A 72,089-nucleotide genomic window follows, 5' to 3' on the forward strand; every position below is an offset into this window, starting at 1 on the left:
ATGACCATGGGAACAGCCGATGATGAAGCAATCGGCTGTGGCGTCTCTGCCTGGGGTTTGGCCAAGGTGGAAACTTGGTCGATGTCACCTTTAGAGGTTGTTACCTCCAGAGTTGTGGAGGGCATCAGAACTTCCTCGACATCCCCACTGGAAGTTTCATCAGTCTGCAAAAAGATGGTGAGCCGATCTGAGCAGCAAAGCATAAGAACTAAGCTAGGAGGAGTTGGAGAGCCGTTACATTTGAAACTTCTTGGTTCGAGGAAGGGGTTTGCTGACCCTTCCGAGCCCTCTTGGTGCATTGACTCTTGGTGCGTAAGCTTCCTTGCCCTGTTTTGATAGGAGCTTGAAGGGCAGCAGGTTCAGGGGCTGACCTTTTCTTGGAAGCCGATGGTGGCACATCTGGCTGTTTTTGCGTGGTGGTGTCCTCAGAGGTGCCCGAGCTTGAGCCTCGTCGGCTGGACTGCGTCTCTTCGCTGGTATTGTCTTCAGTGGAGGTCTGCAGGAGCAGGATTAATGGACACTGACATGCTATAAAAGCCTAGAAGGATGAATGGAACAAGATGGGGTATATGACAGCTTACGTTTAAGCTTTCTGGAGCTGGCGCAGGGTTTTTACCCTTCAAAGTTTTCCTGGCAGCTACTTTTCTCACTGTCGTTCTCGCCCTGACTGAGGCTCGGGGGGCAGCTGGCCCTGAAGAATCTTTACTCTTGGGAGCCGATTTTATTGGAATCGGCTGGCTCTGCATCACAACCTTTTTAAAAGATGGTGAGTTCTTGCAAAAGAGGACCACTGGAGCTGGTGGGAGGAATTTGAAGGGGGATCCATCATCATTGACAGGCTCTGGGCCATCTTGTTGCTGCAAAGAAACAGAGCAGGGTTATAAAGCATCACTGGAAACTATCGCAAGGATTTGCAAGCAAGTGGTACCTGTTTCCGCGAAGTATCAGCTTCAGCGTCAAGTTGTTTCAGCAACGGTCCTAGGGCTCTCCTGAAGGCATGGGTTTTCCACATTGTCCACCAGATCTCAAAGTCATCAGTCGAAGAGATGAAGGATAGATTGTGAGGGATTGGGATGACTAGAGCATCAAAAAAGGAGTAACATCTTTGACCGGTGATAACATCAGGCAAGTCAGCCCTGCTCTCAGTTAGATGGTGGAGAAAGAGGTGAGAAGACACTTGCCCAAGACCGAATTGCTGGCCTACTACGACCGGCTGGTAAGATTCATAACCAGGTTTTATGATCCTGTTTGAGGTGCTCATGCCAACTGGGAGGAAGCAGGGGCGGATCATGATGGAATATAACTGCCGAGTGCTATCGTCATCGGCAAAGCTGTCTAACCTGAAGGAGACTGGGTTTTCAAAATTTTCAGACTCCTGATAGGGAAAGAAGAGAGGGTCATCCAGGCCCTGGTAAAAAGTTCTGAACCATCCTGATGCTTCCTTGGGGTTCGGTTCTTGCTGGAAGACTGTACAAGGCTTGGCCGTAGCTGGTACAGCGGATTGGCTTCCCGTTGGTGTTTGGAAAGGTACAGGTAGCCAAAAGTGGGAAGCTATGGATATGGTTCTGGAAGTACAGTTGAGCCCATAACTGAATAAACCACCAGGGGCCTCCCGTTTTAACTGTCTTTTGGGAGAATAGTTTGACGGACATCAGTTGGAGGTATCGATAGACTTCTCCCAGAAACAGCTTGCCAATGCCAAGTTGGGTGCCTTTGGCAAGTTCATATGCCAAAGAGAGATAGTTCTTGGTGGGAGCGAGGGAAGGGCCACAGAATATGAAATGCTCCAACCAGAAGTTCAAGAAGGCCGTGTGTTCTTTCTCGGTTACAGGGCCCTCGGTTTTCATGTGGCGTCTAAGATAGGCACCCCAGTTAGTGCACTCTTCCTTAGAGGAGAGTTTGAATGGCACCTTTGGCAGCGTGAAAGCAGAGGGGCTGGGAGATGAAATGTCTAGGCCAGTGATCATGGCCACGTCCAGCAAGGTTGGCGTCATGGGGCCATGGCCAAACATGAAGCAGTTTAGCGCGTCAGATCAAAAGTAGCCGATGGTTTTCAGGAGATTTTCATGTTTCTCAAGGGGAGACAATGACAAAGACAGAGCATCGGCTATTCCTATGGTTTCCCATTTGGCTTGGTGAGTTTTGGCTACTCTATTGTACCAAGAAACCCAGTCCTCAGGAGGGTTAGGCCAGGCTCGTAAGCAGTCGGCCCAGGAGGTTAGATCCAGGGTTTGGTTCACGAAGGGAATCCTATTGGCCTCGGAGGAAATCAAATTGGATGGATTTTCGGTGGAACGGGGACCAAGGCAGAGGGAATTTGGAAGAGAAGGATGCGGCAGAAGAATGTCTGAAGCCTAAAATTAATGATGAGACCAGGCAATAATTCAGGAGTTTTGCCGTTAAATCTAACATTACGCTCAGCTGACTTGGAGCGGTTAAGGATTACCTTCAGGCCAGAGACCGTGGCGTTGGCGCTGGATGATTCTGCCATTGGGTTCGCTGCGGAGTTTGGATTTGCGTGTCCAAGATCTAGGGTTCGCGCGACTGCGGTCTGGACCTGTTCGATTGGAAATTTGGGGATCTGAATTTGAGCAAGGTTTGCAGGTTACCGTTTGAGGGGGTGACTAAATTGACCTATCTCGTAAGTTATCGTGAGGGACCGATGCGTTGCCATCGGCTCATTGAGCATTGACCAAGTTGACAATCGGCAAAGTCAGTGTGAGGGGAAATCGGCTAAATTCGCATAAAGGAAATCGGCAAAATCAAATTAAAGGAAATTCTTCATTGATAATGGGGTTTCTTACATAAAGAGCTGATTGCTCTCAAAAGGAAGTACCAGGGGATACATTGCCCCATCTACTACTACTGGTCCTATGCTAAGGATCCTATCTACGGGCCGTCGCTGCCCTCGTCGTCGCCGTCGTCGCGGCCCCATCGGCGCTACTCCCGGCTGGCTCGTCGTCGCTGCTGCTGCGGCCGCCGGCGGGGCCCTCGTTGTCCTCGTCCTCCTCGTCAGCGTCGTCGTCGCTGTCGAAGTCGCTGAGGTTCCCCGGCCAGGGGCAGAAGCGCTTGGCCGGCGGCTCATCGGAGGAGGTGTCGTCCTCTTCCTCCTCCTCCTCCTTCTCCTCCTCGGAGGAGGTGAAGTCGTCCCAGGAGAAGCGATCGTCATCGCTCTACTCCTCCGATTCCCCGTCGGCGAGGAAGCGGAGGTCACTCTCCCCGTCGGTCGAGGACTTGTCGTCCTCAGACCAGATGGAGAAGTCGTGGCTGGACTCGTTCCCGTCTTCTATGGCGCGACGAATGTGGGCCTCCTCCGGGTCCCACTCCAGCGTCAGCTCGCGGGAGGGGGAGGACTGGAGGGAAAGACCTGACGAGGCAGAGGAGGAAGAAGACATGGTGGCAGAGGAGGGCTTTTGGAATGCTAATGCGAAGGGGATGAAGAAGTGAACTGCAAGATGCGGTTAAAATAGAGGCGATATGGTGGAGATGATTCAATGCTGCAGCGGTTCCCGAGGATGTGGTGCCAAAACCGTCAAATCGTGCGGAGAAGTTGAGAAGGCAAGGCATCATGATGAAGGGATACCGTGGCGGTTCTGTTCTGCCCCGATTTGACACGACGAAGAAAAGGGATACCGTGCGGAGAACAGAGTGGTTTTGGAATTACTATTGCCAAAACCAGGGGGGCATGTGTTATCGCCAGAATTTGGCTGCATGGGAGTTGGGCCGTGATGAAGATGGGCTTGGAAGATTTACATCTAAGAGGAGTTTCTGAATCGGCCCTGGGGCTAGAATTTGGGCCAGCGTGCCCGTGTATCTGTAAATAATATTAGATCGTGTCGGTTAGAAGTAAAAGATAGAGTTTGGCTCGTACACGGTGAGGTGTACTTCCGAATTAGAAAGTCTACGGACTATAAATATGTATCTAGGGTTATTGAGAAAAGGAGGACAATCACGTTCACAACAAACACAAACCAGGCGCATCGCCACCCCTTATTTCGAGGGTTTCTTCCGGGTAAGCATCATGCTGCCTAGATCGCATTGCGATCTAGGCAGTACACGTTTATTCGATTACCTTGTGTTACTCGTGCTGAAGTGTTGTTGATGGCGAGTAGCACTATTTATCGTAGATGTTTTGGGGCTTGCATTGATGCTTTTCTTACACATATTTGCTTAGCAATGCTGTCCTTCGATATCTAGCTGTCCTTGCACCTATCCAGGTGTAAGGGCAGCACCTTGCTTGTTCGTTACTTAGTAGATCCGATCTGTTATAGTTGCTCCTTGTTCTTCAAGGATTAGTTTAAAATCTGCATGATTAGGCCTTATGCTGGGGTTGGATGATCCGGTAGTGCGTTAGGTGTTGTTTTACCGTTCCTACAAGGGATGTTCCGGGAATTGACTTAATGTTGGTTTTTAGGCCTCTTTTAGGAGTAGTTTCCATCATCTTTCGTATCTGTTAGGCCCAGCTACGCGTAGGATGTTCCGGTTATGCGGTGAAAACCCTAAACTGTCGTAGATTGGTTTAGCTTTGTTTTGATCAAGCAGGATCCCCATGTCATCGTAAATCCAACGTGAACCATGGGGCGATCGGCTCTTTGAGCCGATCCACAGGGCAACCTGAGAGCCGATCCACAGGGCAACCTGAGAGCCGATCGGGCTCGTATTTAATGTTTACGTGTCTACCATGCAGGAGACTAGTCGAAGCAATCCAACACCTTCCTGACCAGGTCTAGGTCAGGTGGCACGCCCTTGCAGCCGCCTGGACGTGTGCTAGGACTTTGCGGGACGACGCGAGGCGCCAGGGCCCACTAAGCGGTCGTGGGAGCCTCCCGGCTCTTCGTGTTGCTTAACCACTGCTCGCCGGTGAGTTTTGGCAGGCAACACATTGTTAAGGAGTCTAGTTTAGAGTCAGTGTGTGATTCGTGTCAGCAAGCTAAAAGTCATCAATTGCCATATCCTATATCCACAAGTGTATCCACTGCTCCCCTTCAGTTAGTTTTCTCTGATGTATGGGGTCCTGCGCCTACCTCTGTGGGTCGCCATGATTACTATGTAAGCTTCATTGATGATTATAGCAAGTTTACATGGATTTATTTGCTTAAGAAAAAATCTGATGCCTATTCTGCCTTTGTTAACTTTCAAAAGCTTGTTGAACGCAAACTTAACACCAAGATTCTTACTGTTCAGTCAGATTGGGGTGGCGAATATGAGAAGTTAAATTCTCTCTTTCAATCCCAAGGCATCTCACACCATGTCTCCTGTCCTCATGCACATCAACAAAACGGTGTTGCCGAAAGAAAACATCGTCACATTGTTGAAGTTGGTCTAGCTCTTCTTGCTCATGCACATATGCCCTTAAAATTTTGGGATGAAGCCTTTCTCACTGCTACATATCTCATCAATATGCTTCCTAGCAAAGTCATCAACAATGACACGCTTGTTCATCGCCTCTTAGGAACAAAACCAGACTACAAGTCCCTTCGTGTGTTTGGTTGTGCCTGTTGGCCCAATTTGCGTCCCTACAATAAACGCAAGCTTGCTTTTCGCTCTACACAATGTGTCTTCCTTGGTTATAGTCCTCGCCATAAAGCAGAGATGTTGAATTTGATGAGGCTGTTTTCCCTTTTCAGAATATGCATCCAAATGTTGGAGCTTTGCTCCGCAAGGACATCCTTTTACTTGACCCTTCTTTGCATAATTTTGAGCATGGGATCGCTTCAATTGATGATCTACATGATGATAATAATCATACTGCTAACCCTGGTTCCAGTGTTCCTTTTGATGCTCCACAGATTACTACAGGTCCAAATTCGGATGCCCCGGAAAATTCTGTCGAAAACGGTGCTCAAACCAGCTCAAACAGTTCTTCACATGAAATAACAGGCACAGGGATTCAAACAACGATATGGTATTGACTATGAGGATACTTTCAGTCCAGTTGTTAAAATTGCCACAGTGAGACTTGTCCTTGCTATTGCTGTATCTAGGGGATGGAGTTTGCGACAGTTGGACGTCAAGAATGCGTTTCTACATGGTGTTCTTGAAGAGGAAGTTTATATGCGACAGCCACCTGGTTATGAAGACCAAGGAAAGCTAAACTATGTCTGCAGACTTGACAAGGCATTGTATGGACTGAAGCAAGCACCCAGAGCATGGTACTCTAGATTGAGTTCTCAGCTTATTCAGTATGGTTTTGTTGCTTCTAAATCAGATACTTCGCTGTTCATCTATCACAAGTCTCGAGTCACCATCTATATGTTGATCTATGTGGATGATATTATAGTTGCCAGTTCTTCTTCTGCTGCTACAGATGCACTTCTGAAGGCTCTTAGTGGAGAGTTTGCTTTAATTAAAAGATCTTGGAAATCTTCATTATTTCTTGGGTATTGAAGTTCATCAGGTTGATGATGGCATAGTACTTAGTCAAGCTAAGTATGCTCAAGATGTTCTCAGTAGAGTTGGCATGACGCATTGTTCAGGTTCCCCTACACCTCTGTCCTCTTCTGAGAAGATTACAGCCCGAGAGGGAGACATGTTGGGACCTGAAGATATCACAAACTACCGCATCATGGTAGGTGCTTTACAGTACTTGACTCTTACAAGACCTGATATTTTTTATGCTGTCAACAAGGTGTGTCAGTATTTACATGCTCCTACTACTGTGCACTGCTGCCAAGCGTATATTAAGATATGTGAAGCATACACTCAGCATGGGTCTCACTTTTATGAGGTCTAGTTCTACTTTGGTCAGTTCTTTTTCAGATGCAGACTGGGCTGGCTGTGTAGATGATCGAAGATCTACTGGAGGGTTTGCTGTGTACTTTGGACCGAATCTGATTTCTTGGGGTGCTAAGAAACAGGCTACAGTATCTAGGTCAAGTACAGAGGCAGAATATAAGTCTATGGCAAATACAACGGCTGAGATAATCTGGGTACAATCACTTCTTGCAGAACTTGGAATCAAGTTATTTCAGAAGCCGTGTCTATGGTGTGACAATTTAGGAGCCACATATTTGTCAGCAAACCCGGTTTTCCATGCACGAGCTAAACACATTGAGATTGACTTTCATTTTGTTAGAGAAAGAGTGATGAAAAAGCAGCTTGACATAAGGTTCATTCCTTCCAAAGATCAAGTTGCTGATGGGTTCACAAAGCCGCTTCCTGTAAGAAATTTTGAGGAGTTTAGATTTAATCTCAACTTGAGAAAGTTGTGATTAAGGGAGGGTGTTTGAAATAGTATTTGAGTCGGTTGTTTAGACTCGTATGTATTCAGGACTTCTCCCTCTCCCTCTTGATGTACTCCTATATAAACCAAGACAGAAATACAAACTCGGTTATCCGAGTAGATTCAACCCTACCTGATCTTTTACAATGTTCTTCAGACCGCAATAGCTACCGTCACTTCTAACAACTGCATCCATATCCGCATTTCGGCAGCGGAATCGGACATCTGAACAAAACCTTGTCCTACTCTATGATTTCCCCCGATCCTTCGAACACGTCTGCTCTTCTCCATTTGACCCAGCAATAAGTTCAGGGTAGAAGGTGCCGGCTGGCGTTGGGAAGATTCAGAGGGTAGAATACAAGAAAATACAAGAAATAAACAATATAAAAATCCAGAAAAGAAAAAAGACAAATGAAATGAAAAAGAGTGAAAAGAAATAGAAGAAACTAAAGAAAACATATGAATTGAGATTTGTAGAAATGAAACCATACTATCCATGTACTTAGTATCTGATTGGTGAAACTAATACATACAATCCATGCACTTCAATACAAATTGGTGGAGGAAAATCAGTGCTAATCTCTTGGTGAAACGAATCACATGGATTGATGGCATGGACAGCCCCCTAGCAGGGAACCTGTAGCTTCTCGTCACACGAGTGAGCCTCTCATGTGTCTGCCTACCAAGGCATAGACAACAAAAAATCAAACCCGGTGGACTGAGTACGTGGGCTACAAAATTTCTTCGTTGCGCCAGACACATCCCGCAACAGCTGGGAAAAAGGCCCATACCCAACAACAAGTAAAAAGCTGAACAACAAGACACGGGCCAAAAAGATAAAAGACATGCAACGACACGAATCTTTGACACACAAAATAATCCAAGGGATTGATCACAAGTTTACTGAGGGGTAGCAAAAAAAATTTTAACTTGGAACGGAAGGAGTAAAGAAAATTGGGCAATCATCAATAAGAAAAAACATCCACTCAAAATAATTACCTTAAAATAGATGTAATCTACTTTCAACCGGAAAACATCTAGTAGTGCTTTTGCCAATGATCAAAAGGTGCCTGCCATTCTAGACGCATGAAGTCGCCTGTAAGTCTGCGGAGCGCACGCTTTGTGCTAAGCAGTCGAAGGCCATCATATGAGATAGCAACCTTTGACTTATCCATGACTAGTACAAACGCACACTCACACACCACCTCAAACAAAACAAGATTACCTGCAGTCACGACACACGGCAGTACGCAACTCCGGCGGCCTCACCCGAAGCAACCAGCGCCGGCCGTATCGCTCCACTTCTCAACTGGATGGATAACAGTTACCTCAGCCATTCGGATAACGAGCTGATCCGCCGTCCAACTGCTCCGAAAGCAGCCGGCGCTCGACGCAAGCAGCAGGCCGGTGCGCGCACTGCCGTCGTGCAACGGCGGCGATCCGATGCCTGCGCGCGCGAGTCGTCGGCGGCTTGACTAAAAAGAACGCGGCGTGGCTGTCCTGTCCTTCCTGCGCTGCCCCGCGTCCGTGCCGATAAAGTGGACCGATCGGCTGGCCGGCGGCAGATTCCACCGGCACCGGGGAAGTATAGTAGGTCACCGCCGCGCGGCCCACGCTATGAATGAGACGTACGCACGGCGGCACGCGGCCCGTGCTGTACGGATTGGAAAATTGTAGGGCGGCCGACGGCCGTGGAATGGAAAACAAAAGCGAGACCGGGCGGTGGTTCTAGACTTCTGGTCCAAGTCCAAGGCTACCCCCCGTTAGGTTCATCAGGGCATCTCCAACCGGCTGATCCAAACGGACGTCCGTTTTAAGTCGTTTGGGTCGTCGCGCGGACATGCGGACAGCGTTTCGGTCCGTGAATCCGTTTGCATCGCACAGTACGCCCAACGCTCTGACCCAAATAATTATTTCTCCTCCTTCTTCCTAGTAGTACTAGTTGCCACGCCGGAGGCCGCGCTCGGCACGCCACGCCGGAGGTCGCCGCGCCACGCCGCGCCACGCCACGCGGGAGGCCGCGCCGGGCGAACGGCTGAGGGAGATCAGTGCGGCTGCTGGACGCCGGCGAGGGGGTGCCGGCCATCAAACGCGACGGCGCAGGTCCAGGCCGCCCCCAGCGTCGCCGTGCGGGTGGAGATCTCCCGCTGCGCCTAGCGGCGCGCGGCTGTTGGGAGAGCGCTGCACGCCGGTGAGCTGCCGGCGCGTGCCCATCTGGAGCGGCGCTCACCTGGATCTTCATCTGCGCCGTGGAGGGGCTCGACGGGGCTCTCCCGTGGCCGCCGTGCCCGGGGCTCGCCCATGGCCGCCGCCGTGCGCTGGGACTCGCCCGTAGCCGCCGTGCACGGGGTTCGACGGGGCTCTCGCGTGGCCTCCGACGTGCGCCGGGGCTCGCCCGTAACCGCCCTGCCGGGGCTCGAAGGGCCTCTCCGGTGGCCGCGGTGCCGGGCTCGCCCGTGGCCGCCGCCGTGCGCCGAGGCTCGCCCGTGGCCGCCTGCCCGGGGCTTGAAGGAGCTCTCCGTGGCCGCCGTGCCTGGGGCTCGCCCGTGCCCGCGCGTGGCCGACGCGCCGGCGGCGCCTCCGCTCGTGCCTCGCGCGGCCGGCTCCGCCACCGCACGGACAACTCCGGCCCGCTACACCCCTGCTGCCGACGCCCGGGTTGCCCCGCCCTACCACACCCCGGCGACCTCCGCGCCCGCTCCAGCGGCACCACGACCATTGCGGCTCCGGCGACTTCTACTTGGAATGAAAAAAAGAGGAGGCGGCGGAGCCGGGAGTCTCCAGGCAAGGGCGACGACGAAGCCTAGCTAGGCGAGCTCCAGTCCGACGGGGAGAATGGAGGTATCCATGGCAAAAAAAGTAAACAGAGAGAGATATAGGAGAGAGATGATATGGGGACTTTTTTGTCACTGACAAATGGGCCATGAACGGACATGCGCGGATGAAAAAGGACGCACGCGCTTGTCCGGCTCGCCCCAAAAGCCACGCAAATTTGGTCCGACTTTGGGTCGTTCCGGACGCGGCAGCTGTCCGTTATTAGTTTAGGTCCGCGCGTTGGGAGCTGGTTTTACCCAAACGGACCAATCTGAGGTCCGTTTGTCCGTTTGGGTCTCTGCGTTGGAGATGCCCTCACGGCACTCTCCACCATCAGCACGGCACTCTCCACCATCAGCATCAAGGGCTGTATGTACTCTTCAGAAAAATCAAGGACTATATGTACCAGTCATAGTTGCTTCCCAGCTCCTTCCGAGCTCCATCAAGGATTATATCTACCAGTAATGCTCATCTCTTGGAATGTTTGGAAGGACCGCAACGTTGGAGTCTTCCGCCACCACCAATCCACCATAAATATAATCATCGCCAAGATCAAGAACAAGGCTCGTTTGATGTTTAACCGGTGCAAAACATCTGAGCAATGTAATGCCGGGAGAGTGGCTTTTGTTGAAGTTCTAAGGCATGTTCTAGTCGATTATTTAAAAACTCTAAACTTCTCTATTAATGAAAATGACAAATCTTTAGCCTCATTTAAAAAAAAGAATAAAAATCGGGGCAACTGATGAATTCCTGCCAATCACACGAGGCCACACCATACATAAGTCGATTCCCTAGATGTAGCACTACTCTGTTCGTACCCACCAGCAGATCCAAGTGTGCCCAAGGGAGTGCAGTGGATACGGTTTAAAATGTTTTTTCTTCACAAAATACCATATTTTCACCTCATGTGTACATTGGAAAATATATTATTTTCTCTTAGCTAGCCACCTTCTTCCGCGGCGTGGCACCCTCCTTATATATACTCTAGCTCCGCCATTGTTCGTACCTATATCCAGCAGAAGAAAAGCAAGCTGTCACTCATCTCTGGCACTGCTGGATAGCCTTTTATGGCTGAATTGAAGATCAGTAATTAATCCAATTCGTTTGTGTTTTAGGAAAAAGTTAAAACCATTACCATATAGGCAGTCCCTATGTTTTCGGGTTCCTGTGGAGATCTTGAATGTTATGTAAGCTGAAAAACACACCCCCTCTATGAAGATCATCCCTATCCGTAACATGTAACCCTAGAAATATACAAGGGCTCTGATTTTGAAGAAAATAACATCATGGCATGGGCATAATTTGGTTTGAGATATACGTATATGGGTTTGTATTTATTACTGGCCAGTAGTTTGACAAAATATGAAAAAACATATCAACATATGCAAAATCAACTCATTATTATTAGGACTGTCATTAAATATATTTTCATATTATATGTATTTTACATTGTATATGTTGATGTATTGTTCTTACATGTTTGGTCAAATTTTAGTATTTGCTAAAACTAATATGCACTACACTTTACTAGCAAAGAGGCAGTATTATATGATTGAAATCTTTCTTTACGAGCATGTAACATATGGAGTTTGAACCTATAACCGAACTAGAAAACTATTCAACGATATAGGCAAATTTCGGTGGCGGCACTAGGAAGCTGATGGTTGGTATTCATTTGGCCAGAAAATTTTAACCGTTTAATCATAATTTTCACTGTTTTGGAAAAATCTTTGGTATACTGTGGAATACCAAAGAATACCCCTTGTGCCGCCTCTCTGGTAAATTCATCCCTCAAAGAACACAAATGTACCCGCACAGTATCTCAGCTATCAGTCTATTACCATATAGATCTCCATTTCAAATACTGTATTAACTACAATCAAAATCTCTCGCCGGATCTGGCGGATGGGATGGGGAGGTGCGCTCCGCAGCTGATTCTCGGGAGGTGGTCGATCTGCAGTGGAGGCACTGAAGGAGATATGCCCTAGAGGCAATAATAAAGTGGTTATTATTTATATCTTTAAGTTTATGATAAATGTTTATATATCATGCTATAATTGTATTAACCGAAACATTAGTACATGTGTGATATGTAGACAACAAGAAGTCCCTAGTATGCCTCTTAAACTAGCTTGTTGATTAATGGATGATTAGTTTCATAATCATGAACATTGGATGTTATTAATAACAAGGTTATATCATTATATGAATGATGTAATGGACACACCCAATTAAGCGTAGCATAAGATCTCGTCATTAAGTTATTTGCTATAAGCTTTCGATACATAGTTACCTAGTCCTTATGACCATGAGATCATATAAATCACTTATACCGGAAAGATACTTTGATTACACCAAACACCACTGCGTAAATGGGTGGCTATAAAGGTGGGATTAAGTATCCGGAAAGTATGAGTTGAGGCATATGGATCAACAGTGGGATTTGTCCATCCCGATGACGGATAGATATACTCTGGGCCCTCTCGGTGGAATGTCGTCTAATGTCTTGCAAGCATATGAATGAGTTCATAAGAGACCACATACCACAGTACGAGTAAAGAGTACTTGTCAGGAGACGAGGTTGAACAAGGTATAAAGTGATACCGAAGATCAAACCTCGGACAAGTAAAATATCGCGTGACAAAGGGAATTGGTATCGTATGTGAATGGTTCATTCGATCACTAAAGTCATCGTTGAATATGTGGGAGCCATTATGGATCTCCAGATCCCGCTATTGGTTATTGGTCGGAGTGAGTACTCAACCATGTCCGCATAGTTCACGAACCGTAGGGTGACACACTTAAAGTTGGATGTTGAAATGGTAGAATTTGAATATGGAATGGAGTTCGAATATTTGTTCGGAGTCCCGGATGAGATCCCGGACATCACGAGGAGTTCCGGAATGGTCCGGAGAATAAGATTCATATATGGGAAGTCATTTTATGTGAATTAAAATGATCCGGAAGGTTCTACGGAAGGTTCTAGAAGGTTCTAGAAAAGTCCGGAAGAAATAAGGATGGAAGGTGGAGTCCCAAAGGGACTCCACCCACCTTGGCCGGCCAACCTAAGGGAGGAGGAGTCCCAAGTGGACTCCCCACCATGGTGGCCGGCCACCCCACCAAGGAAAAGGGGGAGTCCCACTCCCCCTAGGTTTGGACACTTGGAAGGTTTTTGTTGGGGTCTTATTCGGACTCTTTGACCTAAGCCTTGGGGCTTCCACCTATATAAAGAGGGGGAGAGAGGGGCTGGCCGGACACTCAAGCCACCACCATGGCCGCACCCCTCAAGGGTGCCCTAGCCGGCGCCCCTCTCCCCAAACCCTAGCGGTCTCTCTCTCCTCCACCATATCCCGCACGCTTAAGCGAAGCTCCGCCGGATTTCTCCACCACCACCGACACCACGCCGTCGTGCTGTCGGATTCAAGAGGAGCTACTACTTCCGCTGCCCGCTGGAACGGGGAGGTGGACGTCGTCTTCATCAACAACCGAACGTGTGACCGAGTACGGAGGTGCTGCCCGTTCGTGGCGCCGGAACCGATCGTGATCAAGATCTTCTACGCGCTTTTGCAAGCGGCAAGTGATCGTCTACCGCAGCAATAAGAGCCTACTCTTATAGGCTTTGGAATCTCTTCAAGGGTTAGTCTTGATCATCCCCTCGTTGCTACCGTCTTCTAGATTGCATCTTGGCTTGGATTGCGTGTTCGCGATAGGAAATTTTTTTTGTTTTCTATGCAACATTTTCCTACAGTGGTATCAGAGCCGTGTCTATGCATAGATGGTTGCACGAGTAGAACACAATGGTTTTGTGGGCGTTGATGCTCTTGTTATCTTTAGTTTGAGTATTTTGCATCTTTGTGGGATAGTGGGATGAAGCGGCCCGGACTAACTTTACATGACCGCGTTCATGAGACTTGTTCCTCGTTCGACATGCAACTTGTATTGCATAAGAGGCTTTGCGGGTGTCTGTCTCTCCTACTATAGTGAAGATTCAATTTACTCTTCTATTGACAACATTAGTATCACCGTTGTGGTTCATGTTCGTAGGTAGATTAGATCTCTCTCGAAAACCCTAAACCACGTAAAATATGCAAACCAAATTAGAGACGTCTAACTTGTTTTTGCAGGGTTTGGTGATGTGATATGGCCATGATATGATGATGAATATGTATGAGATGATCATTATTGTATTGTGGCAACCGGCAGGAGCCTTATGGTTGTCTTTAATTTTCATGTTGAGTAGTATTTCAAAGTAGTTGTAATAGTTGCTACATGAGGTGAACAACCATGAAGACGACGTCATGGACCTTGACGCTACGCCGACGATGATGGAGATCGTGCCCGAAGATGATGGAGATCATGTCCGTGCTTTGGAGATGAATATCAAAGGCGCAAAGACAAAAGGGCCATATCATATCACATATGAACTGCATGTGATGTTAATCCTTTTATGCATCTTATTTTGCTTAGATCGCGACGGTAGCATTATAAGATGATCCCTCACATTAATATCAAGATAATAAAGTGTTCTCCCCTCGTATGCACCGTTGTAACAGTTCGTGCTTGAAGCATCTCGTGATGATCGGATGTGATAGATTCAACGATTCACATACAACGGGTGTAAGCCATGTTGCACACGCGGAATACTTGGGTTTGCTTGACGAGCCTAGCATGTACAGACATGGCCTCGGGACAATGGAAACCGAAAGGTTGAACACGAGTCATATGGATGATATGATCAACATGTTGATGTTCACCATTGAAACTACATCATCTCACGTGATGATCGGTTTTGGTGTAGTGGATTTGGATCGTGTACCACTTTACAACTATGAGGGATGTTGTATTAAGTGGGAGTTCATTAGTAATTAGATTAAAACATGAACTAATTATCATAAACATAGTCTGAGTAGTATTTTGAATTAATTTTGTAGTATTGGCATCCGTTTACTACTATGCGCTAGTCTTGTTACTGAGATAGAAATACTGTTAAAATCTGATAAGAAACTTTACGGATTGGTACCGTATTGTTAAAGAATCAAGAATTGATTAAGTCCTATTGCAAACTTTTAGTAAACCTCACATTGTTGATTCAAAGAGCTATGATTTCAATTAGTACCTAAAGTTATCTTGTCTCCGTGAAACTTGAAGTTCAAATTTGTTTGAAAAGTAAGGAGCTGAAAATTTAGTTTTCAGAAATAATCAAGGTATGAGATATAAGTGATATCTAAGACCTTATTGCAAGATGATAGAATATATTTTGGTGAGACTACATGAACTCATAAGTTTTTATGGGAATGTACAAAGGTTGAAGACGCAAGGCGTCACAATCCTCCAACTATTGGGGCACTAACGATATTCACATATCCATAAAGTGACCATCCTTAATATGCACCGTTGCTAAGACTCGTCGTTTCGAAGCATCACGTGATGATCGGGTGTGATAGATTCTACGTGTTATACAACGGGTGCAAGCTAGATTTGCACATGCAAATACCAAGGTTAAAACTTTACGAGCCTAGCATGTACAGACATGGTCTCGGAAAGTCGTCATGATATGATGGATAAAATTATGAGTGAAATTGTTCATCATATTACAAAGTTACTAATAAGTGAAATCTGGAACACTTGTCATATGATGATCAATTTCAAAGTAAGAACCTCAAGGTTATTGGTATTTGACCAACAAACCTAGAAGTTAATGATGTTGAAGTGTTTTTCTGAATAATGAGGAAAGCTAAAAGAGAAACTGCAAAAGATATTTTGGCAAAAAGAAAAGAAAAGACTAGAAAGTCTAGCTCAGGTGTATATAAATGATATACATGTTATGGTTGTATTCCTAGTTAAGTCACACTATGAAATTCTTGGGTATTAGTACTATATTGGTTGGTATGAAGTGTCATACAATACAACGCAATACAAGAATACAATGGCCTAAGTGATTGACAAAGAATATGATAGGAATGCACGTCTGGAACAAAATAAAGTGTTATTATGTTCATCGTTAGCATTCTATCTAGCCCTTAGAATTTATAATAAAGAACTTAATAATTGTTATTTCGCTCTGGTCAAATGAAAACAATGAGTTGTTCATATTATGACATTACTCCATGTACGATGGATAAGTTATTATAAATCTTAATGGTGAAACATACATACATAACACTGACGCTAAAATGCCATAAGGCAAATGATTTGAATTCCACTTATTTGTGGAACCGCCATTTAGGTCATGTTAGAAAGGAACGCATGAAGGAACTCCATGCAAATGGATTTTTGGAGTCATTTGATTTTTGAATCATTTGGCGCTTGCAAATCTTTTCTAAAAAGAATGATTCAAATACCGTTCATAGGCCAAGAGTTGAACGGCAACAAACTTAGTTGAAAAAATACATAATGATGTATGTGGTTCACTGAGCATAGTTGTGTGCGGGAGATTCTTCTACTTCATGAAAACTTTCAACAATGAATTGAGTATATATATGTGGATATATTCAATAAGAAAGAAGTTTGAAACATTTGAATGGATTCAAATAAATTTCAGCATGAAGTGGAAATCATCGTAATAGAAAATTTCAAATATCTATGATTGGATCATGGTGAAAATATTTGAATTACGAGTTTTAGCGAACATCTAAGAGAGTTATGAAATTGTTCTACAACTTACGTTTCTTGGAGTATCATAGTGATGATGAAGTATCCAAGAGATATATCCAAACTTTGTTGGATCAATGATGAGATAAAATATTGATGCCATTATATTTTTGTGGATTATGCTTTAGTGACTACCGCTTTTACACTGAATAGAGCATCATCATGATCCGTTGAAATGACATCATACGAGTTATGACATGGGTATAAATCCTAGTAGTCTTTTCTTAAATTTTGGTATGCATAGCACAAGTAAATAAGTTTACAACCAAAATCGGATGAATGTCTTTGTTGGTTATCCCAGAGATTTGATTGGGAATTCTTCCCACGAGACAAAGACAAAAGTGTTTGTCAATGTTTCTTATTTCCAAGAAATTGTTTCTAGTGAAGTATTTGAGTGGGGGGACAATAGAACTTGATAAGGTTCATGAACCTGAGCATAATGATCAGAGTAGCGCAGCATCGGAAACTGGTTCCGGAAGCGACCGCGACGATCATGGCTCCCATGACTACAAAGTGTTTTAGCCATGGAGATCGAAGTACATATTGAACCTTGTAGGTATGGTTTACTTTGTGATCAAATAAATGATTTGTGGACAAAGGATTGATTTTGAACAATAATAAACCAACTACAAACAAAGAAGTTATGATGGGCCCTGACTCCGTTAAAATGGCCTTACGCCATGAAATCCATAATAGATGAATACTTTTTGAAAGTAAATGAATCTATAGACTTGGATGAAATATCCTTAAAGAAGCTCGACTTGTCGAAAAATTGTTTACGACAAAGTTCAAAGAGTTGACTACGATAAGATTAGATCTTCCGTAGCAATGCTTATAGTCTATGTGGATTATTCTAGTAATCACTACATATTTCTTTTATGAGATATGCTAGTAGGATGGCAAAATACACTACTTAACAGAAGTATGTATACAAGATACAACCAATTGTTTTGCTAGTCTGTAGAATACTAGATAGGAATACGAACTTCAATTGGATGAAGTAAGTATTACGGAGTTGGAATCTTCACCAGATGAAATAGTCAAAGAGTTTTTGATTTCATCAGAAATGATGAAGAGGCTTGCATTTGCAAGAAATTAAGTGGGAGCGCTGAAACATATTTATAATACTTTATGTAGATGACATATAGTTGGTTATAAATAATGTAATTATATACTTGATTAAAAATGTTTCATTGAAAATTAACTTCAATGAAAGGATATGGACAAAAACATATTTAGTGTCAAGATCTATGAAGATAGATTGAAACACATGATAAGTTTAAGTCAAAGTACATAGAATGGATATTGAAATAGTTCAATATAGAAATATTAAGAAAATGTTCTTGTCATGTGAAGGTTTAACAAGACTTGAGTGTATCTGACACTCGATGAGTAAAAACACATGAGTGATTTTAGATCACGAATAAAATGTACAAAATCAGATATCTTGTGCTCTAAAATGTTATGAGCATATACCGGAATGATTCATAAGATGATCATGGAACGACAGTAAGAATATCCTTGAGTACTTTAGAAGAACTAAGGATATATATATATATATATATATATATATATATATATATATATTTGTATGAAGAAATGACAAACAAATCGCTGTAAGGTGTTACACCGATATTGGTTTTGTCACATATAAAATATAATTTCAATCTCAAATTAGACTAAGTGTTGTTTAAAAGGTAGCACAATGAGCTAGAAGTTGTCTATGCTAGATTTAGAAGAGTTCTAAATATTGTGACGGATTCTACAAAAGAAGGCAGAGTATGTCATTGTTTTGACAATGACAAAGGATGTTAAGTCAAGAGGTTCTTTGAGAACATGGTGTAGTTCCGACGGAATCAGAACTTTGAAGCTATATTGTGTATGACAATATTAGTGACATATTTCAGACCGCGGAATTAAGGTTCCACCAGAAGACCAAACATATTTAATGCCGACTCATTTGGAAATGAGTGATGCGTTGAGACGCAAATGAATTACAAAATACATACGTTTACGAGCGTGTCGATCCGTTGACTAAAAACCTCTCCCGTGAGCAATACATGATAAAACACCGGAAGGCCAAGGTGTTATATCTTTACAAATGTAAACTAGATTATTGACTCTAGTGCAAGTGGGAGACTGAAGGAGATATGCCCTAGAGGCAATAATAAAGTGGTTATTATTTATATCTTTAAGTTTATGATAAATGTTTATATATCATGCTATAATTGTATTAACCGAAACATTAGTACATGTGTGATATGTAGACAACAAGAAGTCCCTAGTATGCCTCTTAAACTAGCTTGTTGATTAATGGATGATTAGTTTCATAATCATGAACATTGGATGTTATTAATAACAAGGTTATATCATTATATGAATGATGTAATGGACACACCCAATTAAGCGTAGCATAAGATCTCGTCATTAAGTTATTTGCTATAAGCTTTCGATACATAGTTACCTAGTCCTTATGACCATGAGATCATATAAATCACTTATACCGGAAAGATACTTTGATTACACCAAACACCACTGCGTAAATGGGTGGCTATAAAGGTGGGATTAAGTATCCGGAAAGTATGAGTTGAGGCATATGGATCAACAGTGGGATTTGTCCATCCCGATGACGGATAGATAACTCTAGGCCCTCTCGGTGGAATGTCATCTAATGTCTTGCAAGCATATGAATGAGTTCATAAGAGACCACATACCACAGTACGAGTAAAGAGTACTTGTCAGGAGACGAGGTTGAACAAGGTATAAAGTGATACCGAAGATCAAACCTCGGACAAGTAAAATATCGCGTGACAAAGGGAATTGGTATCGTATGTGAATGGTTCATTCGATCACTAAAGTCATCGTTGAATATGTGGGAGCCATTATGGATCTCCAGATCCCGCTATTGGTTATTGGTCGGAGTGAGTACTCAACCATGTCCGCATAGTTCACGAACCGTAGGGTGACACACTTAAAGTTGGATGTTGAAATGGTAGAATTTTAATATGGAATGGAGTTCGAATATTTGTTCGGAGTCCCGGATGAGATCCCGGACATCACGAGGAGTTCCGGAATGGTCCGGAGAATAAGATTCATATATGGGAAGTCATTTTATGTGAATTAAAATGATCCGGAAGGTTCTACGGAAGGTTCTAGAAGGTTCTAGAAAAGTCCGGAAGAAATAAGGATGGAAGGTGGAGTCCCTTTCCACCCACCTTGGCCGGCCAACCTAAGGGAGGAGGAGTCCCAAGTGGACTCCCCACCATGGTGGCCGGCCACCCCACCAAGGAAAAGGGGGAGTCCCACTCCCCCTAGGTTTGGACACTTGGAAGGTTTTTGTTGGGGTCTTATTCGGACTCTTTGACCTAAGCCTTGGGGCTTCCACCTATATAAAGAGGGGGAGAGAGGGGCTGGCCGGACACTCAATCCACCACCATGGCCGCACCCCTCAAGGGTGCCCTAGCCGGCGCCCCTCTCCCCAAACCCTAGCGGTCTCTCTCTCCTCCACCATATCCCGCACGCTTAAGCGAAGCTCCGCCGGATTTCTCCACCACCACCGACACCACGCCGTCGTGCTGTCAGATTCAAGAGGAGCTACTACTTCCGCTGCCCGCTGGAACGGGGAGGTGGACGTCGTCTTCATCAACAACCGAACGTGTGACCGAGTACGGAGGTGCTGCCCGTTCGTGGCGCCGGAACCGATCGTGATCAAGATCTTCTACGCGCTTTTGCAAGCGGCAAGTGATCGTCTACCGCAGCAATAAGAGCCTACTCTTATAGGCTTTGGAATCTCTTCAAGGGTTAGTCTTGATCATCCCCTCGTTGCTACCGTCTTCTAGATTGCATCTTGGCTTGGATTGCGTGTTCGCGATAGGAAATTTTTTTTGTTTTCTATGCAACGTTTTCCTACAGGCACGGGGCGGCGCGGCCCTTCTTGGCCGGTGCCTGAGGCCCTCCATCGGCGAACCGTCGCGGAGGTGGCTGTGCGCCTGTGGCTCGCGAGCCTGGTGGCGAGTGGAGTCATCAGGCCATGATCCAATCTGGCCTAGATGAACTCTGCCATGGCCAGGGCGGGATCTGGCCCTTCGGAGCTGGTACTGCAGCCCTGCGCTTGTACAGTCGCCTTCCTCTTCGGTCTCTCCGGCATGGAGGCGATCGGCGGCTTGGGGGCCTGCCGGTCTCGCGAATAAAGGTGGCAGTCCTAAGGTTTCTCCTCATGTCAAGATGATGACCTACTGGTTGCCTGTCCTCATTGATCTGGCAGACGCGGCGTGTTCCGGAAGGCTCCGCCGGCGTACTCCACCGGAGATTGCTGGATCGGGTGGGAGTCGGTCGTGCGCTCCCATGTTTTTCTCTGACCGTTTGGTTTCAGAGGGAGCGCTTCAAAGCTCTGCTGGCTGTTAATATCATGGGGCATGTTCTCGTCCCATGATGCTGGCGCAGAATGTCGTCGAAGCCGAGATCTGAGGTTTGGTTCTGATGGTTCGACTCCAGGCAGCGATGAGGAATTGGCTTGGTGATTTGTGACTTGGAGCAGCGGCATGCTAGTGGGGGCGACTGGATAGGAGAAGTTCATAGTCTTACCTTTCAGGGTGAAAACTCAAGGTCTGGCCTTAATTGGTTGTGCCTGACATTATCCTTGTTGAAGGTATTGTTTTGAGAGTGTGGACCTTTCTGGCCTTCTGGTGCTGTCTCGGTGGTGTTAGTACCGCTGCTCCAAGGAATAGATTACTGTAGCGAGACTTTTCTTTTCTGTAATTTTTTTTTGTGGCTGTGTGCATCCGTAATGCCGCTAGGGCAATACGTTGTTGCAGAGGCTGGGTGTATTTGGTATCTTCGCGATATTAATATATACTCCTTATTGAAAAAGATCTCCATTTCAAATACTGTATTAACTACAATCAAAATCTGTATCATATATGTATGACCGTCTTTCTCGTTCAGGACTAAATTACATGGGCAGTTATTTAACTTATCTCGTATGTGCAGGTTGGTTACGCACAAATGTAGTGATAATGTTCGACCAGAATAACAACCTGATTCATATAATCCCGCACAGAACATACTGATATTTTTTTTTTTAAAAAAAAGACTAATCAGGAATTACCTAAGACAAGGAACATGCAGCATCAAAGTCCAGACACGACATGTCCTAGTACCATCATTACAGATGGCGTGCTAATAAAGACCACATGGTCACGGATTAGTTGTGCAAATCACTTTAATTTGATGGCAGGTAGGAATAGGATAGGATTATTTGACCAGGTTGCTACACACAACTTTATATTTGCCATTTGCGCGCTGACGCAACTGATCGAGCTAGCTCATTTGCATGTGTCGAGAACTTGAACCAAGACCTTTTCAATATTGATAAGCTTACATCGGATCACCAGGTAATCAATCAATCAGTCATGTTCTTCAGACCGCAATAGTTGCCGTCACGTCTAACAGTTTCATCCATATCCGCATTTCGGCAGCGGAATCAGACATCTGAACAAAACCTTGTCTTATTCTTCGATTTCCCCCGATCCTTCGAACACGTCTGCGCTTGTCCATTTGACCTAGCAATAGGTTCAGACTTCAGAGGGCAGAAGATGACTGTTGGGAAGATTCACACGGACCAAACATACTGCATTCTGATCATACCATGGAGTTTAGGGCTCCAACAGACTTTCTTTCTTCCCTGAAATAAATTTACACGAAACCACTGTCCCGAATGATCCAGATTTCAAACATACCACTCAACACTAAATTCTCACTTGCACATAAACTCTGTTCATCCTTATCAGTAGAATTCAGGCTGCATTGGTGACATGATTGAATCTCCAACGATTCCCCAGGAGCCAGTTCTGTTATTTCGCGCAGGTACTATCTCTGATCCAAATTTGATGTCGCAGGTACAAACAAGATTTAGGCAACATTTTGCGTCAATTTGTGACAATTAATTTGGATCGTAGGGATTCTTCAGAGCCACCCAGACAGTTGTTCTAGCCAAAACTCCTAGTCTTTGAGTATATCCGCTACAAAATTGTTGAGATGGTAGAAGAGCACTGCTATTCATTAACCAAAACTTGGCTTCTTCAAAGTTCAGGAAAAAAAAAACTCCACTTTCACTTCGACCCTGTAAACTGAACAAACTGTGACCTGCGCCATTGGGCAAACGGAAGACAGGTCACGGCGTCAGCAGAGCAGGACATGTAGCGAGGCGTTCTTGGTGGCCGCGCACACTGGGCACGTGTCCACGCTGGCGTCGCACGCGCGGCACAGGCTCAGGTGACGGCACGGCAGAACCAGCACGCACGCCCCGCCCTGACCGCAGGCCCTGCACGCCGCCGATGCTTTGGACGCCGCGTCGTCGTCGGCGGCGGCGTTGTCGTACGCGGGGGTCTCGAAGCAGCACGATTGCGCGTCCTCGGCCTCGCCCTCCCCGCCGGCGCAAGGGGATTGGAGGAGCTGGTCGATGGTGGCGCGGAGTTCCTCGGCGACGGCCTCGTGGCTCTGCGCGACGCCTACCCAGGCCTGGCCCTCCGCGCCGATCTGGCGCAGCCTCTCCTCCATCTCCGCGTTGCGAGAGCGCGCCAGCTCCAGCGTAGCCTCGGCAGCCCGCAGCCGCACCGCCGCGGCACGCTCGGCCGCCGCCACCAGCGCCCGGACGTGTCGCCGCCACGCCTCGTCCAAGCCCGCGCGCATCCGCTCGGTCTGCACACATCCATCAAAACCGTCCAGAATCAATCACCAGAATTCGATCGATTCTAGTCACGGGCAAGGTGATCGTACATACCTCGACTCGCACGAGCGCGTCGATCTCCACTCCCTGGTTGTACAGATGCGACAGGAGGCCCTGCGACGAGCCGGCGGCGGCATTGCCACTCATCCCGCTGGTTGACGCGACGCAGGAACCCGTGGCCCTGCTCGCCATATCGCCGACGGGCACAAACCCCTGCGCCGCCGCAGCCGTTCTAACGCCGCGCGGTTGCTCGTCCATGAAACCAGGCGCCGCCGCCGCCACCACGCGCGCCCGCTTCCTCGGTACGAAAGCGTAGTTGTGGTTGTTGTCGTTGCAGGTGAGATCGCTTCTGGGGACGTTGCTCAGCATCGCGTTGCCAATCCCGGCCATCGCCGGCGCGCACCCGCCGCGCTCGTCCTGGAACAGAGTGGCACCCGTCGCCCCGTCCCCCAGAGCCCTGCAAGACGCATAGGATTGAGACATCGCCCTCTTGAACAGAGACCGAGATACAGAAAGCCGAAGGCGCGCAGACCTGTAGGAGTGGAGGTGGTGGTGGAAGGCAGGGGAGACATGCTGCGCCTGCACGGCCATGACCAGCGACTCGATAGGAGAGAAGAGATGACGCGAGAGGGGACGGAGGAAACTCACGGGGGAGAGAGAGAGTGGGGAAGCAGGTTTTATACGTGTGCCCGAGGAAACAGTTTGGGAGAAGCCATATCTTCAAGAACCGTTAAGAGCATCTCCAGTCGCGTCCCCCAAACCGTCCCCCAAACCGCGCCGGATCGAGCGTTTGGGGGACGTGTTTTGTTCGTGCCGTGTTTGGGGGACGTCGCTCCCCAGCCGCGTCCCCCAAACGCCGCCCCCAAATGAATATTTGTGCACGAAAATAAAGGTTTTCATTCAATTTTGATTATATATTACAAAGTTTGAATGAAAACGGCTAGATTTCATCTAAACCTAGACTATCGACCGCCGGCGGCGCGTTCGACGGCCCCGCCCGTCGTCGCCTCCCCTACGCCGCAGCTCCTCCTGCGCGCGCCTCCTCTCCTTGCGTTCGGCGGTGGCCGAGACGGTGCCGCTCCGCCGCGCGTCCTCCGCCGTCCCTCGCTGCGCCGCACGGAGGGAGAGCTCGATGGCGCGACGAATATGCGCCTCTTCGAGGGCACGGGCGTCGTCCCGGAGCTTCTTCTCCGACTCGAAGGACTCGACGAGGGCGCGTTGCTGATCGGCCGTCTCGTCCGGTGCGGGCGTCGTCGTCGGACCCGGTCGAACTCGTCGTCGTCGTCGTCGTCCTCCACCTCGGTCTCCTCCGCCTCGGCCTCCTCCTCCTCCATTGGCGCCTCCTCCTCCACATCTGTTGGCGCCTCCATCATCGCCGCCGCAAACGCGTCGGCCGCCGCCATGCTTCCGCCCGCCTCCCCCATAGCGCCGTAAGCGCCGCCTCCCGCCGTCGACGCTCCTCCGCCGTCGCCTGCTGCTGGAGCTCGATCGACTCACGCCGCCGGCGCTCGATCGAGTCACGCTGTTCACGGAACAGCGCCTGCCGCTCATCGCGCGGCGCCGGCGCTCGTCGGCCCATCGTCGCTCCATCTCCTCCCGATGCACGGCGCCGTCGCGCCTCTTGTCCCGTCGAGGCGTCGAACGCCGCAACGGTGTCGCACCGCTGCTCCTGCCACGCTGCTGCCGCCGCGGCCTCCTCACTGCGGAGGCGAGGGCGGAGAACGCCGCTAGATCCGCCGCCTGCTGCGCCTCACGCCGCTGGCGGGCCTCCTCCTCGAGTGCCTCCTCGAGTGCCGCACGCCGCTGCCGGCTCGTCAATGGAGGAGACGGCGGTGGAGGGAAGTGGCCATCGCCGGGGCGGTTCGCCATTGCCACTGGTGATGGAGGAGACGGCCGTGGAGCGACGAGGGCTGTGTTTGTTGCCGGCGGGGTGTGGTGGCTACCATTGATGAGCCGGGAGACCTTTTATAGACGCCGGCGTCGGGAAGAAAGCGCGGGAACAGACGAGAAGAGGCGGGAAGATCGCGCGGGAACGGGCGGTGGCGTGCGAACGCCGGCGACGCGTGGAGGCTGCGCAGCACCGACGAGACGTCTCGCCTGCCCCTCCGTCGCCATTAAGGCAAAGATGCCGCTGCGCGCGAATAACTTCCGTCGCGAGGTAGGCGACGGTTAGGTTAAAATTAACTGTGCCGCTGACGCGTCGGCCCCGCGCCTCCTCGCCTCTCATTTCGTTGTGTCCGGCGTCCCCGGAGCGTCCCCTGTGGGACGGGGACGGGCTCGGGGCGCCGGACACCGTATCGGGCCGCGCCGGACAAAAATGGGCTTTGGGGGACGCGGCTGGAACGCTTTTTTTGTCCGGCGCGCCCCAAATCCCTTTGGGGGACGGTTTGGGAGACGCGACTGGAGATGCTCTAATAGACTCGATATGAGTACTACTATATGATTCATTAACCTTTTTATGCAAGCCATTTTGTCAAAGGAATGGCAACCCAAGGCCACAAGTATTCTTTGGATTTTATGGAGACGTGTGACCGAATGGATTTTCTATAATTTGGTCGGTTTTCATGTTCATTGGTGTGCTTTTAGATAAGTTTTTTTAAAGGGAAGGCCCATGGCCCTGCTTTATAAATAAAGCACACGAAGCAACAACAGTAGCGATACAAACTCACACCCAAACAGCTAGACTGATGCCTTAGACAAAGCAAATCCAAATCCGCAAGTACCCATACTGAAAACGAAAGAAAGGCTACAAAGCGCTACAACGCCAAGCGATAGAGGGGTGCAAGATGCGGGCGCAGGCGCTGATCATCCTCCGTCGTCGTCGCGAAGCCGTCGCTGAAGTCTCCTAACCTCGTCCAGAGCCGCGTCCAGGAGCGGTAAGTCCCTCGGTCTGACCAGAACCCTCCAAGTCTGCATATAGATAGACATTTTGAAGATAGCATCAGCCGGGTTGTTGATCAAGGATCCCTCTATAGCTAGCTTATTGCGGATGTTCCAGAGGGCCCAGGATTGGGCCGCAAAGGTGTACCAAGCTGTCCTACGGAGACGACCCGTAAGGCCATTGACAATGGCAATGAAATCCGCGACCCCTGTCGGGTTCCAAGAGCAGTGCAGAAGTTCCCTAATTCCTGCCCACATGAATCTCGCTAGATGGCATTCAAAGAAAATGTGATCGCAAGTCTCCCAGCCACCGCAAAGGGCACAGCTTCCATCAGAGGGCCCCCGCCTCTTGACCAGCTGGTCCCCGGCTGGCAGCCTACCCCTAATCAGCTGCCAGAGAAAGACGCGTATCTTAGGCGGAACCTTGGTGCGCCAAACCTCCTTGAAGTGGGTTATGGCCCCGCCCTGGGAAAGTTTACAGTACATAGAGTTAGTGGAGTATTCCCCGGAAGGATCCAGCGACCAGCGGACCTCGTCCTCGCCCGAAAGGATGGGAGTGAGGTCGAAGATCCTACAGAGGTTGTCCCATTCCACCGTCTCCGCGAGACCGAAGGAGCGTCTAAACCGGATGTGCCAACCTTCATTGTCACGCACCCCTTCAACAGTGGCAAAGTGGTTATCGCAACAAGCAAAGAGGCGGGGGAAGGTCAGACGCAAGGGCCCCGTGCCCGTCCACCAGTCAAGCCAAAAGTAGGTACGTTTCCCATTCCGTACCTTGTGCTTGGCTCCCATTTTGAAATACCGTTTGATCTTCTGAATGGCATTCCAGAACTGCGAGCCCTTAGTCGGCACTGCTGGAGAAAACAAGTCATGGTCTCCCAGATACTTGGCCCTTAGCAGGTCAGCCCATAGCCCCTCGCTGTTCTGATAGATCTTCCAGATCCATTTGAGCATAAGCGCGATATTCATAAATTTAGTGTTAAGGATTCCCAATCCTCCGAACGCCTTTGGTGAAGGAGATATGCCCTAGAGGCAATAATAAAGTGGTTATTATTTATATCTTTATGTTTATGATAAATGTTTATATATCATGCTAGAATTGTATTAACCGAAACATTAGTACATGTGTGATATGTAGACAAACAAGAAGTCCCTAGTATGCCTCTTAAACTAGCTTGTTGATTAATAGATGATTAGTTTCATAATCATGAACATTGGATGTTATTAATAACAAGGTTATGTCATTGTGTGAATGATATAATGGACACACCCAATTAAGCGTAGCATAAGATCTCGTCATTAAGTTATTTGCTATAAGCTTTTGATACATAGTTACCTAGTCCTTATGACCATGAGATCATGTAAATCACTTATACCGGAAAGGTACTTTGATTACACCAAACACCACTGCGTAAATGGGTGGCTATAAAGGTGGGATTAAGTGTCCGGAAAGTATGAGTTGAGGCATATGGATCAACAGTGGGATTTGTCCATCCCGATGACGGATAGATATACTCTGGGCCCTCTCGGTGGAATGTCGTCTAATGTCTTGCAAGCATATGAATGAGTTCATAAGAGACCACATACCACGGTACGAGTAAAGAGTACTTGTCAGGAGACGAGGTTGAACAAGGTATAGAGTGATACCGAAGATCAAACCTCGGACAAGTAAAATATCGCGAGACAAAGGGAATTGGTAATGTATGTGAATGGTTCATTCGATCACTAAAGTCATCGTTGAATATGTGGGAGCCATTATGGATCTCCAGGATCCCGCTATTGGTTATTGGTCGGAGTGAGTACTCAACCATGTCCACATAGTTCTCGAACCGTAGGGTGACACACTTAAAGTTGGATGTTGAAATGGTAGTACTTGAATTATGGAATGGAGTTCGAATATTTGTTCGGAGTCCCGGATGAGATCCCGGACATCACGAGGAGTTCCGGAATGGTCCGGAGAATAAGATTCATATATAGGATGTCATTTTATGTGAAATAAAATGTCGCGGAAGGTTCTATGGAAGGTTCTAGAAGGTTCTAGAAAAGTCCGGAAGAAACCACCAAGGAAGGTGGAGTCCACAAGGGACTCCACCTCCATGGCCGGCCAGCCCTAGTGGGAGTGGAGTCCCAAGTGGACTCCACCATAGGGGGCCGGCCACCCCCCACATGGGAGGTGGGAATCCCACCTTTGGGTGGGAGTCCTAGTTGGGCTAGGTTTCCCCTCCTATGGAAGGTTTTGGTTTCGGGTCTTATTCGAAGACTTGGACACCAACACTTGGGATCCACCTATATAATGAGGGGCCAAGGGAGGGGGCCGGCAACCCCAAGACCACAAGCTGGCCGCCCCCCATAGAGTGGCCGGCCACCCCTCCCAAACCCTAGCTTTGCTCCTCCACTCCATATTGCCCGCGTAGCTTAGCGAAGCTCCGCCGGACTTCTACACCGCCACCGACACCACGCCGTCGTGCTGTCGGATTCAAGAGGAGCTACTACTTCCGCTGCCCGCCGGAACGGGGAGGTGGACGTCGTCTTCATCAACAACCGAACGTGTGACCGAGTACGGAGGTGCTGCCCGTTCGTGGCGCCGGAACCGATCGTGATCAAGATCTTCTACGCGCTTTTGCAAGCGGCAAGTGATCGTCTACCGCAGCAACAAGAGCCTCCTCTTGTAGGCTTTGGAATCTCTTCAAGGGTGAGACTCGATACCCCCTCGTTGCTACCGTCTTCTAGATTGCATCTTGGCTTGGATTGCGTGTTCGCGGTAGGAAAATTTTTGTTTTCTATGCAACGTTATCCTACAGTGGTATCAGAGCCGTGTCTATGCATAGATGGTTGCACGAGTAGAACACAATGGTTTGTGGGCGTTGATGCTCTTGTTATCTTTAGTTTGAGTACTTTGCATCTTTATGGCATAGTGGGATGAAGCGGCTCGGACTAACTTTACATGACCGCGTTCATGAGACTTGTTCCTCGTTCGACATGCAACTTGTATTGCATAAGAGGCTTTGCGGGTGTCTGTCTCTCCTACTATAGTAAAGATTCAATTTACTCTTCTATTGAAAACATTAGTATCAACGTTGTGGTTCATGTTCGTAGGTAGATTAGATCTCTCTCGAAAACCCTAAACCACGTAAAATATGCAAACCAAATTAGAGACGTCTAACTTGTTTTTGCAGGGTTTGGTGATGTGATATGGCCATAATGTGATGATGAATATGTATGAGATGATCATTATTGTATTGTGGCAACCGGCAGAGCCTTATGGTTGTCTTTAAATTTCATGTTGAGTAGTATTTCAAAGTAGTTGTAATAGTTGCTACATGGAGGACAATCATGAAGACGGCGCCATTGACCTTGACGCTACGCCGACGATGATGGAGATCATGCCCGAAGATGATGGAGATCATATCCGTGCTTTGGAGATGAAGATCAAAGGCGCAAGAACAAAAGGGCCATATCATATCACATATGAACTGCATGTGATGTTAATCCTTTTTATGCATCTTATTTTGCTTAGATCGCGACGGTAGCATTATAAGATGATCCCTCACTAAAATCTCAAGATAATAAAGTGTTCATCCTTAGTAGCACCGTTGCCAAGTCTTGTCGTTTGAAGCACCTCGTGATGATCGGGTGTGATAGATTCAATAAGTACATATGACGGGTGCAAGACAGTTTTGCACATGCGGATACTAAGGTGGCCTTGACGAGCCTAGCATGTACGGTACATGGTCTCGGAACACGTGATACCGAAAGGTAGAGCATGAATCATATGGTTGATATGATGAACACTTTGAGTGTTCGCCATTGAAATCACACCTTTTCTCGTGATGATCGGGTTTAGGTGCGGTGGATTTGGTTCGTGTGATCACTAAGACAATGCGAGGGATATTGTTTTGAGTGGGAGTTCACTTAGGTTTTTAATTATGTTGAATTAAAATTTGAACTCAATTTGTCATAAACTTAGTCTAAACTATTGCAAATATATGTTGTAGAGATGGCGTCCCCAATCAATTTTAATCAGTTCCTAGAGAAAGAGAAACTTAAGAGCAACGGTAGCAACTTCACCGACTGGTTCCGTCATGTGAGGATCTTCCTCTCGGCGGAAATCTGCAATTTGTTCTTGATGCACCGCTAGGTGACCCTCCGCAGAAGATGAATCCGATGAAGTAAAAGCTGTTTACGCGACTCGGAAAACTCGGTACTCTCAAGTTCGATGTGCCATCCTGTGCAGTCTGGAATCCGATCTTCAAAAACGTTTTGAGCACCATGATCCTCATGAGTTGATGAATGAGCTGAAAGCTATATTCGAGACTCATGCGGCCGTGGAATGCTATGAAGCATCGAAACATTTCTTCAGCTGTATGATGGAAGAAGGCAGCTCCGTTAGTGAGCACATGCTCGCCATGACCGGGCATGCGAAGAAACTCGATGACTTGGGAATAGTGATTCCTAACAGACCGGGATTAATCGTGTCCTTCAATCACTGCCACCAAGTTACAAGAACTTTGTGATGAACTACAATATGCGAGAACATGAACAAGGAGTTACCTGAACTTTTTGGCATGCTAAAAGCTGCTGAGATTGAGATCAAGAAAGAGCACCAAGTGTTGATGGTCAACAAGACCACCGTTTCAAGAAACAGGGCAAGTCTAAGGGAAAATTCAAGAAGGGTGGCAAGAAAGCTGCCACGCCTCCTATGAAACCTAAGAACGGCCCTAAGCCCGATGCTGAGTGCTATTATCGCAAAGAGAAGGGACACCGGAAGCGTAATTGCTCCAAGTATCCGCTGATCTGAAGAGCGGCCTTGTCAAGAAGAAGAAAGAAGGTATATTTGATATACATGTTATAGATGTTCATTTCACTGGTTCTCGTTCTAGTACCTGGGTATTTGATCTTTGGTTCGGTTGCTCATATTTGTAACTCGAAACAGGAACTAAAGAATAAACGACAAGCTATTGAAAGATGAAGTGACGATGCGCGTTGGAAACGGATCCAAGGTCAATGTGATCGCAATGGCACACTTCCTCTACATCTACCTTCGGGATTAGTTTTAAGCCTAAATAATTGCTATTATGTACTGCGTTGAGCATGAACATTATATCCGGATCTTGTTTAATGCAAGACGGTTATTCATTCAAGTCTGAGAATAATGGTTGTTCTATTTTTATGAATAATATCTTTTATGGTCGAGCACCACAAAAGAATGGCTTATTTCTGTTAGATCTCGATAGTAGTGATACGCACATACATAACATTGATGCTAAGCGAATTAAACTTAATGATAATTCTACTTATATGTGGCACTGTCGTCTTGGTCATATTGGAGTGAAACGCATGAAGAAACTCCATACAGATGGATTACTTGAATCACTTGACTTTGAGTCACTTGATAGATGCGAAGCATGTCTAATGGGAAAAATGACAAAGACTCCATTTTACGGTATGATGGAGCGAGCTACTGACTTATTGGAAATCATACATACCGATGTATGTGGACCAATGAGCGTAGCATCGCGCGGTGGTTATCGTTATGTTCTAACCTTCACAGATGATCTGAGTAGATATGGGTATATCTATTTCATGAAACATAAATCCGAAACTTTCGAGAAGTTTAAGGAATTTCAAAGTGAAGTAGAAAATCAACGTAACAAGAAGATCAAATTTCTACGATCTGATCGTGGAGGTGAATATCTGAGTTATGAGTTTGGCATGCATTTAAAGAAATGCGGAATACTTTCACAATTGACACCGGGAACACCTCAACGAAACGGTGTGTCCGAACGTCGTAATCGAACTCTCTTAGATATGGTTCGTAGTATGATGTCTCTTACTGATTTGCCGTTATCATTTTGGAGTTATGCATTAGAGACAGCCGCATTCACTTTAAATAGAGCACCATCAAAATCCGTAGAAACGACACCGTATGAATTATGGTTTAATAAGAAACCTAAGTCATCGTTCCTGAAAGTTTGGGGTTGCGAAGCCTATGTAAAGAAGTTACAACCGGACAAGCTAGAACCCAAAGCGGAGAAATGCGTCTTCATAGGTTACCCTAAGGAAACTATAGGGTACACTTTCTATCACAGATCCGAAGGCAAAATCTTTGTTGCTAAGAACGGAACCTTTCTTGAGAAAGAATTTCTCACTAAAGAAGTGACTGGAAGAAAAGTAGAACTCGATGAGATTGATGAATCTATACTCGTTGATCGCAGTAGCGCGATCGGAAGTTGTACCTGTACCGCCTACACCTGCAACAGAGGAAGCTAATGATAATGATCATGAAACTTCGAACGAGGAAACTACAGAACCTCGCAGATCGACAAGGGAACGTGCCACTCCTGATTGGTATGATCCTTGTCTAAATGTCATGATTGTGGATAACAATGATGAGGACCCTGCGACGTATGAAGAAGCGATGATGAGCCCAGATTCCAACAAATGGCAAGAAGCCATGAAATCCGAAATGGGATCCATGTATGATAACAAAGTATGGACTTTGGTAGACTTACCTGATAGCCGTAAGGCTGTCGAGAATAAATGGATCTTCAAGAGAAAAACAGATGCTGATGGTAATATTACTGTCTATAAAGCTCGACTTGTCGCAAAGGGTTTCCGACAAATTCAAGGAGTTGACTACGATGAGACATTCTCACCTGTAGCGAAGCTAAAATCTGTGAGGATTGTGTTAGCAATAGCTGCATTTTTCGATTATGAGATTTGGCAGATGGATGTCAAAACGGCGTTCCTTAATGGAGACATTGAGGAAGAGTTGTATATGGTACAACCCAAAGGTTTTGTCGATCCTAAAAATGCTGACAAAGTATGCAAACTTCAGCGTTCAATCTATGGACTGAAGCAAGCATCAAGAAGTTGGAACCGACGCTTTGATAAGGTGATCAAAGACTTCGGGTTTATACAGTGTCATGGAGAGGCCTGTATTTACAAGAAAGTGAGTGGGAGCTCTGTAGCATTCCTGATATTATATGTAGATGACATATTATTGATCGGGAATGATATAGAACTATTAAGCAGTGTTAAGGGATATTTGAATAATAGTTTTTCAATGAAAGACCTTGGTGAAGCATCGTATATATTAGGCATCAAGATTTATAGAGATAGATCAAGACGCCTAATAGGGCTATCACAGAGTACATATCTGGACAAGATTCTAAAGAAGTTTAGAATGGACGAAAGTAAGAAAGGGTTCTTACCTATGTTACCAGGCAAGGTATTGAGTAAAACTCAAGGACCGGCTACGGCAGAAGAAAGAGAAAGGATGTGTAACATCCCCTATGCCTCGGCAGTAGGATCTATCATGTATGCCATGCTATGTACTAGACTGGATATAGCACATGTTGTTAGTTTGACTAGCAGATATCAAAGTGATCCAGGAATGGAACACTGGACAGCGGTCAAGAATATCCTGAAGTACTTGAAAAGAACTAAGGATATGTTTCTTTGTTATGGAGGTGACCAAGAGCTCGTTGTAAACGGTTACACCGATGCAAGTTGGAACACTGATCCTGATGACTCTAAGTCACAATCTGGGTACGTGTTTATATTGAATGGTGCTGCGCAAGCTGGGCAAGCTCGAAGCGATTGCACGGTGGCGAAGTCTTCAACAGAATCGAGTACATAGCGGCTTCGAGAGGCTTCATCGAAGCGGTATGGATGAAGAGGTTCATTGTAGAGCTCGGTGTGGTTCCTAGTGCATTGGACCCATTAATCATTTACTGTGATAACATGGGTGCCATCGCCAATGCACAAGAGCCAAGGTCACACAAGAGGCTGAAGCATATCAAGCTGCGTTACCACTCGATTCGCGAATACATCGAAGATGGAGAAGTAAAGATTTGCAAAGTACACACTGATCTGAATGTAGCAGATCCGTTGACTAAAGCTCTCCCTAGGGCAAAGCATGACCAACACCAGAATGCCATGGATGTTAGGTATATTACAATGTAATCTAGATTATTGACTCTAGTGCAAGTGGGAGACTGAAGGAGATATGCCCTAGAGGCAATAATAAAGTGGTTATTATTTATATCTTTATGTTTATGATAAATGTTTATATATCATGCTAGAATTGTATTAACCGAAACATTAGTACATGTGTGATATGTAGACAAACAAGAAGTCCCTAGTATGCCTCTTAAACTAGCTTGTTGATTAATAGATGATTAGTTTCATAATCATGAACATTGGATGTTATTAATAACAAGGTTATGTCATTGTGTGAATGATATAATGGACACACCCAATTAAGCGTAGCATAAGATCTCGTCATTAAGTTATTTGCTATAAGCTTTTGATACATAGTTACCTAGTCCTTATGACCATGAGATCATGTAAATCACTTATACCGGAAAGGTACTTTGATTACACCAAACACCACTGCGTAAATGGGTGGCTATAAAGGTGGGATTAAGTGTCCGGAAAGTATGAGTTGAGGCATATGGATCAACAGTGGGATTTGTCCATCCCGATGACGGATAGATATACTCTGGGCCCTCTCGGTGGAATGTCGTCTAATGTCTTGCAAGCATATGAATGAGTTCATAAGAGACCACATACCACGGTACGAGTAAAGAGTACTTGTCAGGAGACGAGGTTGAACAAGGTATAGAGTGATACCGAAGATCAAACCTCGGACAAGTAAAATATCGCGAGACAAAGGGAATTGGTAATGTATGTGAATGGTTCATTCGATCACTAAAGTCATCGTTGAATATGTGGGAGCCATTATGGATCTCCAGATCCCGCTATTGGTTATTGGTCGGAGTGAGTACTCAACCATGTCCACATAGTTCTCGAACCGTAGGGTGACACACTTAAAGTTGGATGTTGAAATGGTAGTACTTGAATTATGGAATGGAGTTCGAATATTTGTTCGGAGTCCCGGATGAGATCCCGGACATCACGAGGAGTTCCGGAATGGTCCGGAGAATAAGATTCATATATAGGATGTCATTTTATGTGAAATAAAATGTCGCGGAAGGTTCTATGGAAGGTTCTAGAAGGTTCTAGAAAAGTCCGGAAGAAACCACCAAGGAAGGTGGAGTCCACAAGGGACTCCACCTCCATGGCCGGCCAGCCCTAGTGGGAGTGGAGTCCCAAGTGGACTCCACCATAGGGGGCCGGCCACCCCCCACATGGGAGGTGGGAATCCCACCTTTGGGTGGGAGTCCTAGTTGGGCTAGGTTTCCCCCCTCCTATGGAAGGTTTTGGTTTCGGGTCTTATTCGAAGACTTGGACACCAACACTTGGGATCCACCTATATAATGAGGGGCCAAGGGAGGGGGCCGGCCAACCCCAAGACCACAAGCTGGCCGCCCCCCATAGAGTGGCCGGCCACCCCCTCCCAAACCCTAGCTTTGCTCCTCCACTCCATATTGCCCGCGTAGCTTAGCGAAGCTCCGCCGGACTTCTACACCGCCACCGACACCACGCCGTCGTGCTGTCGGATTCAAGAGGAGCTACTACTTCCGCTGCCCGCTGGAACGGGGAGGTGGACGTCGTCTTCATCAACAACCGAACGTGTGACCGAGTACGGAGGTGCTGCCCGTTCGTGGCGCCGGAACCGATCGTGATCAAGATCTTCTACGCGCTTTTGCAAGCGGCAAGTGATCGTCTACCGCAGCAACAAGAGCCTCCTCTTGTAGGCTTTGGAATCTCTTCAAGGGTGAGACTCGATACCCCCTCGTTGCTACCGTCTTCTAGATTGCATCTTGGCTTGGATTGCGTGTTCGCGGTAGGAAAATTTTTGTTTTCTATGCAACGTTATCCTACATTTGGCTTGCACACCGTGGCCCAATTCACCATATGGTACTTGCGCTTGGGTCCCGCCCCCTCCCAAAAGAAGCGGGATCGGTGTCGGTTCATGGTCCCATGAGTTGCGTCGTGCAGCAGGTAGAGCCCCATAGCAAACAACGGCAAGCTGGAGAGGCAGGAGTTGGTTAGCTCGAGTCTCCCCGCAGAGGCGAGAAAAAGCCCTTGCCAAGGCTCGACCCTGTGACCTACCTTGTCAGTGAGGAAATTCCAGTCCGCCACAGAAAGGGGTTTGTCACTAACGGGTAGGCCAAGGTATTTGAACGGCAAGCTCCCTAGCTTGCAGTTCAGGGCATCCGCAAACTTCTGGCGTTCCTGGTCAGTGACCCCTGTCACGACCACTTCGCTATTAGTGAAGTTGATCTTTAGTCCTGACATGTTCTCAAAGCAGAGAAGCAGGAACTTAAGGTTAGCCACACCAACGTCCGAGGGTTCAAGAAGGATCAGTGTATCGTCGGTGTACTGAAGGTGGGTGACACCACCAGGAATCAGGTGTGGCACGACCCCCTGGAGGTGTCCTGATTCGCAAGCTCTGGCAATAATGGCAGCTAGGGAGTCCACCATAAAGTCAAAGAGAATCGGGGAAAGAGGGTCCCCCTGACGCACTCCCCGTGCATTCCGGAAGTATTCCCCAATGACACCGTTGACATTGACTGCAGTTTGTCCTCCCGAGACCAACTGAAGTAGGCGGTGTACAATCATCGGAGAAAAACCCTTACAGAGGAGCACCTCCCTCAGGAAGCTCCAACTCACTCGATCGAAGGCTTTCTCAAAATCCAGTTTGAGGAGGAGCCCCCGCAGTTTCTTAACCCTAAGTTCATGAGCGATCTCATGAAGAGCGAGCACTCCCTCGTGCAGGCTCCGACCCTTGATGAAAGCCGTCTGACTACGGTCAATGGTTCTAGAAGCAATAGGAGCAAGACGGGTAGCAAAAGCTTTAGCGAAGAATTTAAAAATAACATTGATAAGAGCGATAGGCCTAAACTGCTTGATGTTGTCAGCGCCGTGGGATTTAGGGATGAGGGAGATAACTCCATAGTTGAGGCGCGCGACGTCAATCCTCCCTAGGACAAAGTCATTGAGCATCTGAAGGATAGGCGCTTTAAGAGATCCCCAGAACCTCTTGAAGAAGAGCACAGGAAGGCCATCCGGGCCTGGGGCTGAATCGGGCTTCATACCAGCCAGGACCTCATCCAGCTCCTCCGCCGTGAAGGTGAGCTCAAGAGCCCTGTTCTCTTCTGCGCCAATCCTCTGGGTAACCGGCCAAAGGTTAGGTGCCAGGGAGAAGACCCTCTCCTCCCCTACCGTGCCCATCAGACCATGGTAGAACTGATAGACATGCCCCATCATGTCTTCCTGGGAAGTAAGTTCCCCCTCCTCCGTGATGAGTCTGGGGATCATACACTTCCGTCGCCTCCCATTGGCAAAGGCGTGGAAGTAGGCAGTGCAGGCATTAACGATAATTGTTGCTCTACTGCGTTGGTTCTTTTAGACCTTCGTGTGTCTATCAACTACAACAGGCTCTACTAGGATAAGCTTTGCTCGGGTTCGATGATACAGAGGCTAGGACGGCTGCACGCCTGACCTATTGTATGTAATCGTTGCTAGGTGGTTAAATGCCTATTTATCATATTTATTAATTTTTGGGCTATTTATATTAATGTTGATAATCATTATTAGATCGGTGGTTTTTTTTTTAAAAAAAAAAGAATTAAGCTAAATCTCACATCGATTATCATCAATTATTGATGAGTTAGAAGTCCATGCAGAAGTACGGCCACTATCTATGGAGGAGATTAAATTAAAAAAATCAATCCAATGTACATGCTTGTATTTTGCGTGCACACTAACTTAAATAGTATCAATGATCAAGATCCCAATTTATTTTAAAAAAGATTCAAATACAAAATATTTTCACAACGTCGCTAACAACGGACACTGGAAGAAACTTATTGACTCTCTTATTTAGGTTGAGGGGATGGTCGGGGGACGCCCATGAGAAACTCAAAGCCTATAAAAAACTACTATAAATATATGTTTGGCGAAATTGAGGAAGGTGAATTCTCGATGGATGATTCCCCAACAAAAGATATTCAACAAGTATTCGAAGAGGAAAAATGCCCTACTTACTGATCCATATTTCGAGATGAAATATATAAAAAAGACGGTTTCTAAATGGAGCACAACAAAACCCCGGGTTCGGGCGGTTTTTCAGCTGAGTTTTATCAGAACTTATTGGAGATCATCAAAATAGATCTGCTCGAGTAGTTCATTGCTCTTCATGCTAGATACTCAGTTCGCCTCAATTTCGGTAAGATTATATTGCTGCCAAAGGTTATTAAATCAGAAGGGGTCCAACAATATAGACCTATGCGTCTTGTAAACGTTAGTTTCAAGATATTCACTAAAATCGTGACTAATAGGATAAGTTTGGTTGCTATTCATGTTGTGCATCCTACTCAACTACTTTCACGCAAGGAAGAAATATCCTAGATGAGGTTGTAATCCTACATGAAACTGTTGATGAGCTATATGGGAAAAAATGAATGGAGTGATATTAACGATTGATTTCGAAAAGTCTTATGATTAAGTAAAATGGTATTTTCTCGAGTAAACATTCTGAAAGGTTTTTTTTATGAGTGTCGTGGTCTAATCCATGATTTTATTTTTGAAGTAAGTGTAGCCATCAAAGTCAACGGGGGCTCCTCCGCTGTTGCTTATACTGGACGGCGCCGCCGCCGGATAAGGAGGAGACGGGCAGAAGCTTCAGTGCCGCAGGAGGGATAATGGGTGGGACCCACTGGAGCAACGGCTCTCCTAAGCTAACCTAAAAACGGCTGTTAAAACACGTCGGACCACAACGTTAGAGGTTGTAATGACGACTGTCGTGTCTGAGTTTTTTTTTTTTGAGATCAAAGCTGCAATATATTAAACAGAGGCACACTCAGATGCCAAGAGGTCTACAACAAATTCTGGCGGGTCGGGAAACCACACCTTACAAACTTTATTCCTGCAGCTATGTTTCGCTAAGCGATGCGCTACTTCATTGCACTTACGGCGCACATGCCTAATTGAGTGATCGACGAAGCCACCCAGCAATGTTTTGATCTCCTCCACCAATGGACCATGAAGAGACCGGTCAATGTCACTGCTTCGAAGCTTTGCCACAGCACCAAGGCAGTCCGACTCCAAACACACCCTCTGAACATCCTTTCCCTTCGCTAAGATCAGCGCTTCTTTGCAGGCAAGGAGCTCAACTCGTTCTGGGTCAGGAATTGCAGTGAAAAAACGGCAAGATCCTTCGACGAATCTGCCATGGTGATCCCTGAGAATCACACCACTAGCTCCAACTCCCTCCCGCGCAAGAAAAGCACCATCCGTGTTGGCCTTGGTCCAGCCCTCGGCTGGTGGCTGCCAGTGCACCACCGCTTCGGACTCTGGCTGGAAATTACTTTGCTGCGCTTCCCTCCACTCCTCGAGTAAAGCCAGAGAGCGGCGCACGATCACTGATGGAGTAGCAATGCACATCTATTCTTTACGTATGATCTGTCGCACCTGAGCCATTCTCTCCAACGTCGTCGTCTTCTGTCCAATTCCCTGGAAAGATGTCGCTTGTGAGCTATTCACCCCAATAGAAGACCAATACCGAGTGTAGAAAGGGATGCAACTCACAATGTATTGATTGGTTGCATATGGCGTTACATATATAGACCACGTCCTCGACTATACAAGGAAGGAGGCGGCCCCAATAATAAATACAAAGATATGTATCGCTATACATAACTACAGAAGATACACATCCGGATATACAAGGATATGTATCTCAACACCCCCCCCCGCAGTCGAAGCGTCGCCTGGTCGAACGCATAGACTGGACCGGAACTCCTCAAATGACGCCGTAGGGAGACCCTTAGTCATGATATCCGCAAATTGTTGGGAGGTGGGCACATGAAGTACTCGAATGTGTCCAAGGGCCACCTGTTCCCGAACAAAGTGGATGTCCAGCTCAATATGCTTGGTGCGGCGATAGTGGACCGGGTTGGCGGAGAGGTAGACGGCGGAGACGTTGTCGCAATAGACCACGGTGGCTTTGGCAACAGGACATGAGAGCTCAACGAGGAGTTGCCGCAGCCTGTGAAAAGTGAAAACATGGTGTAATACTCCAGGTACAAACTGAACTACAATATTAGCTGAGAAATGTTACAACTAAACTGATCACGAGCCGGCGTAGCCGTATCTATCGCGCGCCTGGCCCGTTCTTGGGCACATGAATCTGCCTGCGCAATGCTCGTGAGTCGTGAATGAGCATGCAGATCGCGCCGGCCACCGTCCGCGGTCCAGCGATCCACTTGTTAGCAGCAGCAAACGCGAATTGCGTGATGATCCTGCTGCCGCAGTCGACCGCGAATTGCGTGATGATCGATCGTGCTCCCTCCTACAGGCCAGAAGCTGGGACAAACTCACTCACACACAGCTGGTGGGGCGGAGCCAACAGGGTGGAAGGGTGGGGCGGGGACCACCCTAAGATTTGGCCCAGCCCATATGTCTTATATAGAAATTATGAAAAAAAATAAAAAAGCACAGCCCAACTAAGGCCTGCCCCACCCTAGTGAAATGGGCTAGATTAGTTAAAGTCGGGCTCTCCTCGAGCTCTCGCTGGTAGGAGCAGTACTTGATCCTGGCCGGTCGGCTCACAAGGCACGAGCGGCCTCTGTGCGCTGATCCGTACCCAAGTTCCAACGCAGGCACGCAGGTTTATGTAGGTACGAATACTACGTACGAGTGTACGACGCTATCACACTACGGCGTACGTACGTAATATTACCGGTAGTCGTATGATGAATATATAGGCTGGTGCGCACCATTCATGCTCGTACCGTACCTGAGGTCGTGGATGACTACTAATCTCTGCTACTAGTGCCAAGAATAGTTCCTGCAGTACTGGAATGCGTCGCAGGCCATGATGATCGGATCGGATGTGACAGGCGGCCGGAAAGGAGGAGCCCATGCATGCATGAATCACCGGCCAAATTACTCGAATTTTTGTCAAAAGAGACCACCTGCCTCAATTTATTGACAGAAAGGACCACCTGTGACTGAAATTGGCAAAAAAGACTACCTGCTGGGTGGCGGCAGGGCCCCCAGCCGACACGTGGCGCTTGCCGCCAGGGGCTGTGACGGCAAGGCCCCGCCGCCGCACCAGGTGGCGGCACGTTAGCCGTCCTAAATCGCCCCTACGTCCGGCGGCAGCACGACGTGGAAGATGCCTCCACTCCATCCGGCGGCAGGGCCCTCCCTGCATGCAGCACGTTGGCTAATCATGCATGCATGGTTCAATGTATCAATACATTATACATGCACATCGTCTAGTACTACTAGCTTCTGGTTGCACCATATTTTATTAACTAAGCATGTAAGACTTGCATGTAATAAACAACTAGATTAGCTACTACACATTTTATCTATCTTAATCGATGCGTACTACTAGTTGTATGCACACAAAAAACAGGTTTCAACTCCACTATTATTAACTACTTAATTTTCGTTGCATGCAAACATTAACATCTTATTTGAATACTAAAGATCTGCCAAAAATAAAATCATTAGCCAAATTATCTTTTAACTTATTTTAATTAATAACCAGAAAAATTCGGGCATGCAGCAGCGACGACTTTGGAGGCAGGCCTCGAGCGGGAATCCGGCCTGCCGACCAACCCTGATGCACTGATTTCGAAAACCTGCTGCACTGATTTTGAAGCGACGACGAGACGTAAAGATGTCGGGGATTCCCGCTCAATACAGGAAATTGATCACTGAAAGCGGCCTATATGCGTAGGAATTCTGTGCTGATACAACAATTAGAGCACCGACAGCTCACACTAATTGAAGGCTATATAAGTCGGCTTCCCCGCATAGAAATCGAAGCAGCAGGATCGAGTTTGCCTTCTCCGCGTCTCTGTTTCGTGCGCAAAATATTGGAGTGAGTATGAGTGTGCCTTGTTCGGACCAGGATTTTAGGCCGATGAAGGGGAAGAATGCAAGCTTGTCTGGGAAAGTTTGGCCAACCTGCAGACTCGCCTCCCCTAGGCCTGGAACAGAGCGGAATTCATCGCTGATGGTCATTGTTTTTACGAACTCTGGGTCCATTGGTGCCGCAACCGCCCTCCGGGAAGGACAGACGCCTTCTTCGTCCGAGGAGGATTCGGACGAAGAAGAACGAGCGTCATCGTCCAACGCCTCCGGCAGTCCCTCCACACGCTCGCTAATGTCAACGAACGCGGACCAGTATCCTGGCTCGGCAGCAAACTGGGCGACCATCTGCTCCGATGGGCCGGTGCTATGGCCTGCAGTCAGTGCCTCTTGCTCTGATTGGCCTATCATGCCTGCTGCATCGGAGATGTGGCGCAGTTATTGGTATCGGCTGTCGGTGCTCGGATTGCTGTATCAGCACAGAATTCCTACGCATATAGGCCGCTTTCGGTGATCAATTTCCTGTATTGAGCGGGAATATCCGACATCTTTACGTCTCGTCGTCGCTTCAAAATCAGTGCAGCAGGTTTTCGAAATCAGTGCACCAGGGTTGGTCGGCAGACCGGATTCCCGCTCGAGGCCTGCCTCCAAAGTCGTCGCTGCTGCATGCCCGAATTTTTCTGGTTATTAATTAAAATAAGTTAAAAGATAATTTGGCTAATGATTTTATTTTTGGCAGATCTTTAGTATTCAAATAAGATGTTAATGTTTGCATGCAACGAAAATTAAGTAGTTAATAATATTGGAGTTGAAACCTGTTTTGTTTGTGCATACAACTAGTAGTACGCATCGATCAAGATAGATAAAATATGTAGTAGCTAATCTAGTTGTTTATTACATGCAAGTCTTACATGCTTAGTTAATAAATTATGGTGCAACCAAAAACTAGTAGGCAGGGAGGGCCCCGCCGCCGGATGGAGTGGAGGCATCCTCCACGTCGTGCTGCCGCCAGACGCAGGGGCGGCATGGCCCGCCAGCACAAACGGCGGCCTGACGGCGACTTAGTACGGCTAACGTGCCGCCACCTGGTGCGGCGGCGGGGCCCTGCCGCCACAGCCCCTGGCGGCAAGCGCCACGTGTCGGCTGGGGGCCTTGCCGCCACCCAGCAGGTGGTCCTTTTTGCCAATTTCAGTCACAGGTGGTCCTTTTTGTCAATGAATTGGGGCAGGTGGTCTCTTTTGGCAAAAATTCAAATTACTCGCACTGTCATGTACGGCTCTGTACGTCTACCTTCAATAGTGCGAGCGACAATAGGTGGGTTTTTTTTTTGTTTTGTGGACAAAAAGAAGAAGAAAACAAATTCTTATCGTAATGGGCCGCATTCATAGCCACAGTATACAGTACTGTGGTAACTTAGGCATGTCATATGGGCCACGGACTCAGTGACCAGGTCTTCAGCAACGTAGTAGCAGCCACAGCCCACAGCCAGCCAACAGGTCCTCGCTGTCTCTCCTCGGCCCACCCACGATCAATTTGGTACTAGGATAATCCGTAGAGCGAGCTTTCCATCAAAAAAGAAAAAAAAATCCGTAGAGCGAGCCAGAGAGGCCATGTTTCTAGCCGCTGGCAAATCTTGGCACTGCACAAGGCACCAGTACAAGTAGTATCTCGTAATGGATGCTGAGCCAGGGATACTGCTTATCTGGTCGTAACCCAGGCTGAGTGCGCAGATGCACGTAGTCCTGCCTCCCCTGCCGTTTGGTGGAAGCAGTGAAGGTAGTTTCACTTTTCTGTTGGGTGCAGCAGGGTAGGGTCTAGGATTTCGGGGGAACATACAGTCGGAGGAGCAGATGCCATGAGCAGGCGGCCGGATATATCATATCAGTGCTAGCTGCAGGGACAGCACCGGGTAATAAATTGTCACCAGGAGCAGGGACGGGCAGTAGCTGCAGGAAACTGGTGGCCGTGCGGGAAGGACACAGTGCGGGGCCGCTTGATTTGCTGCAACATGTTGCGGTGCCACCTGGTAATGCACCGGGATTTTGTAGTAACAAACAAAGTGCGGTGGATAAAAAAAAAACAATGAGATGAGCAGGCCGCCGGAGATGGCATCCATGCTAGTAACAATCACGGAAAGTGGTACTCTCCTAGCATCAATGGGCAAATTGAAACCGTACGCCTGCATGCCGTGCCCTGCCGATTACGTACACAGTGGCTGCCTGCCGCACCGATGCACAGCACAACGACCAGGACGTACGTACTACGCCGGGAAAATCCACGGGCTGCTGCCGTGCGCGGTGGAGCGTAGACGAGCGGCACGTACGCGGCTTTCTCCATCGGTGCGTGCCTGATTTATCGGTTACGCTGCCTCCTTTTCCAGGCGAAGATGATGACCATCACAGGTGTGGCGTCCATGTCACGGAGAAATCAACCCGCCGGCCGCGTGCAAGGTTTCCGTGTATCGTCAATTATATGCGCCCGCCCGATATGTATTTGGGTGTCCCGTCGTGCAAAGGCAGCGACTCATCAGCCTCGTCTGAGATGGATGGATTCCATGTGCTGTGTCATTTCTGGCACCAGCGTTTATTCGTCACTTTCAGCACACTGTCCTGGCTCCAACATATATTAACCGCGCGCAGCCCGCGGGACGGACCGTGATGCATGTGCGGATGGGACGTGCCTCTCCCCACAGGAACCTCTCTCATTGCATGTGTGGCACTGTGGCAGTATCCTCAATATGGACTACAGTATGTGCTTGTTTGGTTGGTGCCACGAGAATGGTCGTGGTGATCGATTGGCATGCCCCATTTTCCACGGCGATTTTTCCAGCCCCCCCAAAGTTATGGTATGGCGATGAACTAGAACAAATTTATTTCTTGGTCAACTCTTTTATACGGTACAACGTAATGTCGTAATCCACCAGCTCAAAGATGCTCCAGACCGTATTCATCCCGTTAACCGAAACGAATTCAGCTGAAAACAGCGGTGTATGACTCAGAAGTGCAATTCCTCGAGAGACGGTAACACGAACCGATTCAATAAGGACGAGAGATTGGAACTCAACCGGTGCACACCCCCACCCCCCCTACGGCCCGACGGTATGTGTTACGGAGTAGATACGGTGACATGTACTGTGGCCGTGTAGTCTGGCTATACGATCTATAGACACACAAATAAAAATGCCGGAGGAGATGCTGCGGTTTGCTCTGGTTCTGTTTCCCCTACGTATGATGCGATGTATTTCGTTTCTGTACTATGTACAATGTACGTGGTATTATGTTGAATATACGTGGGCTTTCAAAAAAAAAAAAAAAAAAAATGCCGGGACATGGACCGCACGTACCACTTTGCACGTCTGACTAGATCATATACATGCATCCATCGCCATTTTCCTGGGCCAGCTAGCACGTCACCGTACTAGTGTACTGATGGACTGGAAACGTAGCCTGGATAAAGCTTCCACGACCGAAAATACTTTGCATTCTGCTTCGCGTGTAACTAGCTAGTAGTAAGTTCTTTACTAAAAGCAAGTTGATAGTTGGACCATGGTGGAAGATGATCTCAAGTGTTAACACAAAGATGTTTTTGCTTAAATGGCTACTGTCTTTTTGTAATTTCATATCTTTTTTCGTAATGATTTGTAATTAATTACAAACACTGGTAGAAAAACAGGCTTCCGTCCAGCCCCATAAGTCGTGAAGCTATAGGAACCGCGACTAATGGGACCTTTAGTCGCGGTTCGGGAGGCGAACCGCGACCAAAGGCCTGGGCCCAGGGCGCTCGGTGGCTAGCTGGTGCACGTGGGGGGCTTTTGTGGCGGTTGGCCGGCCCACCCGCGACTAAAGGTGCCCGAAGGCCTTTAGTCGCGGTTGGTTGTGCCAACCAGGACTAAAGCCCCTCCCCTATATATACCCATCCAGCAGCCAACACTTAGCCATTTGGAGCCATTCTCTTCACAAACTTCACAAGTGGGTGTTAGGTTTGCTTTTGGTTCCTCTTATGCACGTAAGGTGTTTGATGAAATGCCCCAAGAGCATGAAACAAACATGATATGAAGTGTTGGAGCCACACTTGAGCTTTCTCATTTATTTTTTCCTCCTCGATTGCGGTTAGCAACTTGAACCTTTGATGTGTCATTGATAAAATATGCATGTGTGTAGTTCATTGTTTAATTTATATTGTTTGTAGCTAGTTAGTTTAACAAATGCATGATGGTTAATTATATATTTTATATTATAATAATGCAGATGAATCGGCAATGGATGTACGGTAACCGACTCTCCGGCGAGTTCAGTACGGGTTTGAAAGATTTCCTCGTAGTGGCTAATGCGAACAAGCAGGGAGGTTTTGTTATATGTCCATGTGTTAACTGTAAGAATCAGAAGGGTTACTCTTCCTCAAGAGATGTTCACATGCACTTGCTTCGGCACGGTTTCATGCCAAGCTATAATTGTTGGACCAAGCATGGAGAAAGAGGGGTTATAATGGAAGAAGATGAAGAAGGGGATGATTTCATCGATGAAAGCTATCTTGCTCAGTTCGGTGATACTTTCATGGAGGATGCTGAAGGTGAAGGGGAAGGTGAAGGGGAAGGTGAAGAAGAGGCACGTGATGATCCCGTTGATGATCTTGGTCGGACCATTGCTGATGCACGGAGACGCTGCGAAACTGAAAAGGAGAGGGAGAATTTGGATCGCATGTTAGAGGATCACAGGAAGGCGCTGTACCCCGGATGCGATGATAGTCTGAAAAAGCTGGGCTGCACACTGGATTTGCTGAAATGGAAGGCACAGGTAGGTGTAGCTGACTCGGCATTTGAAAACTTGCTGAAAATGTTGAAGAATATGTTTCCAAAGAATAACGAGTTGCCCGCCGCATGCGTACGAAGCAAAGAAGGTTGTCCGCCCTCTAGGTTTAGAGGTTCGAAGATACATGCATGCATCAACGATCGCATCCTCTACCGCGGTGAATACGAGAATTTGAATGAATGCCCGGTATGCACTGCATTGCGTTATAAGATCAGAGGCGATGACCCTGGTGACGATGTTGAGGGCCAGAAACCCAGGAAGAGGGTTTCCGCCAAGGTGATGTGGTATGCTCCTATAATACCACGGTTGAAACGTCTGTTCAGGAACAAAGAGCATGCCAAGTTGTTGCGATGGCACAAAGAGGACCGTAAGTCGGACGGGGAGTTGAGACACCCCGCAGATGGAACGCAATGGAGAAAGATCGACAGAGAGTTCAAAGATTTTGCAGCTGACGCAAGGAACATAAGATTTGGTCTAAGTACGGATGGCATGAATCCTTTTGGCGAGCAGAGCTCCAGCCATAGTACCTGGCCCGTGACTCTATGCATCTACAACCTTCCTCCTTGGTTGTGCATGAAGCGGAAGTTCATTATGATGCCAGTGCTCATCCAAGGTCCGAAGCAACCCGGCAACGACATCGATGTGTACCTAAGGCCATTAGTTGATGAACTTTTACAGCTGTGGGGCAGACCTGGTGTCCGTGTGTGGGATGAGCACAAAGAAGAGGAATTTGACCTACGAGCGTTGCTTTTCGTAACCATCAACGATTGGCCTGCTCTTAGTAACCTTTCGGGACTGTCAAATAAGGGATACAATGCATGCACGCACTGCTTACATGAGACTGAAAGTGTACATTTGCCAAATTGTAAGAAGAACGTGTACCTTGGGCATCGTCGATTTCTTCCGAAAGGTCATCCAGTAAGAAAGAAAGGCAAGCATTACAACGGCAAGGCAGATCACCGGCCGAAGCCTGCGGAACACACTGGTGCTGAGGTATTTGATATGGTCAAGGATTTGAAAGTCATCTTTGGAAAGGGTCCTGGCGGACAATCAGTTCCGAAGGGAGCTGACGGGCACGCGGCCATGTGGAAGAAGAAATCTATATTCTGGGAGCTAGAATGAGGAGGCCGATAAAGCGGAATTACAAAGTGCACAAAGCGGGAAACGAGTTGTTGCCCAGCTCGGGGAACAAAGTAAACAATCGATTGCCCCGCTTATAGTGACAGCCGCCGGTCCGGATGCCCCCGAAATCATAGAAGCTGCGGCGGCAAGACAGGATTGACTGTAACGAGTGCCAGAGAACAAGCGGCCAACTTAGGTATTACTCTTCGTGAACTGTTAGGCCTTGATGAGGCGCCAGTGAAGGAGGTAGTACTTACATATGTGAAGAATGAGCCTCTCGTCGAACCTGCGCAGGAAGAGGATCTACCTCCACAAATGAAAGGTCTGCTGAACTGGTACAAGGGTTACATAAAACATAAAAACGCCAAAGATTATATTTATGCGGAAGTTGGATATGAGCATCACTTCAAACAATACTGTGTACAAATTCATCTGAGTGAATTGTTCCAGCTTTTCAATCTGCGCGAGCTCGACAAATCTATCATCAGTTGCTACGTTCTGTAAGTGATTTATTTCTACCCCATCTCGTTCATATTGCCTGCACTATATATATATATATATATATATATATATATATATATCCTAACTATATTGTTGTGTCCGCTATTATACATGCAGATTGAAGATTAAGGAATGCAGAGTAAGGAGCATCCATGATGTTGGGTTCATTGACCCACACATCGTTAATGGATATACGTTAAAGCATCACCCCGCCGACGTGGAGAAAGACCTGTGGCGGTTTCTTGATAAGCAGGAACTCAAAAGTGATATTCTATTTCCTTACCATTTTGGGTGAGTGTTTATGTCTTGAGCACATTCTCTTTTGTTTACTCCATGCATGGTATGTGGCCGGCTAATCGATGAGTTATGCATGACGATCGTGCATGTATCGTGTCCGCAGGTTCCACTGGATTCTGCTAGTAATTAAAGTTGACAAATCAGAATGTCTCATCCACGACTCTCTGGATATGGATAAGGCGGAGTGGGCCGACATGAGACAAATGATTCAAAAGTAATTGTTTTCATTCATTTGCGCTCTATATCGATCGGCCTATTTCGTTCATTTCCTAATTAAGCTTCAAGTAATTAACTAATAACTCTCTTGTTCATTTAATTTTCTTTGCCTCGTAGGGTTTGGAGACGGTTCGCAGATACAAAGGTCGGTGAATTCAAGAAAGAGCTAAATTTCCTGCGGTCAAAGGCTAAGAATGGTAGCGATATGCAGCCACCGGGAACCAATCTGTGTGGATACTATGTCTGTGAGATGATCCGGAGATACACCTCTGAGCGCGTTCCGAGTGATCTCAATGCTCAGAGGAATAACCTCCGGATGATGCTTAGTCCAGAAGCTCGCTTCCGACCACTTCAAGAGGAACTAGCTGGATGGTTCAGGAGGGAAGTCCTCCATCCTAAAGGAGAACACCATTGCGACGACGTCGAACTATACATGCATTAAATTATGTATGGAAACTTGTTCAAACTTGTATATGGTCATCCGATGATATTGAATATATATTGTATATTCCTCTTGAATTCTTTTTGGTTCTAATTTCAAATTTGTTTGAAATTGTACATTCATATGCATGTATATATGTAGTACCGTAGAATATGTGAAACTCCTTCAAAATTACAATAAAGCACAAAAGAAATAAAACAATATACAAATTAAACAGAAAATATGTTTAGGGGGGGGGGCAGGTTTAGGGGGGGCCTAAAACCCTAAACCTGCGGCGGCCTTTAGTCGCGGTTGGCCAGAAGAACCGCGACTAAAGGTCCTCCGCCCCGACGGCCGCCTGGCGCCCACGTGGACGGGCCTTTAGTCGCGGTTGGGGGGCCTTTAGTCGCGCTACTTTGGTCACGGTTGCGCAACCGCGACTAATGGCAGTTGCGAACCGCGACCAAAGGCCCTTTTTCCACCAGTGAAAATTTATGACTCATAATTAATCTTATTTAAATATGTTTTTGGTTTAACGATGTTGGCCTTATCATGCCGATATATATATATATATATATATATATATATATATATATATATATATAGGGTTGCACTATTTCAAAACCGGTGCTCGTAATATTATTCTCGAGCACCACCGGCCCCTATATGAGGTTTATGGCCGAACGGCCCGCTCCGACCGAGCCCCCGCCCCGACCAAAATCCACCTGCCTCGATCCCGCCCCGCTTCCACCCCATCCTCCGCCGCCACCCCGCGCCCGCCCCGCCTTCCCCGTCTCCGCCCCGCCTCCCGCCTCCCGCGCCGTCGCGCGGCGACCGATCTCGCGCGGCGACCAAGCTCGCGCGGAGCGACCGATCTCGCGCGGCGACCGAGCTCGCGCGGAGCGACCGAGCTCGCACGGCGACCGAGCTCGCGTGGAGCACACGGGATCTTCTTCTCCGGCGAGCCAACTTCTTCTCCGGCCGAATTCTTCTCTGGCGCGCCCCCCTCTTCTCCGGCGAGTCTCTTGAGGGATCCTTCTCTGCATCCTTCTCTGCAAATTCAAGAAATCCAAGCAAATGGATCCTCCAAAATCTAAGAAGATGCAGATTCGACGGAAAAGAGTTGAAGATGTCGTTCCTACAAGATCTTCACCTCGATTTGCTCACAAATCTACTTTGCTCTCAGATAAAATAAGGGAAACTTGCATATCTGCAGCAGTTACACCTTTGAAACGAAGTACATTTGAACAAAATGAGGTGAGACAAATGTTGTACAGCTAGACACTATAATATTGAACTTCTCAGTGTACTTATCTGTTTGTACTTGTCGAATATTGAAATTGTACTTATTATGTATGCTTATTGTACTTCTCTGCTTCTACTGCAACTCCAATACTTCTTTTTGAACTTAGTAATGCATGTGTACTGTACTTCTCTGTTTTGCTAGTTGTACTTAGTAATGCCTGTGTACTGTACTTCTCTGTTTTGCTAGTTGTACTTAGTAATCCCTATGACATGCACTTCTCTGTTTTGCTAGTTGTACTTAGTAATCCTTTTGACCTGTACTTAGCAAATTCAACTTAGCAAATTGAACTTAGTAATGCCTGTGTACTGTACTTCTCTGTTTCAGCACATGAACTTTAGTAAAAAATTGAACTTAGTAATGCCTGTGTACTGTACTTCTCTGTTTTTCTAGTTGAACTTAGATCTTGAGCTTAGTAAATCCTTTTGTCCTGTACTTATCTGTTATACTAGTTGTACTTAGTAACCTCTGAGTGTTGTATTTAGTTATATTGTACTGCTAATGTTGGTTATATTGTACTTCTCTTTCTCCATAATAGTACTTCTCTTTTTTTCATGAACTAGTTATTTGATCCAAGTTATAATTGTGATATGTGTACTGCCATTCCTAATTCGAATAAATCTCTGATATTCTACTATCGCAGGATGAATCAATGGCTAGACGAAAAAAAAGAAGTGAGGTTGTGCTTGATCCAAAACCTCTACAGTGGGTTACTCCTGAAATTCCACGCAACTTCTTGGTCACTGGCTACTCACCTTTTACAAATGGATTGGACTCAGACATGTATAGTCCAGAAACAAATTGTGATACGAACAAAAGTGCTGAAGCAGAAACAACGTCATAATTTCCTTACAATCCAGGGCCTGCTGTGCCACTGAAGGAGATATGCCCTAGAGGCAATAATAAAGTGGTTATTATTTATATCTTTATGTTTATGATAAATGTTTATATATCATGCTAGAATTGTATTAACCGAAACATTAGTACATGTGTGATATGTAGACAAACAAGAAGTCCCTAGTATGCCTCTTAAACTAGCTTGTTGATTAATAGATGATTAGTTTCATAATCATGAACATTGGATGTTATTAATAACAAGGTTATGTCATTGTGTGAATGATATAATGGACACACCCAATTAAGCGTAGCATAAGATCTCGTCATTAAGTTATTTGCTATAAGCTTTTGATACATAGTTACCTAGTCCTTATGACCATGAGATCATGTAAATCACTTATACCGGAAAGGTACTTTGATTACATCAAACACCACTGCGTAAATGGGTGGCTATAAAGGTGGGATTAAGTGTCCGGAAAGTATGAGTTGAGGCATATGGATCAACAGTGGGATTTGTCCATCCCGATGACGGATAGATATACTCTGGGCCCTCTCGGTGGAATGTCGTCTAATGTCTTGCAAGCATATGAATGAGTTCATAAGAGACCACATACCACGGTACGAGTAAAGAGTACTTGTCAGGAGACGAGGTTGAACAAGGTATAGAGTGATACCGAAGATCAAACCTCGGACAAGTAAAATATCGCGAGACAAAGGGAATTGGTAATGTATGTGAATGGTTCATTCGATCACTAAAGTCATCGTTGAATATGTGGGAGCCATTATGGATCTCCAGATCCCGCTATTGGTTATTGGTCGGAGTGAGTACTCAACCATGTCCACATAGTTCTCGAACCGTAGGGTGACACACTTAAAGTTGGATGTTGAAATGGTAGTACTTGAATTATGGAATGGAGTTCGAATATTTGTTCGGAGTCCCGGATGAGATCCCGGACATCACGAGGAGTTCCGGAATGGTCCGGAGAATAAGATTCATATATAGGATGTCATTTTATGTGAAATAAAATGTCGCGGAAGGTTCTATGGAAGGTTCTAGAAGGTTCTAGAAAAGTCCGGAAGAAACCACCAAGGAAGGTGGAGTCCACAAGGGACTCCACCTCCATGGCCGGCCAGCCCTAGTGGGGGTGGAGTCCCAAGTGGACTCCACCATAGGGGGCCGGCCACCCCCCACATGGGAGGTGGGAATCCCACCTTTGGGTGGGAGTCCTAGTTGGGCTAGGTTTCCCCCCTCCTATGGAAGGTTTTGGTTTCGGGTCTTATTCGAAGACTTGGACACCAACACTTGGGATCCACCTATATAATGAGGGGCCAAGGGAGGGGGCCGACCACCCCAAGACCACAAGCTGGCCGCCCCCCATAGAGTGGCCGGCCACCCCCTCCCAAACCCTAGCTTTGCTCCTCCACTCCATATTGCCCGCGTAGCTTAGCGAAGCTCCGCCGGACTTCTACACCGCCACCGACACCACGCCGTCGTGCTGTCGGATTCAAGAGGAGCTACTACTTCCGCTGCCCGCTGGAACGGGGAGGTGGACGTCGTCTTCATCAACAACCGAACGTGTGACCGAGTACGGAGGTGCTGCCCGTTCGTGGCGCCGGAACCGATCGTGATCAAGATCTTCTACGCGCTTTTGCAAGCGGCAAGTGATCGTCTACCGCAGCAACAAGAGCCTCCTCTTGTAGGCTTTGGAATCTCTTCAAGGGTGAGACTCGATACCCCCTCGTTGCTACCGTCTTCTAGATTGCATCTTGGCTTGGATTGCGTGTTCGCGGTAGGAAAATTTTTGTTTTCTATGCAACGTTATCCTACAGCCACCACATATCCTGGATATTGCACGTGTCCTATCAACTAGACGACCTGCTAGAAAGGTTGCTGAGGTTGGTGCTACACATCCTCCAGATCAACATAATTCTAGTGCCTACAAAATGACTAGTAGGGAACCAGAAGTACCTGAAACAGCAGCACCTTCATCCTCTGGATTTCCTCCTCAACGTGCACCTGTACATCCCTCATCCTCTGGATTTCCTCCTCCACGTGCACATGTATATCCCTCATCCTCTGGATTTCCTCCTCCACGTGCACCTGTACATCCCTCATCCTCTAGATTTCCTCCTCCACGTGCACCTGTACGACCCTCGTCCTCTGGATTGCCTCCTCGTGACCCTGTACGACCCTCGTCATCTAGATTACCACGCCGTGACCCGTCAGATCCATTGTTACACAAATCATTGGTGACACCGCCTTGCCCAATACTCCCTGAAGAAGAAGCAGATACCCCAGTGGAGCAACGTCGCTACAGCCATGTGAGTACATTTGAAGAAATTTAGTTTCTAAACATCTTGCTGTATCACACTTGTACTTGTTGCTACATTATACTTGTACTTTCTGTTTTATGATACTTGTACTTATCATTGAAATGCCTAATGTACTATTGTTTTTTGTTTTTGCAGGATAATGATCTTCCAGATTATCTATTACCAAAGATTAAAATGGTATTCAAAGATTTCGAGGATGCCAAAATATTTTACAACAGATATGCAAGGCATGCTGGTTTTGGAGTCAGAACTGGACAGCACAATGGTGCCAATCGATACCTATACTGCAACCGCCAAGGTCATTACGAGAGCACTGCAGAACCGACCGCCGTGATAAAACCACTAGTCGATGTGGTTGCCCTGCTGGTATTAGAGTAAAGAAGAAGGAAGATGATACTTATGTAATTGAGAATATAAAATTCGAACACAACCACCATATGATTCAAAGCCCCAGCATGATGAATTTCCTACATTCTCATAAAAATTTCGACCCTTCTTTGCTGGAATTTGTAAAGTTCCTGCAGTTTGAGAATGTATCTCATCGGATAATTTTGTCGATCCTATATTCATCGGTGGGAGGCGCGCAGTACTTAACATTTCATGGGCGCGACTTGCTAAACAGGTAAAAGCAACACTCTACCCTTTTTGCTCTTTTCAACTTAGAAATGAAAGTTGTTTGTGAACCTCAAATTCCCTTTATGATAACTCTGTACTTAACGTGTGAAAAAACATTCCTGTTACTGCATGTCTATCTTTCCATGTACTTTTGATTGTAGTATGGTTGTACTTCATGCTAAAAGCAATCTGTACTTTCCGTCCATATAATTGCAGGAAGGCAATAAATTCCCAAGAGGATATTAGGGATGACATTAATAAGCTTCTGTCTTACTTTGGAGAGATGAAAGCTTGCAACAAAGAGTTTTTCTTCGATTTTCAGCTTGATGATGAAAACCGTATAAAGAATATATTTTGGGCTCCTGCAAGCTGTAGGGGATCATACGAGGATTTTGGGGATTGCATAACATTTGATACAACATACAAAACAAACAGACACAGCATGCCCCTCGGAGTCTTTGTCGGAGTAAACCATCACCTGCAGTCCACTATTTTTGCTTGTGCTCTTGTCAGGGATGAAAGTGAAGACTCATTTTATTGGCTGTTCAGAACGTTCTTAAGGTGCATGAATGGGAAGCAGCCCACAATAATTTTAACAGTCATTTACGCACAATCTTTTGCATATTTCTGTGAGAACATATAGCATAGTAAATAATATTACATCTGAACCGAAATTCAAATTTGCCTGCTTCACTTATGTTCTGATTTCTAGACACCTTCTTTTTATTTACAGACCAATGCCCGTCCATGGCACAAGCAATCCCTCGTGTTTTCTTTAAAACACTGCATAAACTATGCCGATGGCATATGATGAAAAAATTCCACCTACACTTGTCGAGTCTGTACAAGAAGTATTTGACCTTCAAGGCTGAGTTTACAGCAATCCTGAATTGGCCACTCATGCCTACAGAATTTGAAAACGCTTGGCGAAATCTACTTGACAAATACAATCTGCACGATGATCCCATGATGTTGCAAACTGGGAAATCAGGGAGGAGTGGATCTCAGCCTATTTCAAGAACGTCTTCTGCGCAAGAATGACATCTACTCGGCGCTCAGAAAGCATGAATGCATCCCTAAAGCGTAGTCTGTTAAATGAGAAGCTCAGTCTGAACCGTTTTGCAGAACAAGATACCAAACTAATATTCCAAAGGAGACAGGCAGAAAATTTAAAGACATATGCAATACAGGTACTTAATTTAAAAAACATTTACTGCACATCTTGTGCTTCATGTTAGCATTCTTGTTATCTTTTCTTCATAAAAGATTAAAAAAAATGTGTTGTGTCCTCTTTTCAGTCAAAAACAAATAAGAGAACCCATTATGGATTTGAGCATCAATTCCAGCAACTTTATACGAAGACTGTTTTCAAAGAGTTGCAGGCTCTGCTGAAGAAAAGCACACTCTTCCGCATAAAACCAAACCCAGACTACCCTGAACTTGATGAGTACAATTATCTGGTGACCTATCACCAACCAACGACCGACTTTTCTTGGTCAAACCATCAGTTCAGAGTACTTGCAGATCCTATTGGAGGCGAATACAGGTGCGAGTGTCTGCTATGGGAACACACAGGTACAAAAAACATTATAAAAAAAACAAAAGAACAAGAACTTGTACTTCTGTTACCTAGTGACTTAAACTTCTGTTTCACCCATACTTGCACTTCTTACCGTTTCTAATGGTTTGAAACTTCATTTTATTACAACAGGACTGTTCTGCCTACATGTTTTATGCCTGCTGGACCACCTGAGGGTTGATAGAATTCCACTTAGTTACATACTAAGGAGGTACACTAATGGAGCGCGACATAGAGGAACTTTTGATAGGAGAGATTACAAGACACAAGCTTCTGATGGAACCTCGTATCTGTACCAGCAGAATGAAGTACTACAGCTGGCTATGAAAGTTGTTAGGAAAGCAACATGCTCAGAAGAACAGCGGGCAAGAGCAAAAGTTGGTCTGCAGTCACTGTATGACGAACTTGATGCAATGGGTTCGTCAACACCAGATAATGATGAAGATGGTTCAGGCCAGTGCCCAGATATTGATGAGTTTGAGCCTGAAGAAACTCACTTTTGGACAGAAAACCAACAGAAATATCCTGATTGTCCTAACCAGCAAGATGATCAGCCTGACAACGATGGTAACAGTATGCCGCAGAGGGTTATACTACCACCACCTAAGTCCAAAACTAAAGGAAGCAGGAATAAAGAACCTGGTGGCTCTAAACCTCTAGGAGCTATGAAGAAAAAGGTGCAGAAGACTGTAAAGAGGGAAGGGAAGAACACTTGCAGTATATGCAAGCTGAAAGCGGGACACAACTCTAGATCTTGTCCAAAAGATCCTAGAGTAATGAAACAACTTGCTATAAGTAAAATAAAAGCTCCGAGAAGAAAAATGTGTTCAGGGTGTAAAAAATATGGAACTGGCCACAACTCTCTTACTTGCCCTGTAAAAAATGGCTTGAACCTGAAGGGAAAATCGAAGAAGAAAGTGCTAACAAGAACACAACCAAAAAAGAAGCAAAAAGAAGAGGAAGAAGAAGAGGAAGAAGAAGAGGACGAGGAAGAGGAAGAGGAACAAGATGAAGAAGAAGAGGATGACGAGGGAGAGGAAGAAGAAGAAGAAGAAAAAGAAGAAGAAGAGGAAGAAGAAGAAGAAGAAGAAGAAGAAGATGATGATGATGACAAAGCGGAAGACGAGGATGAAGGAAATGAACCAACGCCACCAACACTAAGAAGGAGCACCAGAAATAAGTTAGCATAAAAAATAGAAATAAATTACAATATTGTAATTAAGTTTACTTCCCATTCAGTAGTGATCTGTAAAAATGGAAAAAATGATCTTGGTTTACTCCATTCAGTAATTTGTTTACTACTATCAAAAGTCTTTACATCAAGAACATCAAGAAAAACAAGAAGATAAACTAGGAAGTATGATATACATTGATATGAAGTACGAGGTTACTCAAATAGGAAGTTCGTAGTGTGTTAAAAATTACAAAAAATATACAACAAAAATAAAGACCTGGGTAAGCCCGAGACATCAAGTTCTAGCATGAGTTATATAAGAAATTACAAAGCTGACATCGAATGGCAGTACAACACGGAAAATTTGATATACGAAGTACACTAATTTATCTTACAGGTAACAAAACAAAAAGGAAATTCATTGATGAACGACAAAAAGGAAGTACAAAATAGTTGCAATAGGAAGTACAAGGTTGCACACAAAAGAAGTACAAGTCCCATCCCCCGCAAAAAAACTACACACATACCGGCATGCTTACTGGGCCAGAAAGCCCGAATGGGCCGTTAACTAGCCTGTCAGTTAAAGAAGTACATCCTCAAAACAAAACAAAACAAAAGACCAGCAAAAAAGAAAACATATCACACAAGATAGGAAGTACATAACTAAAGTACAAGTAAGTACAAGCTTAATTTAGACGAAATAAAAAAGAAAGAATTGTATATATATAACAGATGGATCTGCATGAATACAAGTAAGTACAACAAGTTTACATTCTTGAAACTCCATTAAGAAGTTCATATCATAGCTTTCGTTTTGTAGGGGATACAGAGGAGGATTAAGAAAAAATAGAAGAGGACCAGGAAGTACAAGAGTATAAACAAAAGAAGTACAACTGGAAAAACACAAAAGTACTAGCTTCGAATCTTCAACTACAGAAAAAAATACATATCGCAAATTATTATATGGGAAAATACAGAAGAAGTACAAAAACTAAAATCTGCAGGAAGTACAACACTTCACTAAAAAAAAGACACACAAAGGCTAATTGAAAAAAGGAAGAACAAAGATATGTATTGTAAGAAGTACAGGATAACATCAGTGAAACAGTACAAGCTTACTCAGTAACAAGTACATGATTGATTAGTATGAAGTACACTAATGTTCCAGTACAAAATGAAAAATACTGATGTTCCAATAGGTCAAACTATATTAAATTACAAATATGAATATCAAATTCAAATTATATACGAATATGAAAATTATGTTCCTATGACATCTGGCTAAGCATCATAATAAGCTCTTCTCCTTGGGTAGACAACACAAAATGTGGAGAAAGGCATTGAATTTCCACTGGCAGATCATGTAGAGGAACCTTGTTGTTGACATGGAACACAGTTGAGTACAAATACTCTGCCTTCCAATCATCAACGCGAGGCTGCATAAAATAAACAGAAAAAGCAAGAATTATGAAAAAAGAAAAATACAGAAATATAAGAAAAAATTACTTCATCTATGAAGATTAAAACATACATCATCATCTGCAATGTCCAGAACGACTTGGTCACCATCAAAAGAAGATGCAAACTTCAAACAGTAGTAGCCACACTGGTTGAAACCCTGCTTGGGGACGTGCACATAGTTCGGCTTCTTTGAAACATTGTTCCAATTGGGATGACCACTTTTGGCATAATGTTGTTTGCCATAAACTCCTTCCATGACTAAGGTCAACCTTCGAGCCTGTTTTAACATTGAAATAAAAAAGGAATAACATTAAGCAAAGGGATATTTAACCTTAAAAAAATGTCAGAAAATCAAGCAGAAAATTATTAGAACATACAATCTCCTTGACATCTGCAGCATGGAACGAACTCCGAGAAAGTTCTTTGTGGCTACTCCAATCAAACGAATCGAGAACATCAAAGGTTGCATGATACTTGTTCATGACATACAAGACATGATGCTTCTGTTGTGAACCAGGCATCGTCTTACAGTAGGGCATGATGATCTGTTATTAAAAAGTACATCAAAAATAAAATAAAAACATGTGCACAAGTGAAAAAAAATACAAAAAAAGGAAGAACATAGTTAAAACTCAGCAGAAGTGCAGGCAGGTTAGGGCATCAAAGTTTTTATTGAATGTATTACCAGATTTGCAGTCAAGAGATTCTCTGCTGGTTTCAAATAGTCTTGGAAACTCTGCACAGCCCTTACAACATCAAAGTTCTTGCTCACAGTCATGCCGTCCATTTCTAGCAAATACTACACAGAAAAGATTATAGTTAAAAATGTTATGACTATTCAACAAATAACAACTAGCTTATAAAAAGAAAGAAGAGAAACTATATTATTCACCGTAAGAAAGTAGGGAGACAATAGGACACGCGTTCCAGAAGCAAAGACATGATTCTGGGTGGGATCCTCCTTCCACTGGTAGATAATATAGCTCATCATTTCACCCTCTAACTCCCCAAGATCTCCAAAGGCCTTAGCCAATTCATTGCCGGTAAATAATGATTCAATATCATCGCCAAACGTATCCTTCCCATGGACAAATCTACAGTAATTGACACTGTATAGACACAAAAAACAAAAATCATTACAGAGGGGAAAAACAGGTCAAAAAAGAAAAGAAAAAGTTCAAGGAAAAAACATGTGGTCAAAAGGATCATAAAAAGACATCATACCTTCCATATTTTTCGACTCCATGCTTGCTCAGCATGAAGTCCTTAAGCAGCCTTGCATTTTTAAGCTGATTGAACTCACCAGGCTTTAAAATCTCTACAGGTCCACTCCACTTCTTGGGTCTTCTTGGAGCCCTCTTTGTAGTCGTGATATTAGCCGAGTCGACCGAAGGATCCTTTCTCTTCTTAACAGGAGTAAGTACCTTTCCAGACCTAGTCTTTGGGGTAACAAAGTCATCATCAGAGGATATAACTTCAGCATCCACAACTGTCTTTTCAATAACAGTAGCCTTCCCAAGAACATCAGCCAGCTTATTCTTCAGAGAATCAAAGGATTTGTTGTCAGTTCTCTTCACAGAATCATCATCTTGACTACTGATGTTAACGACATCAGCTTCAGGGACAAAGGTCTGAGTCTGGCTATCGAAAAGACAGAAATTCTCTTCATCAAGATCAAGAGATTCACCTACAAACAAAAAGTCAGTTGTAAACTTTTTAAAAAATGTATCTGAAACTTATTAAAAATTAACTTTGAATCCAAAAAAAAAAAAAAAAAGGAAGTACAAGAAAAAACTGTAAAAACAGAGAAGTACAAGAAAATTAAACAAGAAGTACAACAGATATATATTAGAAGTACAGAAAGTAGAAAGAGGAAGTAAATGCAGGAAGCCTACATGAAAAAAGAAACGAACAGGTGAAGAACATGATATGCAAAAAAAAAGTACTAACCTGGATGATACCCAAACAAACCCACCAGATCCACTTCAAAAATTCCACACGTCGACCAGCTAAAGAGCATGGTTTTCTTTATGTTAGGAATGTCCTTGCATGTAAATTCTGTAAGCGACCTACCATTCCAAGACCCAACGGTATGTAACATAAAGAAACCACAGTCCCAACTGCAGAAAAAACAAGATACATCATGACAAGAAAGGACATATAAATGATGTGCAAAAATTATAGATTAAAAAAATAACACATGTCTCACGCATTGTCCTGCTGCGGTGTACACAAGTACTCTGTCTTCAAGTCATCAATAGTAAGTGGACTGAGAGGGTCTTGCATGTCCTGGGAAGCATCTGCCCAAAGCTGCTTTATATTCTTCGTCATCTTGTTGAACATGAACCATCCAGTAGGATCTTTGCATGTATACAAAGAATCAATATACTGGAAAGATCTATCCCTCAGATTCAGCGTAACCACAGCGTAATGTCCAACCGCATCTCTAGATTTTGGAGGATCAAAAGTTGGAAAAACAACCTATAAAAATGGACAATTAATATATAAGAAAGGCATCAGGCAGTAAAATTTATATTATACAAACAAATTTAAAAAGTTTACTCACAATATCATGCCTGTCCATACGCTCAAGTCCAGATTCAGTAAACCAAGACCTCACATTTTTGTCAAAGGATCCGTTCCATATCTTACGCTGAAATGTAAGTAACAGACTTCAAATACCAGGGGAAAAAAGATAGGTAAGTAACAAAACTACATCATAAATGTCTGCAACTTACACAAACCCAGAAAGGAACAATAAGCTTGCTGGTGCCCTTGTATTTCTCCCTCATCAGGTGAATGCCAATTTCAGCTACAGTACTTGATAGCATCCCACGCAGGTTAAATGATTCCGAAACATCCTTAACAGTAGCTTTGCAAAATTTATTACGAAACATCACCTTATTCCTGAAAAATAATAATAAAATAATATTTAATTAAACATGTCAATATGAGAAAGAGTTGCCATAAGAATTGTTGCATAAAAAAAATAATATCAACTTACGCTACTTCATCACTGCTTTTTACTTTTGTAACAGAATAGAAAAACTTGTCAATACTTTCTCGAAGTTTTGCAGAATAATTGCGGTACTGAGAGGCTGCAGAAACAAAAGAAATTAAAACATCACGACCTTAAAAAAGGATAAACATAAAATGATATGATTCAAAGATTATAAAAAAAAATACAGGTTGAAGTGCACAGACTAGAGAAGTACAGGACTACACAGAAAAGAAGTGCAGGTCCATGTGCAAAGAAGTACAAGCTGAAAAAAGTAGAACTAAGTGTACTCAACTACCTAAGTTGTGGGAAGTACAAACACAATTGCCAGGGAAGTACAGGAGCAGAAAATTCATGACAATATATCTGCAAAGCTGCAATCCTTTTCGTGCAAAAGGATGTACATGTAAGGAAGTACAAGCAAGGTAAACAGAAAAGTACATGTAACGTCAAGGTAAAAAACAGAAAGTGAAACAGGAAGTACAAGCAAATCTGCACACTTCTTTTCTATGTTTCCAGAACACAAACTTAATAGACAAAGAAACTGAATTTTTTATTTTACAACCCAGGTCCGATAACAAGAACATACATAATCTAACGATATTTTGTTCAAGGTAGTTTACATTCCCCACATCCCCAACACTTGCAAAGCACACCACACAAAAGCAACAAACAAAAGCAAATCAAACTACCAAAGCATGAACTTTACGAGGTCTTGCCTAAATCTTGAGATGTCGGAGCTGGCTCCTCAGTTTGTTCAGCAGCATTGTCCTCCTGCCTAGAAGGCGAAGCAGCAAATAAAGTGCTTGCTGGCACAAGTTGCGAAACCAAAGGTGAAGGCTCTCGGTCAGGAGCAACAGCAGAAGGGGGCGCGTCAACTTTATAAGTATCTGCTTCAGCATTAAGAGTAGCAGTGACAACATCACTCTTGGTAACTTCAGGAATAACAGGAGCAATGGTAACATCAGCTGTAGCAGGAGCATGGACAGAACCAGTATTCAGTCCTTCACCAGTATGAGGACACTTAACACCATCAGGAGCTTCCTGCTCATCAAGAGTTTCAGCACCGTCCTTGCCAGACCAGAGATCATCCATGGCATCCACAAAATTCTCCTTGTCATCCTGACGTACATCCGTAACAGTATTCTCAGCCTCCAAATCATCACATGGAGGAGTATCAGCAGCAGGCAAATCTTCATTGGTAGTAGCCTGCATAAAAATAAAATAGAAATAAAGTCATTACAAAAAAAATTGAAAAAAGAAAGCATAAGACAAACATAAAAGAAAAGAAGTTCAGCTTTGCATCTAAAAAGAAGATCAAAATAAAAATACAGAAAATCTCACATCTCCAAGAGATGAACCGGAAGCATCGGCGACAGTACGTGTACGGGGACGCACAGCAGCACAGCATGGGGGAAACCAACAGAAGAAATGAAGAAGCAATGGCAGAATGCATCAGCATCATTCATGGCCTTCAAATATGCCTCAGCTTTTTCCTCATATGGTTTGCAACGAGCATCCTGGGATGCCTTGAACAGGCACAAACCCTGTCGCATGTGAACAATGCTAGTCTGAAAGTGCACAATGTTTGCAGCCTCCAAATCAAGGGTATCCTTTGCTGCAACTTCATTAAAACAAAGTTCAGGAGGCAAGAAGCCAGCAGTGTAGCTCAGTCGCTTGGCAGATGTAGGTATTTGAAGAGACAAATCATATGCTTTTGAAAGGAGAGCTTTAATATCCCCACAAACATTAACAGTCAAAGACTCCGCTGGAGCACATTGCCCATCCAGAGCAGATCCACTCCTACTACCTGCCAAAAAAGGTCTAGAAGACTGAAAAGCTGCAAGAGAAGAGCTACTCCTCTTCGAAGGAGTCAAACGACCACCAGTCATTCTAGGTACATAATCAAAGAACACAATATCACCACGTGATTTCCACTGCAAACGCACATGAAGATAAAACAATGTTAAAATCAAAAGTTGCATGAAACAAAAATAAAAAAAAACAAGAATAAAAGAAGAAAGTGGACTCACCGGTAACTTGCCATAAATCCACGAAGAAGGCTTCCAGTCACCTTCCTTAATACAGTCAAGATCAGAAAGCTTCAAAAGATTGGAAGGGTTCATGAAAAGTGCACGAGGTGTGCGTTTATCCCTAGGATTTAGCTTCCTGTGGTCAATGCAGTCAAGATACATGAGAAGAGGAGCAATGGCACAGCCAGGAATAGCAGCCCAATCTGATTTTGATGCCTGCCAGTCCAAAACAGCTTTCCTAAGCTCATCAACTACAAGCTGGCACAAGTTAAAATCCTTAAGCTTGAGGATATCAAAATCTTCAACCATTGCGGCTTCCCTTGAAACACGAGTAGTATAGCCAGGGCAGATAAATTTGTTATAAAGAACAAGACCGAAAACCTTCAAAGCCAAAGCATCATTGGCTGGGTCTTTCACAAGATTTGCAAGTAACCTCCTAAGATCCTTCGTCTCAATTTGCTTATTCCTGGCATAACCTAACTCAGCCTTTAACCTCATCAAAGCATCATCATGGATACTATCTGAAGGCCTAGGAGGTGAATTCTCGCCAAAAGGAAGCGCAAACAACTTGTGAATTGCATCAGCATTGATCTGAATAATCTTGGTACCATCTCCAAGATCCAAATTCATCGTGACAGGATCGATATTGTACATCAGAAAGGACATAAGACGTCGATTGATGTTTGTTCTTATCTTGAAATCCCCAATATGACCCAATCCAGCTTCACGAACCAACAGCTTGTGTCTTTCCTCAAGCAAACCAAAGCAGAGAGTTAATTCCTTCAAAGAGCACCTGGCAACAGTATTAAACCGCTCCTTTTCATCATCAACCACAGCAGAAGGTTCTGCCTGCCCTCTCCTCCTCTTAACAACCTTATACAAAATTTAAAAGAACATTACATGCATGAGATAGAATCACAAACAGATAATTACAAACAGTACACTGATAAAAAAGAAGTACAAGAGAAGGAACACTTGAAGTACAAGTTATTCAAATGAGGAAGTACTAGCACCAAAAAAAAAGAGACCATACATATAAACAACTAGAGGAGGCATATAATAAATATGAAAAAAAAGAGAAGTACAAGAGAAAGAACACTTGAAGTACAAGTTATTCAAATGAGGAAGTACTAGCACCAAGAAAAAGAAAGACCATACATATAAACAACTAGAGGAGGCATATAATAAATATGAAAAGAAAGGGAAGTACAAGAGAAGGAACACTTGAAGTACAAGTTATTCAAATGAGGAAGTACTAGCACAAAAAAAAAAGACCATACATATAAACAACTAGAGGAGGCATATAATAAATATGAAAAGAAAGGGAAGTACAAGAGAAGGAACACTTGAAGTACAAGTTATTCAAATGAGGAAGTACTAGCACAAAAAAAAGACCATAAATATAAACAACTAGAGGAGGCATATAATAAATATGAAAAGAAAGGGAAGTACAAGAGAAGGAACACTTGAAGTACAAGTTATTCAAATGAGGGAGTACTAGCACAAAAAAAAAGACCATACATATAAACAACTAGAGGAGGCATATAATAAATATGAAAAGAAAGGGAAGTACAAGAGAAGGAACACTTGAAGTACAAGTTATTCAAATGAGGAAGTACTAGCACAAAAAAAAAGACCATAAATATAAACAACTAGAGGAGGCATATAATAAATATGAAAAGAAAGGGAAGTACAAGAGAAGGAACACTTGAAGTACAAGTTATTCAAATGAGGGAGTACTAGCACCAAGAAAAAGAAAGACCATACATATAAACAACTAGAGGAGGCATATAATAATATATGAAAAAAACAGGAGATAACCTTAGGAATGTCATCATCAGAAACCTGATGATCCTCAGCCACAAAATCCTCATCTTCTTTAAAACAAACAGTTTTCTTTCTCTTAGGAGCAGATTTTTTCACCGTCTTAGGATTCACCTTCGGCTTATCAACAACACTCTTACCACCAGTAGCATCAGCAGGCTTTTCCTTCTTAAAAGCAGAAACCTACAGATACAAAATTATCAAGTAATTAGAAAAGATACAGAGATATCAGGTAAGTTGATAAAAACTAAAATGAAGTGAGATGAGCCTGCTTCCACCTTAGATTTAGCTTGCTTCCCCTTAGCAATAACACCAAGAGGGCTAGCTTTCTGCATATTTAGAATACGTGGGCTTTGCCGTGTGCTACCATCAACACTAGACACAGCAGAGACACGAGGACTTCTGCGGGGGGTACCAGCTATACCAGCATCAGCCATCCTCTTCTTTCGGACAACACCCCTTTTCCTGTGCGTGGTAACAGGACTGCTAGGAACAACAAGGGACAAATTAATATCAGACGCGTATGCACTCGGGATCAACATGAGCCGCCACATCAGCATCTGCATCAGACGCAGGAGCAGCATCTGCATTATCATCATGGGACGCTGCATCAGCATCTGCATCAGACGCAGAAGCAGACTCGGGATCAACATGAGCGGCCACATCAGCATCTGCATCAGACGCAGGAGCAGACTCAGGATCAACATGAGCCGCCACACTATCATCAATAGTCGCATCGCTATCATCAGGAGGAGCCTCGCTATCATCATGAGCCACCTTGCTCCTCCGTTCCGTACGACTTGCTTCGGGAACAACAGAATATGCTTCTGCGTCATTAGCCGCATTGCTCCTCCGTTCCCTACGATGGTAAGCTATGGGACCAACATTAGATGCTCCTGCATCATGAATCGCCTTGCTCTTTCGTTCCCTAGCACACACAATTTTCTGTGCAACCCTTTCTTCCTCAGCAGCAAGCTAGGCTGGAACATCTTCTATCTGAGTAACTGGCTCAGTGCCGTCAACATCCTGAGTAGGAGTTAACGACAACTCCAAAGAACCTATATCACCTTCACCTTGCTCAGAACCATCATGAGCAGACATTCGATCTCCATCTCCATAAGTCTCTTCTACAGAAGCAAGTACATCAGTGATATCCTTGTCAGTAGTTTCAGTTTGCAAATCTGCATCTGCATTAAAGAAAAAGAAACAAATTAATTACAACAGCAATGAAAAAAATATATTTAATTTCCTAAAATGGTAAAATAAAAGGTAAGGAAGTCCAACAATACATATCAGATAAGTGCAATGCAATTAACTGCATTATTTGTAACTAAAAACAAGGGAAGTACAACTGCTACAAATAGAATACACAGTCTTATTTCTCTTAAGAGCATATATTTTAGTTGTCTTATGATTCACATATCAAAAGCAGAACAAGCATGACAATACAAAAATCACAAAAAAACAAGACAATGAGCACACAAACAGGGATCATATTAAAAATGATTACCAGATGTAGAAGAGCTTTTCGTAACCTCATCCTCACTCCTAACCCTCACAGTAACATCAGGGAAAACGATAGGAATACCGGCAGCGAGACTTAGTTTGCCATCCATGGCAAACAATTTCGCTTTCTTAATAACTGTAACTTCACCTAAAAAAAGAAATGGGTTTAGACATAGTAAAATGAACAATATAAGATGATAAGTAGAATAGAAACAATCATAACAAGAAAAATGCAAAACAAAACTAGGAGAGAGCAGTACTAAAAATAAAGAACTACAAATAAGAACATACACATGAATCTGGAAAAGAAGTACATGTACTAACATCAGATAAGTACATGTACATGTAGAAACAAAAACAGAAAAAATTAGGAGAATTTCCATTGTCAAAATAACACAAAACAAAAAAAAGTAAAACTAAACTGCAGTATATGCAACTAAACAAGGGAAGTACAACTGGTACATATAAATAAGTACATGTAACAACAGCACATGACCGAATATACAAGTAGAAAACAAAACCAAAACCAATTAGAATAATTTCTGTTGTCAGATAACACACATCCATGAGTAAAAAAATAACTGCAGTATATGAAACTAAACAAGGGAAGTATAACTTGTACCAACAAGTAAGTACATATATGAATACCAGATAAGTATATTTATATGGAGAATGACTGCACAAGCAACGCAAGAATTAACATTGTATAAACTAGTTCGAGATCTAAAGGGAAGCACAACAAGCATGAGGAAACAAAAAAAAAGCATGCAGACAATTTTGCCACAATTAAGTACCACAAAACAAAAACGAAACATAAAATTACCTTGGGTTTCCTGAGGCAGTGGGGATTTCGGGGCAGGATCCATGACTAAAAAAAATAAAATCGACCTCTCCCAGTCAACGCGGAGATCAGAAGCACATGAACACGAACCCTGCAACCAACCACACATCAAAAAGCAAAAATCAAAACGAATTAGTCCAAGGAGAATGCAGCAGACAAACAAGAAGACACGCTGCGCGATACAAAAGGAAAGAACAAACAAGATCTACAAGCAGGAAACCCTAAGCTATGAACAGTAACCCCTAATCCGGAACCCAACCTCACGAGAGCATTCGCGGGAGAAAATTTGAGGGGCCGGAGAAGGATAGACGGAATAGAAGTACCGCGCGAGATAGGGAGGGGCGCGGAGAAGTTGATCGTACCGGAAGAAAGCAGCGGCTCCGTCGCCGCAACCGCGCAGCAGTTCCTCTCTGCGACGAGAGACGAGGAAAGCGAAGAGAGAGTGGGGAAGGTGGAGTTACGCCGTGCGGACAGTGCGGAACGGCTGCACAACTTGCAGTTATGATGCAAGAGACGCATACGGACGCCACCGGGCCACAATTAAATGGGCCGAAAATACCAATTCATAACAAATCGGGCCCAGAAAAGCCCAACTGGGCCGTTACCTGGCCTGTCAAACAAATAAGTACAGCCTCAAACAAAAAACAAAGGGCAGCAAAAAGGAAATACAAAGCATAAACGATAAGGAAGTACAGGATACAAGTACAAGTAAGTACAACCTTAATTTACAAGAATACAATTAATAAAATATATATCATAGATGACTCTGCAGCAAATAGAAGTACAGGCTTGAAAAAAAAGTACAAAAACTCATAATATTAAATTATAAAAAGAAATACATCAAATAGAATATCCCATGTAGGATAAAGTGAAGAAGCAGCAAGTACCGAATAAAACTAATAGAAGTACAAGCTCACAACAAAAGAAAAGTACAAACTATGAATCTTGAATTCCAATAACAAAATTACAAAAGGGAAGTACGAGAGTATAGGCATAAGTAGTACAGAAGTAAGGGCTACGAAGTACAACTTATATATCTTGATCTGTAGTAACAAAATATATAATAGATTTTATTCGGTACTACTTATGTATGGGGGGGGGAACCCCCCCCCCCCCCCCCTCCCCCACCAGGAAGTACAAGAGTAGAGGAACAAAGAAGTACATAAGTAAGAGCTACAAAAGTACACCCTATAAAATCTTGATCTCCAGTAACAAAATATATATCAGATTTTATTTATGGGGGGGGGGGGAACCCCCCCCCAACCCCCCCACCCTCTCACAAGGAAGTACTAGAATAGAGGCACAAGAAGTACATAAGTAAGAGATACGAAGTACACATTACAAAAAAAAGGAGCATGAACTACGAAGTACAAACATATGAATCTTGATCTTCAACAACAATCAAGATGAACAACCCGGAAGTACAGTTATTGATGGACGGGAAGTACCGCAGTATAAAGAAAAGAAGTACAAGCTCTAAATTCTTGAGTTCCATAAGAATAATAAACCTTTAGTTGCGTGAAAAATGACAACAAACATGATATACTGTAACGAAAATAAAAAAAGTACATGTTTGTTCACAATAAAATAAAATGAAATTTATTAAGGATAAACTCGAATACCGGATTACATTATAAAACTATATAAAACTAAAGGAATATATTTCGGATAAATTCATAAGGAAAACTAATCAAACTACTTTAAGGTATTCACCAATCCCTGCCACGTTTCTTCTCGGAACGTTTGTAAAGAGAAAAAAATCCTCTCTCGAAAACATCCAAACGCTTATACACCTCGTAGGTCACATATGCATCCCTCGCAGCATATAAAATATGTTCAGGTGGGAGAGGAGGCGCATTAGCCCACATGCTATGCTCCGTCGTACCAAATCCATCTTTCATCTTCATGTAAAATGGATCTATAATGGCTGCAGCAACATCTTTCAGACCTTGAGTCCTCTTCTTGTTGTCCGGGTCTCTCCAAATCATCTGGATGTCCTTGATATTATGGATATAAAATTGAGAACGACCAAGAACATTACGATCTTCAGCAGTGCAGAATCCAGCGAATGTGTACCGGTACCCATATAGGAAATTATACAACTTCTCACTCCTTTCATCAGCATGGCAAACGTGGTACACCAAAACTTCAGTGCCCACACAAAGTTGGATGACAGCGGCCTTCTTCGGATTAATGCTGGATCCTCTAAGCCTGTCATACTCAACATCTATCCCCACAATCTTCCTTTCAGAAGCATCAAGGGTAGATTCAATTGAAGTAAGCCATGCCTCTACTCTGGATGCCGTGTTGGTGTACAACACATTCATCTCGGTTGTGCCATGGCAAGGGAGTTTGTATTCGTGGGAGAAGGGAGTTTTGGCCATTGGGAGACGATAGAAAAAGAAGAAAGATCTGATCAAGTTTATGGCTGCGCTCAATGAGAAAGGAACACTTATATAGGCGTGAACAGAAATAGAGAAAAACGTGCATAGAAGATAAACATTATCTGATAGAAGTATAGCTAGACCGCCCGAGAAGTACGGGCGCGGATACGAAGAAGATCACTATACAAACCACCAGCAAAGTTATCCATCCGCACAGCTAACAAATAAAAACACACAAAAAAGCAATGGATAAGATACACCTTATATAGAAAAACATGTAAATCGCAACGGAAAACAAAGAAATAACAAACTACATAGAGCAGAAGTACAACCTCGCTACACTGAAAAGTTCAGTTTGCAACATAGATGATCGGTCGGTTTGACGAACAGGTCGGAAAAAAAATCGAAACAAACAAACTATATATGAGTATATCTGGAATTAATAACGATATAACACCTACTATAACTCTATCAAAACAATAATTCACGAAAAAAATGATGAACTCATAACCACCCGCATGATCCGACGGCAAACGGAACGCAAACCTGCCAACGGATTCGATCGCGAATTCCAGATCGACTTTTAGTAATTCAATGAGCATTATAGTATGAATTTGACGGCTAGAAACAAATCAATTTAACAGAAACACAAACAAAAAAGCGAAAACGACTAGAAATCGATGAACTGACAACGGCGGAACCGCTCTCCACGGGCAACTACCGAATCAGCGATTCTAGCAAAATTGCAACCAGATTAAACATTTGATTCACTAATATATGCATACTGGTGCTAATGGAACTCGAATTCCATGTTAAAAACGACGATCCAGACGCCAATTTGGATTCGCGGAATAAGTACGCAACGGACATGCCGGCGGATCAATCCGATTCAAAAACTTGTTAAATCTTGTAAAAGTTGTAATGCGTGCGTGCGGATTGGTGTATACTAGCTAGAAAATATAATTACGACACTAGAAAACAACAAACAGATCGATTTCGGGACAGAAACATCGATTCCATGAAGAACACATAGAAGTACGAACGCACACTGCAAAAAAGTTCCGAGGCAGTACAAGCTCGTGTCCAGAGAAGTACGTATCGGTGCTCAGAATATTATTCTGCAACTGGTTGCAGAATAGTGCTGCTATATATATATATATATATATATATATATATATATATATATATATATATATATATATATATATATATATATAGAGAGAGAGAGAGAGAGAGAGAGAGAGAGAGAGAGAGAGACGCGCTATTTGACTCCCTGGGGCAGAATATTATTCTGCACCCCGCCAGACTTCCGTCCGAAACCGCGCCACCCCACTAGCCCACTAGCCCACGCGCTAAAGCGATGTAAAGTTATGTCGCATGCGATGGTTGGTTGGTTCGCCCGCTCGTGCAACTCAAAATGAGACGTAAGAAGTTTGCATGCGACATAAGAAACTTATTATGAGCCCACCACCCCGACTCAGTTCACATGCAAATGATGCAAGAATTTTGACCGCTGACATAAGTAATCCCAAGGACAACGTAAAAGTGTAAAACATGAACAAGCCCACTACTCATTCCATGTGCGACATTCAGCTACACCCCAGCGTTTTTTATGGCATGTTCTGAGATGACAATATAGATTCACTGGAAAAAATTGTCATCGTGATTACACACGCATATCGTGCTGTAGAAGGCTGAATGTGTGACAAAATCACGCCAAGGCCAAATGCTACCATGCAT

The 72,089-nt window shown here is 44.9% G+C and overlaps 1 protein-coding gene and 1 long non-coding RNA gene across 3 annotated transcripts in view; both read right to left on the minus strand.

Annotated features, from left to right (window-relative positions):
• Positions 1-21,957: 21,957 nt before the first annotated feature.
• Positions 21,958-24,070, minus strand: LOC127321083 (probable BOI-related E3 ubiquitin-protein ligase 3). The gene is made up of 3 exons (XM_051350123.2): positions 23,947-24,070; positions 23,469-23,871; positions 21,958-23,386 (listed from the first exon to the last, which is right to left on the minus strand). The coding sequence occupies exons 1-3, from the start codon at positions 24,003-24,005 to the stop codon at positions 22,868-22,870; spliced, it is 981 nt and encodes a 326-aa protein (XP_051206083.1). The 5' UTR covers positions 24,006-24,070; the 3' UTR covers positions 21,958-22,867.
• A 47,998-nt stretch (positions 24,071-72,068) lies between these two features.
• Positions 72,069-72,089, minus strand: part of LOC127321099 (uncharacterized) — a 3,676-nt gene continuing 3,655 nt past the window's right edge. For both annotated transcript variants that reach the window (XR_007863850.1, XR_007863849.1), the window contains one exon: positions 72,069-72,089. This exon is cut by the window's right edge and continues 191 nt beyond it. This is a non-coding gene — a long non-coding RNA (uncharacterized lncRNA).

The sequence above is a fragment of the Lolium perenne genome, chromosome 2, assembly GCF_019359855.2.
Source record: "Lolium perenne isolate Kyuss_39 chromosome 2, Kyuss_2.0, whole genome shotgun sequence".
NCBI lineage: Eukaryota > Viridiplantae > Streptophyta > Magnoliopsida > Poales > Poaceae > Lolium > Lolium perenne.

Bases quoted from the DNA above. Each gene is read 5' to 3' on its own strand.
- LOC127321083 (XM_051350123.2), bottom strand. From the start codon at position 24,005: ATGGCCGTGCAGGCGCAGCATGTCTCCCCTGCCTTCCACCACCACCTC. The intron at 23,872-23,946 runs GTCTGCGCGCCT...TGCGTCTTGCAG, and splicing joins CACCACCTCCACTCCTACAG to GGCTCTGGGGGACGGGGCGA. The intron at 23,387-23,468 runs GTATGTACGATC...GGATGTGTGCAG, and splicing joins ACGCGCTCGTGCGAGTCGAG to ACCGAGCGGATGCGCGCGGG.